Genomic DNA, 66537 nt, shown 5'->3' with positions numbered 1-66537 from the left:
CGGCGCGAACTCCAACCCGAGAAAAGAGATGCTCTGAACCGGAGTGAGCTTGCTCTTTTCCCAGTTGACCTGAAGCCCCAAGCGGCTGAGGTGCCGGAGCACCTGGTCTCTGTGTGTGCATAGTAACTCTTGAGAGTGTGCTAGGATGAGCCAGTCGTCGAGGTAGTTGAGAATGCGGATGCCGGCTACTCGTAGCGGGGCAAGGGCCGCCTCTGCGACTTTCGTGAAGACGCGAGGGGACAGAGACAGGCCGAAGGGGAGGACTTTGTACTGAAACGCCTGGTCGTCGAACGCGAACCGTAAGAAGGGTCGGTGTCGTGACAGAATTGAGACGTGGAAGTACGCGTCCTTCAGGTCTACCGCTGCGAACCAATCTAGATGCTGAACGCCAGCCAGAATATTTCTCTGCGTGAGCATTTTGAATGGGAGTTTTAACAAGGCCCGATTGAAAACTCGCAAGTCCAGGATTGGTCATAAGCCGCCGCCTTTCTTGGGTACAATGAAGTAAGGGATGTAGAAACCATTCCTCATTTCGGTTGGAGGGACGGGCTTTACCGCGCCCTTGGCTAAGAGGGTCGCGATTTCCGTGCGCAGGGAACTGGCATGCTCGCCGTGTACTGCGGAAAAGCGGACGCCCCTGAAGGGGGGCGGGAGCCGGGCAAACTGAATTGCGTAACCGAGTCGAATGGTCCAGTGCAGCCAGCGTGATGCGTTGGGAAGCGAAAGCCACGCTTCCCAGCTCTGCGCTAGGGGCACCAAAGGGACGAGTATTTTGGACGTACCCGGCGGGGCCTCGCAGCGGGGCGGAACAGGTAATGCAGCGTCGGGCGGCTTCATTGCGGCCTGAGGCTGAGGTGCTGAGAATAGCATGTACCTTGCTCCCTCGGTGGGCAGACATGGCAGGGCCCGTAGCGGCAGGTCTGCGGCGGGGCATGATGTGTGAAATGGCCTCTGTCTGCTTCTTCACCGCGAAGAACTGTTGGGCGAAGTCCTCGACGGTGTCACCGAAAAGGCCAATCTGGGAGACAGGTGCGTCCAGGAAGCGGTTCTTGTCAGCCTCACGCATCTCGACCAGGTTGAGCCAAAGATGACGTTCCTGGACCACTAGGGTGGCCATCGTCTGTCCGAGTGCCTGCGCTGTGGCCTTCGTCGCTCTCAGGGCGAGGTCGGTCGCTGAGCGCAGTTCCTGCAGCACATCAGGATCAGGTCCACCCCCGTGCATATTTCTGAGAGCTTTGGCCTGGTAGACTTGCAGGAGGGCCATCGCATGCAGAGGCGGAGGCAGCGCGTCCAGCCGTAGTGTAGGCCTTGCGTTGAGCGAGGATGTTGTCCTACAGGGCTTGGATGGGAGTACGGGCGACCCCGCCAGGAGGTAGGGCTACCGGGGCATAGATGGTGCGCAACTGCCCTATCGACCTGGGGAATCGCATCGTACCCGTGGCGCTCTCCGCCGTCGAGGGTGGAGAGAGTGGAGCGGGTGGCACCTAGACGAGCGGAGAGCGGGGCTCTCCACGTAGACGTCAGCTCATCATGCACCTCCGGAAAGAAAGGGACCGGGGGGATGCGAGGCCGCGAACGGCGTGCTGCCCCCAGGAACCAATCATCCAACCGAGAAGGCTGTGGGGAGGATGGAGGGTTCCAATCCAACCCCACGCTCAAGGCGGCCCGGGCAAGCATGTCGGACATCTGAGCATCGGCCTCAGCCTAGGCCTGCTGGCCCGAAGGCGGCAGTCCAGGGGAGTCCTCGGCATCAGACACCGCACTCTCCGATGCAGCGGCAAGCTCATCTGCTTCGGACTCGGGAGGATAGACAGCCAGGCCGTGAGGCGAGCTGCTATCGCCGCGAGCGTGGATGGAGACCAGCGAGCGTGTTGGGGAACGGGAGGTTCGAGGGGGGTTACCCGGCGAAACTGCACCCGCTGCCGCCCCCAAATCGCCCCCAGCGCCAACCGCACCGTCCTCAATCCCGTGGGAAGAAGGAGCAATGCGGGGTGCAACTGGGGTGGCTTGCTTTCTGTTGAAAGCAAGCCGCGACCGCAACGTGGTCATGGTCATGTTCTCGCAGTGAGAACATGAACCATCCACAAACACCGCCTCGGTGTGATCGCGGCCCAAACACACGAGACAGCGCCTGTGGCCGTCTGAAGCGGAGAGCACTCTACCGCATCCAGGAGCGACACAGGGGCGGAAAGGCATCTTGAAAAGACGGCGTCCTTAAAAGGACGTTCAACGCCGCTGTGTTTGCTCTTTTAGAGGAAATTACTCTTTTAGTAAAAACTCTTTTAATACACAGTGTGTGTGTGTATGTGTCTGCGCTGTCGAAGCGCCCAGGGGCAACAATGCAAGCCGTGCAATGAGAAGGAGAAACCCGCTGTTGTGTGCCGTCAAGATCCAACAGCATGCAGATCGTCAGAGGAAAACAGGAACGTTTGAGTGGTGTGTAACTCGCAGCAAACTGCAGACAGACCATCGGCTCCGAAGAAATTTTTCTGACTAAACTTCCGTATTTGCCCCGCTTAAATACCCGTATGTCCGGGGGCGGGGTATGCAAATACTGACTGCCAACTCCCATTGGCCCTTTTCAATAGGTCAGAGGTGAATATCGGCGTTCAAGAGAGACCCCTAGTGTCGCTTCTCCGACACAACGTGGAGAGAGCGACAGAAGGGGAACAACTGAGACATATTAGTGCATCTCACTAATATGTTTACTCTACATTGTAGTCTGGTTGTGTGAAAAATATCTGTGCTTCATCATCTTATGTTCTGTTGTTTTTTGATTAGCGTTAGTATGTACACATTAAAGAGATACTATATATTGACATTATAATGCTTTTTATTTATTACAATGTGTTCAATTATGACATAAAATCAGTGATGCAGTGGTACAGCAGGATAAAACACTCTTTTTGCTCATTTATTCAGACATAAAGAGACAGTCTGGGTGTTATGAATTGATCATCGTCATATGCATTTAGAGTTTAATTGTATCCAACATGATTATATTATCTAATTGACATGTGTACAGTGTACAGATAACTGATATGTCTTAATAAATGAGCAAAAAACAAATTAACTTGGTGAAATGAAGCCGTGTCACTTGAAAGATATGGAAGCCTAAGCGAAAGTTCTGTCATGAAAACTCATAGTAAGCATCATTAATAAAAATGTAAGCATCTCATCCGATTATAATCCAGACCATGCTTGTAAACCCTACACAGCTGTCCTTCATTGCTCCCTTCACCACCCCATCACCACCAGTTTAGGTACCATCCTGGCGTAAGTGGTAAGCTCCTCTCCCCTGCCATCATCATCTTGCGGAAGGATCTGATGGTTCAATTGAGAATCTGAGCATTGAACTATAAGACTGCACTTGTGCCAAAGGAAACTACTTTCTTACTTTATTTGTATTTGTTCATATTCTCAGAGTCTTTCTGGAAGAAATAATTTTATTGAAATACAATTTTCGGTCTGGTATGTATACAGCAGTTTGACAATTTCAAGATTTATAAATAGAAACAAACATTTTGTTGGATTGCATCCCACAGTGCAGCACAGTGAAGGTATATGGAATTTTGGCCACAAACATGGCGGTGCGGTCATACAGTGGCATCACATGAAAAAGGTCAATAGTACCAAAAATGCATAGAACATTTAGTTTTATTGATTAAAATGTGTAATTTTGATATTTTAGACTTTTATATTTTGATATTTAGAAAAGTTTGGCTTAATACTAGACAATAATTTAGAAGCTTATAGAATTGACAGAAGTCATGGATTAGATCTATAAATATGAAGTAGCTGTTCATGTGTTCAAATATCTGGAAGAAAGGTCAGCCATTTTTCTGAACATCTTTTATTACTTTTATAATAGATTTTAGTTTGTTTCTCGCCAAAGCTTATGGTATGTCTTCAAGTCTATCTATTATACTTCTGAATTATCCTTTTGTATCCTTTTTAAGCTTGAAAAGATGGGCACCATCAGTGTCGGACTGGGAAGAGAAATCGGCTCGGGATTTGACATAGAAACCGGCTCAAAAGTTGTTGAGTGTTGGTGTTCGCTGTAATTATGTGGCGGCCCAATTCAGCTAATCGCGGCCGGCCACCAAGCAAATTCTTGAACTTCCCAATGGCCAGTCCTGCACCTGGGCACAATTCAATGCCATTGTAAGGACAACAACAACCAGGATATTTTCCCAAATTTCTCCCTTTGTGTTATGAAAAAGAAAGAAGGTCATACAGTGTTTAGAACAGCACGAGGGTGACTAAATAATAACTGAATTTTCATTTTATAGTGAACTATGTGGTAGAAATAGCTTTAATGTAACAATGTAAATTTAAAAGAGAAGCTCAGAGGCACTAAAGAGGATAAAGGCAGAACTGAAGCAGAGGAAGAAACTAAATATTGCTGTGTGGCACTTAAAAGTAGCTTTGTTGGTGTAACCTAATGTATTCAGGTTGATTAGGTGATGTTTAAAAGGTTAGACTTGAATCAAACCAGTAACTGTAATTTTTTCCAGTGTACTTAAATTTGCTTTAACAAGTGGTAAAGAGAGAGAGGGATATGGTGTGTTGTTATATTTAAATGAGAGTAAAAACAATCCAGAATGCATTGTTTCATTAAATCTTATGTATCCAGCAGGGTCTCCCAAACTTCTGGGGCTCCAAGTATTTGTATGGTTTGCAAGGTGGTAGTTCACTTACACGACCAATGTACTCATCCAACAAACTCTCTTCCTGACTGAAAATCAAAAGTCTGACTGCTGGGTTCATTTTGGATTGATTGAACATTGTGTAAGAAGGGCTCAGCTTGGCAAGAAAAATGTAATTATTTTATCCGAATTTGTTATTTTTTTAAATTATTAAATTAATCTAGATAAGGAAGTCAAAAATCATTACTTGACTTTAAATACGTGACTTATTTATGAAAGCATGATTATGACAATGACTATGAAAGGAAAAGGTGGAATAAAAAATTAAACATTTGACAAAGATCAGTGCAAACTTTTATAAATTTACAAGGAAAACTAAGAAACTATTAATTTCTTGGATTTTTTTCTTATCTTATTCTAAGGAATTATGATTTGATAACACCCTGTCCACACCTTTTATCAAAGCCAATATAAAGAAGCAATAAGAGAAGCCTATCATCGAGAAGATCTTCAGTCAAACCGCTGTTTCTTCTACAACACGCTACAACAAGTCCTGCATTTACAGGTAGGCTGATTATGGCGACAATCTGGCTAAACAACCATTTAACATACAGTATGCAAAAAATAATAGTCTTTTACCACTAGGAAAAACAGATATTATATTTGATTTGATTCTTAATCGGGGGAAAAACTGTTTGTAAAAGAAAATAGTAAATATTGTAATTGCTTTAAAACTATTGAAGTGCTTGTAACATTGCAACCAAAACATTACTGTAGTAAAACAGTAAATTGAGGTTTCTGAGCCAACAAATAAAAACGACACTAAATGATAAAGCAAATGTATCAGACATAGCATGCATGTCAAACTTTAAAACTGAACTTATATAAACTACAGAATTTATATAGTTTTCTACTTATGTGATAAAAGCAAAATATATATATTGTGTCTTTTGCAGAATTTTCTAGTACTTCCTCTGTACCACACAAATTGGAACAAACCAAAATGGCAAATGTGCAGCCGATAACAAAGCTCAACGTATCCGTCTCACAAGCCGAGGAGGAAATTCTTGCAGCTGAAGGTTATCAATTTATTAATGTTGACCTCAATGAAGGTGCCGGTAAAAACCGCATTCTTCTTTGGTTCAAGAAAGAGTGCGGCATGAAACCTGTGACCAGGATCCAGTTTTCCTTCACCGACAAAATGAAATGTGGCCTGACTAAAGCTGGCTATGAGATGATCAACAGGGATCTGAATGCAGGAGTTGGTGGAGATCACATCTTTCTGTGGTACTTTCATGGCAGCTCTGAATACGACATTCCCATCGTGAGCCTGGAGGTAAGCACAGATCCAAAAGATGAACCCCCTCTTCTGAACGATGGTTGGAAGAGATTGTGCTGTGATCTGAACCGTAATGCAGGAGGCCTCTATATCTACCTGTGGGTGAAGAGAGAGAAGCCAAGCTATATCTGTGAGATCACCACATCTGTTGACTTCAATGCTGACAAGCAACTATTTGAGCTGGGCTACATTCATGTGGATGAAGACACCAACCGTGCTGCTAGTGGAGACTACATTTTCCTCTGGTATCGGCACTCAACTGATAAGAGTAAAGCTCTCACCGCTCTTCTGGTGTCCACCACCCTCCAGGAGCAGGCAAACCTTCAGGATCAAGGTTTCAAAATGCTCTGCTTTATTGATCTTAATAAAGGAACAGTTGGAAGACCTGTCTATGTGTGGTACCTGAAAAAAGGAGATGAATCTCTTTGAAGCTGGTGGTGGCTAAGTGGTTAAGGCTCAGGGTTACTGACCAGAAGGTTGGGGGTTCTAGCCCCAGCACCACCAAGATGCCACTGTCGGGCCCTTGAGCAAGGCCCTTAAATCCAGGTTGCTCCGGGGGGATTGTCCCTATAATAAGTGCACTGTAAGTTGCTTTGGATAAACGCGTCTGCCAAATGCATAAATGTAAATGTAAATGAATCTCAGGAGATGATCAGAGGCATGATTCTGCTGCTCCAAACTAATGTTTGGGATGCGTATAAGAAAGCTGGCTTTGAGGTCATTGAGAAGAATCTGAATGAGGGCAATTGTATTTAGCTCACAAGTGATAACCAAATACTCCATATATATATATACATATACAGTATCTCACGAAAGTGAGTACACCACTCACATTTTTGTAAATATTTGATTATATATTTTCATGTGACAACACTGAAGAAATGACACTTTGCTACAATGTAATGTAGTGAGTGTACAGCTTGTATAATATTGTAAATTTGTTGTCCCCTCAAAATAACTCAACACATAGCCATTTATGTCTAAACCGCTGGCAACAAAAGTGAGTACACCAAAAGTGAAAACACATGGTTCCCTGGGTAAAGTGTTTATAAAAGAGTTCATTAATGACTAGTAATTCATGTATAAATGCACTCCAATTCATTGACATGCATTTAAAACAACATTCATAAAAACGGTCAATTTCATGCAATACCTGACAAATCGTGAGCCATTTTACCTAGCATGTTATAAATGCTTGATAACAGTTATTCAACAATAGTAACCTATGAAAATGTAGCTATGTAAAGTGGACACATACAAAGCATTTTTTAAGGAGTTGGCAACATTAAAAACCTTTATACATAAAGTTCAGTATGGTTTAAGGGTTTAATGGTCATGCTTTTTGTATTTGATATACACTATATGGCCAAAATTTTGTAGACATCATATGTGCTTGATGAGCCTTCAATTTCAAAACCATAGGCATCAATTTCCTTTGGTGCAGTGACATCTTCCACTCTTCTGGGAAGGCTTTCCACTATACTGTATGTTGTGACTGTTTGGCTGCAGGGATTTGCTCCCATTCAGACACAATTGATGGCATCTGGCACTGATGTTGGGCGATGGGGCCTATTCCAATTCACCCCAAAGGAGTTCAGTGGGGTTCAGGTCTGGGCTTTGTGCAGGCCAGTCAATTTCTTCCACATCAGACACAGTAAACCATTTCTTTATGGACTTTGCTTTGTGCAAAGGGGCATTTTCATGCTGAAATTGAAAAGGGCTCTCCCCAAACTGTTGCCATAAAGTTGAAGCACCAAATGTCCTAGAATGCCATTGTTTGGAGAATAATTCTGATTTATCTTAACTGGCATTAACGGAGTAACCAAACTCTTTAAGGGGGTGTCCACAAACTTTTGGCCATACAGTATATGTTGTGATTGAATGACTGAAGGTGTTTCTGCTGAGTTCTTTAGGTTACTAGAACTAGGTAAGTTGGGACACCACTCAAAGTAGCACCATTGTTTAGACAGGGAAAGTGACAACTCAAGTGAGTAAAGAAATTACAGTAATTAATATAAAAACAAAGCGGACTGTAGCAAAATGACATAATCCGTTCTTTCTATCACACTATGATAGTCTATTTTTGCTACCTTTTGTAAAGAATTATTAACTAGTGTATTTTATGTTTTTGATTAACTTAAGCAAAGACAAGGGTATTTATAATTTTGTATAGTTATTTACAACATCAATTACAACTAAATTAAAATGCTCACCATTTGGAAATGATTGCATGAAATTCACCTTTTTGTTCTTGCTGTTATAACTTCATGAAGTGTTTAAAGTTTTTATAACTCAATCAAGTACAAAACTGAAGCTGTGGGGATATTCAAATGCCTCTGTGCTAGAATGATTTAATGATGTTTGCTTGGTCAGAAGGAGATTATGGGGGCATTCATATATTTGCAGTCACACATTAGGTGAACTTGATGTTTCTCAGTTAAATTTAGGGTATACGTTTACTAAATTGCTTTCAGTAAGAACTTAAGGTTTAAAGTGTAATGAAAATATGCTGTACACTGTGCATTTATATTTGTCTATAAAAAAAGTACTTTTTTTTTTTTTAGATATTATACATAGCCCATTTAATATTTGTACTGCTGTAGTGTCACTCATTTTGCCTGTAGCAAGATTGCAGTAAAGTCTGCATTTATTAAGGTATCTCACCATTAAATATAGATTACAATAGATCTCAACACCAGCTCATCTCAACAATTGCTACATCAGTACTGAACAGTGCTGTTAGTGTTGCTTTGCTAGACACTAGTTTGATACTAAAAAGAGTCAAATCAAATATTGTAACAAGTTTTTAGGTGGCAGGAACTCTGAGCATTAATTGTAATTGGTTGAGAGTTGAGTCCCCATATCTGAGAGATGAGCTACAAAATAGGCAGGTCACTCCTGACAAACATGCCAGAACAAAAGTGACACAGAGCAGACGGATTGGGTGACATGCTTAAATGATTCTCCTTTTGTTATTATTCATGTTTGACAATTTGTCACTCTTGTGAATTCCATCATTCATCTTCTCAAGCTGACTGAAACGGCAAACGCATGCAATCACGTACAGGGTCAAAAACAAGAGAAAAAAGATTTATACTACAAATATTCAGCCATGCCGAGACATATTTTGCTCCAGGCATGTTCTGTTTTAAATGTAACATGCTCTCCTTTTCTTTTTCCCAAGAGAAATACACACCTTTTGTCTCTCTGTTCTTATTTAACAGGCATATGGCCTGGTTTAAAAGCATCTGCATCTGGGAGTCGCTTTAAAGTGGAATTTCCTGCCATTTTGCAGTGTTCTCTCAGTATGTGAGAGATCAGATAGGCAGCTGTCCCGCAGTGCTCGGGACTGATAAGAGAAGTTTTTAGACAGCAATCAGCTGCAACTTACACTAAAACAACAATTGCAAAATCACTATGGTGATGTGTATTAGTGATACTGTCTATAGTGCATGTATGTGAGATGAGGGCATGAAAATATGCACACTTTATGGAGAGAAGCAAGTATGTGTTTTTGTTATAACAGGATGGTGAAACATCTGGCAGAACATTGTATATACAACATTTGTGACTAACTTCACAGAAACTAAAAGCATAAGGCCAAACAAATATCTTAATATTTCCATGCTAAATGAGGCAATGAGGCTTGTGATAAATAACATTTGGTGCATGTGCCTTGATGCAGCATTCATTCCTGTAAACAGACGTGCTCCAAGAGGTACAGAACACTTGATTTTGTTTCAGCACTTCTTAAATTTAGAACAAGCACAAAACAAAAATTAAGATGTAAGAGTTACATTTCAGAGCCCAGGCTAAAGCTCAGTCCACAAGAAATTCACACTTATGACAAAGCTGGAGGCTAAATGATTATAATGGTGCTTTTAGCTCATTGTACCTACTTACCAATTATCATGTGACGTAATCTATATTACTGGATGTGAATGTGTATTAATATGTGAGAGAGATCTGGAAAATTAATGGTTTGAAAAAAAAGGCAATGATTTTACAGTCTATTAAAAAAAAATAAACCAAACATGCTTCATCATTTTCAGCATTTTGACCCCAAACACCTGAAATCTTATAATAATCTTATAATCATCAGTAATAATCTGCAAGTGTTGTCAAACTCATATGACAACCACTTGGCATGGCATGGAATACAGTACATACATTATTCAAGAATATTCTTGTTTCAATACAAGTTAAGCTCAATCAACAGCAGTTGTGGCATCATGTTAATTACCATAAATTCAAATGTAAAAAAAAATGTAAAATTAAAAAAAAAAAATCCCAGTTAGAATAAGGCGCTTACAATGGTGAATGAGACCAGTCCATAAACATGGTTTTAATGTGATAAAACTGCTAACTGCCTTACCTGTGTTAAATTATAGCCAATATTGCAACTTTGTTGACATGACAACATAACACTGGTAAACTCTTTAATCAAATTTATCACACTAAAATCATGATAACATGTCTAATGTTTGTCTTGTAGCTATCCTTGTAAAACAGTATGTATTTTTACAATGTTTGTGGACTGGCCCCATTCACTTCCATTGTAAGTGCCTCACTGTAACCATGTTTTGCTTTTTTATTAATTATCGAGAGTTGAGTTGAAATTATTTTCAGAGGAAAGCAGCATTGTGCCACAAATGCTGTTAACTGAGCTTAAGTTGTATTGAACCGGAATATTTCTTTAATGTCTGAGTTAATTAGAAATTCTGAATGACAAACTAGTAGTTGGTTTGCACTACGTCTGTAGAAGAACTTATTTAAAAGAAAGGGTTTTTGTCAAAAACATCACCAACACCTGCTTTGGCAGATGATTTCCAACACAAACATTTGCTTTAACTTATGAACATTAAAGGCATAGTTTACCCAAATATGAAAATTCTCTCATAATTTACTCAATCATGATATCACAGGTGTATTAGGGTTAGGGTGAACCAACGCACATGCAACACAGCCGAAAGAACAGTGCTATTTATTTATCTATCTTTTTTTGATCAAAAGTGATTGTGTCGCTTTAGAATACATTCATTTAACTCTTGGAGTCATATGGATGACGTTTATGTCTGTGATTTTTGGAGCTTCAAAAGTCAAACCATCATCCACTTGCATTATAATGTGGATGTGGATGTGGATGTGGAGGTGAGTGTGAGTGTATGTCTGTCTATGTGTGGCCCTGCGATGGACTGGCGACCTGTCCAGGGTGTCCCCCGCCTTTCGCCCAATGTTAGCTGGGATAGGCTCCAGCCCCCCGCGACCCTGTACACAGGATAAGCGGTTGACGATGGATGGATGGATGGATGTGTTCTGGTGAAGAAAAAAAGGGATATCATGAGGGCGTGTAAACATTGAGAGAATTGTCATTTTTGGGTGAACTATCCCTTTAAGTATTATTGGCATATATTGACTGACTGCAATGTTAATTATCTTTAAAAGTGTAAACGCTTTGGCTCAAAACATTATTATGTTTGTTTGAACATCCTGACCAGTCCAACATACTGTAGCATCATTGGCTTAACCAATGGTGTGAGTTTGAGGCAGGACTATTTTTTCCAATTATATTGTCAGCTGCTGGCACAAAATGATCATGTTTTGTGTCTGTGGATGTGTTGTACCTGCAGACTATGACGGCTGCCACAGCGATCAGGTTATGCAGATATATGTGGGTTATTTTTTGTTATCAAACCTGCCAGAATCATTGCACACTTTTGTTTTTACACCTGAAAGTGCAAGCCGTCAGATTCACACAAACATAATTGGATACACACAGAGCAATTCTGTAGATGACAGTGATTTGATTGCATATACTGTTGTACTGATTTCCTATCTGTACCTTGTCTGTGGCTCAGAGCTCAGGAATGCAGTGAAGAATTGGAGGTAAAAATCTGAGAAAGCGGCTGAAAAAAATAATTAACTGCACACAGCAGTAGGGATCTCAAATTAGCCCAACCCAACCATTAGGAGTAGGCTACACAGTAGGCCTATGCCTGCTGGAAAGTACAGAGGCTCTGTGTGTGTGTGTGTGTGTGTGTGTGTGTGTGTGTGTGAATGTAGTCTTGGATATCCTCCAGTTTTGCATTTTTTCCAGCATTTGTCAGCACAGAGCAAGTTTAGGGATCTCTGATAAAATCACCAGGGTTTGAGAACAGGAGACAGGCCTGAGCAGGTAATGCTTTTGCATGTGCATCCATGTGAGTGGATAGAGCTGAAACAAAAAGAGCTGTTATTTATTTATAGCTTTATTTTCATATTTTAACATTAGTTTTATTTTGATACACTTTTTCAAGTTAACTATTTCTGCCCCATCTAACAGTTTAGCAACTGACAGCAATCTAAAAACAGATAACAAGAAAGAAAAAAGAAAATAATCCGTCTATCCCTGCGATATGAGATGACTGTCCTTTTTTGCTATAAATTCTGCTTCTCGCTCAGTAGGTGGCGATATGCATGAAGAATGCAAATGGACAAAAACTAAAGAAATCTTGAGAGAGAAGATTGCTCAGGAGGGATGCTTGAAAGTGGAGATTTATAGACTTAAATATTGATTTGTGTCTCACCCAAACTTATCATATTGCTTCTGAAGACATGGATTTAACCACTGGAGTGGATTACCTTTTGGCTACCTTTATGTACTTTTTGGGACTTTAAAGATTTGGCCACCATTCACTCGCATTGTACAGAGCTGAGATATTCTTCTAAAAATCTTAAATGAAGAAACAAAACCATAGACATCTGGGAGCAAATGTGAGTACCTGATGAGAGAATTTTCATTTTTGGGTGAATTTAACTTGCAGAGACAACAGTAGTAAGCCATTAGTTAGAAGGTTGCTTATTCCAAACACTGGCTCTGTGGTGCTATCAAAACATTACTTTGTTTGTTTGAGCATCCCGACCAGCCCAACATAGCATAAGGGTCTCAATTAAAATGTAATGTGTTACATTATTTATTTATTTATTACTTAAAAGGTAATTAGATTACAGTAACTAATTACACTGTAATCAGATGGGACACCCAACACTGGTCCTTACCCACTGCTAAACGAAAACAGTCTTTGTTTTTGAAAAGATGGACAGAAGCATATCTGTTTCTCTCTATTTCACTTCAGTGACTCGAGTACAAAAGAAATGACCCTCGGAGCTCATGGAAGCAGGGGCCCAGATCAGCCCAAAACAATCAAGCCAACTTTTGTTATTTGTTCCTTCCTTGTGTTTAGACAATCTGACCAGGAATTTACAACCAACTGTACAAGGTCAAAGGTTTTATCATTGTAAACCACTTGACCCAGCGGTCACCATCACACTGACATACTTCATACTTTGTGTGTTTTTTTGTGTGTCTTTGTGCATTCACTTAGTGAGTTCGGTCTGTGGGAAGGAGTGCCTACGTCATCCATTACCATTAAAGTCATGACCTTATACCCCTGAGACATTGTGGAATTCAGCACATCCACTGTGTGTATGTGGAGGGACCTTGAAAGTGTGTTGTGGGAACTGTCCTCCAGTGCATGCAGCCAAGAAGAATTCCTTATTTTCTATCCTTGCCTCCACACGAGGAACATCCTCTTTCTGCCTCTCTCCTTGAGCAAACTGCTGCAGTTTCTGATGTACACGTGTTTGTGTGTGTGTGTGTGTGTGTGCCTTTGATAAATAAACTAAGCTATTTTTGCACCAAAATAGGAAAAATCATGTGCACCCTCTGGCATATAGAACACCCCCGCAACCACTGCTGTGTGGGGGGCATTCGACCCTATGCTGGAGCCAATTATAAGACAATTAAACTATGGTTAAATGTACCTATCTAGAGAGGGATAGAATTGCCATCTGTTCCATGGGTTTCTTGGTCCTGTCTTGGGTCATGTCTAATTTTTTACAAAATATGTTTTCAGAATTTATAAAAAAAAAATGTGTATTCAATGTTTTGTTGGCTGAACAATTGACTCTAAAGTACGCAACAGTACAGTGCAGTAAACGGACTGTTCTTCTACCATGTACATGTTTTTGTTATCAGATCATCTAAAACTGTGCTTCATGTGGTAACATCTAATTTAACTTTTTTTTATTCAAGTCAAAATACTCATTCAACATGACTAAATCAACGTAACCCTACGTAAATCAACGTAACAAAAATAATTTTAGGGTTAGATAAGTTAGAAATAGGAACTTTAAGGTAACAACTTCATAAGTATTGTGACAAATGGTTACCAATTTTCACTGAGTATCCCTCACATCATCATTTTAATTTGTGACATTTGTTCCGTGCGTCATTTGCTCCGTACACTTTCTTCATTGACAAGTGTTGGGTTTGTGATCAGAATTATTGTAATGCATTGTTAACTACCAGTATTTTAAGATATCAAGGAGAGACCATCTGTGTACAGAAGCATAATTATCAGGAAAAAATATATGCTAATAAAACCCCTTTATTCTTTTATTGGTTTGAGCTTTCAATACTGATTTACAAATAGACCTCCCCAGAAAATTCCCTTGGCTTATTAAGAACTGCTTCAAAGAAAAGGGTTGATAGAATGGACAGAGAAACAAACTCTATGCAAGTGAGTACACCTCACGCAAGGAAATAATGACTTTGCAGGAGTGGCAAGAACACTCAGCTTAAATGCATTCTAGGCATCTCAGTCATATGATTTCACTCTGGTTTCTTTCAGTGAAGGTATGAGTCAAGTCAAGTCAAGCCATTTTTATTTGTATAGCACTTTCACAACACACATCGTTTCATAGCAACGCTACTGACAATCATGTATTAACAGAAAATGAAACCGTAATATCTATAAAGTCTTAGAGTCGTCATTGTGTAATTTGATTAAATACGATTATGAAATGTGTATTTGACCTATTCAGGTATACTGGAGGAACCCATAGTGTGCAGTATGGTTCAAAAGCTTTGCTTATCTTTATAGTCTTATAGTGCCATATGGATTACTTTTCAGGGAAATCCCTTAAATGGCTTAATTGTAGTTTGCAAATTAAGCTGGGATAGTATAAAGTAATAAATACATATAAAAATAACATAAACATTTTTAGATACGTCACCTTTAAGGTATAATATACAATGGTAAAAATGTATTGCTCTGCAATTCTAGACCAGACTCAAGTTTTTCCTAGAAGCCAAACTGCTGGAAGTGCACTGCCATTATCTCATTCAACTGTTTAATTTTCTTTCTCTCACTTCTCATTTTTTTCTGAATGCGTGCTTCCATTGCTTATCAGAGGAAAACACCTTTAAAATTATTTTGAACAGTCTGGCTAATATGTCAAAGTTGAAAGTACCGAATACATTTTTATGGAAGCAGTTGTATTTTAACAATTTGTCATGAAAATGCCCTAGACATCATGACGTAATCTTTCTCACTCCACCCTGGGATACCTATTGTTTATGTGTTTGTGTTTGATTTCTCAAAACTTCCACTTGCAGCCATATTGTACATGTACAGGTATGACAGGAATGACTCATGTTTTCTCTATAACTTTCATTTCCTTAAAACAGTACCTCGAACAAAGACGAACAGTTGTTGTAAAATTACTTGTATGGATGTATTCTGTGGATTCTTTATTCTCAATGTATTATTCTGGTTCCTTTATAAAATAATTTCTACTAGACTGCTATTTCAAAAACCTCATTGGGGTGTAATGTCCCTTGACTGCATTCTGAACATGCCACAAACGTCATGTCTTACTTTCAGGTGGACATGCAAATTTTGAAACTGAACTGAATTCAAATGAAGTGAAAAGATTGTAAAATTGTTATGGTTTATATTTTCTCTCTTCAGCATTTAATGCCGTGATTTGAAAAGTTGTTCTTATGTTCTGGCCTGGTAAAGACTAAAGGAATTGTGTTATTTTTCATACATGTTTTTAGAGTGCCTGTTCGCAGAAACACGTTTTTTTTAATGTGGCAACACACTGTTAGAGTAAACCTCAGACAATATATTAAATGAACGAAAGACAGTAATGCAACCTTAAGGGATAGTTCACCCAAATTTTTTAATTCTCTCATGATTGACTCACCCTCTTGGCATCCCAGATGTGTATGTCTGTCTTTCTTCTACAGATTCCACAAATTAAGATTTTTAGAAGAATATCTCAGCTCTGTAGGTCCATACAATGCAAGTGAATGGGTACCAGATAAACACATAGAGGTATCACAAAAGTAATCCATTGAATTAAATCTATACCTTCAGAAGCGACATGATAGGTGTGGGTGAGAAACAGATCAATATTTAATTCCTTTTTTTTTTATTATAATAAATTCTCATTCCTGCCCTGTAGGGGGCGATATGCAAGAAGGATGTAAATCAACAAAAACACAACAAGAAGAATGTGAAAGTGAAGTGGAGATTGACTAAGCAGGGAGGAGAATTTATAGTAAAAAAAAAAAACACACACCTATCATATCGCTTCAGAATATATAGATTTAACCTCCAGAGTCTACTGGAGTACTTTTATGTTGCCCTTATGTGTATTTTGGAGCTTTAACATATTGCCACCTATTCACTTGCATTGTATTGTTCTTCTAAAAATCCTTGATTGTGTGTAAATGATGAGAGAATTTACATTTTTGGGTGATCTAACCCTTTCAGCTACCTTGTCCCATTTGCAAATTCTTCAGTGTTGTTTGTATTCCATAGTCTTTTACAAAGAAGTTCAGTCTCATTTCAGATTAGATGGGAGATTATGAGAACCATTATAATTTGCCATTATAAATTCTCATGATCCATGATGTTGCAAATGCAAATATGCTCTGTAGAGTGAGTGATTTTCCATTACTTTATTTCCCTTAAATGCTTGACTCCCACTAAGTGAGCGATCTGTGTGGAGATATTCAATGCAGTTTCTACCCTGTGCCAGGTTAATCTGACTTTTTATTATTTGCATTTTTGTCCCTGTTTCAACTGGAATTTATTTAGTAAGTTTGATCCTCAGCTATAAGATGGAGTATTTGGCTTTACTAAGTATTAGTGTTACCTCCAAAAATCAGTTTGTGGCTTTTTCTGATGCATTTTCCTATGCAGTTTTTCCACACAAAGAAAATATATTTTATCCTTGTCTCTTTTGAATATTAAAGGGATAGTTTATCCAAAAACTGAAATTCTGTCATCATTTACTCACACTCATTTGATTCATTACCAACAAAATTTTCATTTTTGGGTGATCTATTCTTTTTAAGGTTCAACTTCTTTAGCTCCAGTAAAAACACAATACAAATAAATGTACATAACTTCAGAACTCTAGGACAAGATGGATTTCCGCTGATGTGGGTGAACCAGAATTTGTTTTGGGAATAAAGCGATGGAAAAGAGGAAAGGCTGTCCAAGCTATCATAAATCCTGAGTGATGAAACGATTAATGTGACAGCATATGCTAAATTTTGAGAAGCCTGAAAACACATCATGTCAGGAACAAGAAAAACAGCATTAAAATCATCACCATGCATTTAATGCACAATGCTTCAAATGTACTTATGTATGGTACAGGGCTGGTCTATGCTTGTCAGGAATATCTATGGAGACAGAGCTTTGGTATAGAAATGTTTTGCTGCTTTAGTGGTAATGTTCTGCTAAGTGATATATAATGTCTGTTAGACAAGAACCAGATTTATGGATGAATCGTTTTACCTGTTTAAGCTGTTTCTGACATACTTTAGTTCCCAACATTCTTAAAAATGTATCCTCTAATTAATGACATGTTCAGACATTTTTGTCTGGGGTGGCCCATGTGGGGCACAGACTCATTCAAGGGTGACATGAACCGTATCTTAACATCCCTGATGATGATGATGATGATGATGATGATGATAATAATAATATATTTTTGGGAATTTCAACATTCGAATGTTATTAAGTTATATAATTGATTAATTGTTATTTAATGTAAATGCTGCAAAATACAGAAGACTCCAGACAGGTTGTATTTTTTCAGTATAAATTTTATGTATTTAGTGTCTCTGAAATCTGCATAAATGTTATAGATGCTGCTAATATGGTTACTGTCTCTTTAAGAACAGTACATCATTTAACATTGAACACAGTAGTTGTGTGCAGTTTTGTAGAGATGAAGTTACTATAGCTTGAAAAAAACTAACCAATTGTTTTATTCTGAGACAGTTTAAAAGATGTTTAATCTATTTCTTCATCTAGAATATATAAGAATTATTCGGTTTTGTGATCTCAATATAGCCAAATTGGGTCTGACAAAAGTAGTTTGATTAAAAAAAGATTTACATTTATATTTTACTTAACATGATATTAAAACTTTTCTGGTCTCCAATTTTAAAAAAATAGTTATTATACTTTTCTTAAAGCTACACTATATAACTTTTGGCCCTCTAGCGGTTAAAAAATAAAACTTCACACGTCTTGCGGAAGAATATTGATAAGTTCTTCCTGATAAGGTCAAACGTTTAAAGTTTTTATAACTGCAGGATATTCAGGTCAAATAGACCACGGTAGTATCTAATTTATTGATTGTCATGGTTGCAGCCAGTGGTCAACATCATTTCAAGACTCACATGTCCTTGGCAAGCCTAGACTAAATTGTTTATTTATATAAATTATTGCTATTATAAAGAAAAATATACACATTTGCTAGCAAGTGAAAAGTTCTGCACCTATTACAGTATAATTATTGCATTTCAGACATGTGTGAGTGTGTATGTGTGTGTGAATACACAACTGTACATAAACTATATCAGTAAACATATCAATATCTTACATGTTGAGTAAGAAGAAAGCCATCTCTGGGCTTTTAAATCCTTTCAGATCTCGGAGTTGTCGCCACCTTTGAAAAGCAAAACCAATGTTGATTCAGGCTTTATTACAGACTCTGTCACTTTTCCTTTTTGCTTGTAGACTCTACTCTGTTTGGGGTTTAATTCCCCGGATGTTTGCTGTTTTGAATGATCCATGGTATATGTTTCTCATTCACTGTGACAACAACCTTTCAGCTTCAGCCACTCCCACATAATACATGCACTACAGAAGCCAGAGCTTATATTCTCTGTGTACATATATGACGTGAACATGCAAGGGTGAATTACATGCGAAAAGCCAGGAGACCAAGGAGACCAGAGTATATCAGGCAAACACTGGCAACACAGGCTCTGGGATGGCCGAGGCTTCCAGCTCGTTGGCCATGGCAGGCGTGTGCGTTGAATCATTGACCGTGGCAGGTGTGGGCATCTGCTCATTGGCCGTGGCAGGCAGGAATACTGACAAGCTGTGCGGAAGGGTCTTCGTGATCCTACGCACCAACATCAATGGAGGAAAATTCAACTTGGAGACAAGGGCCGATATGGGCTTCAAGCAAGGAGTCGCAAAAGGCGTGGTTGTGACATGGCGTGGAACCAACTCGGACTTGATTGGGACATGGAGTGGAGCAGGCTGAGGCATTGTGGTGACAAGGCATGGAGCAGGCTGAGGCATGGCCTTGACATGGCATGGAGCAGACTCGGGCGTGGCCGTGACATGGCATGGAGCGGAATCAGGCGTGGCTGTGACATGACATGGAGCAGACTCGGGCGTGGCTGTGACATGGCATGGAGCAGGCCAAGGCATGGTGTGACATGGCATGGAGTGGACTCAGGCATGGAAGACTCGGAACCCGGAACCAGGATAGATTGAGGAGGATCCGCTGAAGAGAATGTCTCCAATACCAGCTCAACATATTCCTCCCACGTGTAATCTCCAGTTGCTGGCAACTCCCTCCACTGGTGTGCAATGAGTCCAATTGAGAACATGGAATTCAGGGAAAAGACTATGCATTTGGCCAGGACACTCTGGGATATTCTGGGATGGGTAAGTTAGCTTGGGTCAGCCGAATGAAGGGTGCTGCTAGATCCATTTCAGTAGGTCAGTTGTTCTGTTACAGGCAGGGAGGTCACAGGAGCAGGATCTAAATGTAGGCAAAAAAGTATTTAATAAAATAAACAAAGTACAAATTAATGGGGTAAACACTGGAACAAAAGAAACATCAACAATGGGAAAAATACAGGAACAGAGAAAACATGAACCATGGGAACGGGTCACAAACAGTACAAACGGTAACACTAGGCTAATTAATTAAAACTGAATGCTTTACAAAGAAAGAAAACTAGGCTAAATGAAAAAGAAAATTTAAAAACTGAAGGGCCTATTCATTTTGTTAACTCCAAAACATGAGTATACTGTAAGTGATGTCTATAGAAATAGCTGTGAGGGTCACACATTTTAGATTTATCTGAAAATGTATTTACTGTGTTGATTAATTCGAAATACAAGACTAATTGAGTATACTAGGACGAGTAATAGAAGAAATTTCTAGTATTATTGGCCAAAATACAACTGAACTGGTGATTGTAATACTTACTCTCTATAATTAAAAAGATGCACAATCCATTTGCATTATGTCATTTTATTTATACTTTTAGAAAATATGTCCCAAAATGCAAGGCTGCACTTATCGGCTGGTGCGTGTCCTGATGCTGCGATTCCACCTCACTGCTACCATCAGGCAGGTGGTATCACAGCATCAGGGCCCGCATCAGTCAACTTCATGACAGCTTCTTCCCCCAAGCAATAAGATTTTTAACACTGATATCTTATGATCAATATACATCAGCACTGCACTTTATTAATCTCACACTGGACTGTCATAAATTATATTCTCTCTTAACAACACACTAGCAACTAACAACTGACAGCCTGAATCTCAATACAGCACAATACAACCTACTGTAAATGTTATATATACCATTTTTTATTGTATACTGTGTATTCTATAATTTGTGTATTGTTTTGTGTATTCTGTATTGTTGTATACTCTAAATTGTATATTATTATTTGTATATTGTGTTGTGTGTAATTATGTGTATATTAGATGTGTAAATTGTGTTGTGTAAATCTTATGTTTATTGTAAATTGGTATATGTCTCATCATTGTCATAACTGCTATGTTGCTCAGAACTGCACCCAAGACTTTCACCTACTGTTGCACTTTGTGTATATGGTTGAGTGACAATAAAGGGATTTGATTTTGATTTGATTTTGATTTTATCCTAACCAAAAGAATACACAATTGTTTATTGAAATAAATAAATGATTAACATAATAAAATGCTTAAGAAAACATTGATCAGCCCAAATGCAACAGCCTTATCCTATAATTGACCAACAGACACTTCAGACACTTAGAGAGCTTCAGAAACCAAACTACAACAGTTAAAGTGCTCCCAGATAGCGCAGATTCACTGGCTTATCAGCATGTCAATTTGCACCGGACTACCTTTACCTGAGGTTATTCTTTCAGGGTATTTGATTGAAGATGAGACCCTGAAATCTTGCACTGGAACGGGAACGCACAGTCCCTGGACAGGTTTAAATCAATGAGAAACTCTAGCAATTATTACATTGCCCCACATCCTCGTATGAACATTTATGTCATTACATAAACTTATGTCATTACATTGTGATTTTACTGATGGTGTCAGGGGATTATTAGGAAGGGGACACATTTTTTGCTCTTTTATTACCTTGACCTGTGCTGTTTGATGCTACTATCATCACTTCCTCCCTGGTTTTTGGCTTCTAGGCAGGTGAGTACATTTTTCTTATGGGATGACAGATATTAGAAGTGGTGGAAGGGGGCGGTAAAGTAGAAAGTTTAGCACAGTGGAAAAAGCACCAGTGAGAATGCGAGAATGAATGATTCTCTCATTATTCATATCTTATAGCTGTCAAGTTTCTCATGACAGAAAAATCACAAAGTACAGCAATGATCACAAAACATTTGGCTAAGACTGATTATCGTTACAAAAGGTGGCCTTTAAAACTAGTCTTCCTACTAGGGATTGAAGAGAGTAGACTCTCACGCATCATGTGACATTCAGCGCGATCTACAGTGCGAGTTCAAGATATTTTTCCTTTTGGATGATTGTTCGCAGTATTTCCCTCGAGCCCACTCGATTAACTCTCATTTCTTGACACTGCTAGGGCCACCCCATGCCACCCATCTGGACATGCCCCTGCCTTTCATTTTCCATGGAAGAGATTCATATAGGTTAGAAATGACATGAATTTGAGTGAACGATGATTTTGGGTGAACTTTAGGTGGTAGTTCAGGTAAATAATTTAGGTTATGGAGGTTCAGCAGATTGGAAAGGTTTGGAACCCCTGAGCTACAGTAAGAGAACTCTCTTTATACACGTTATGTGGAGCATTCCATTAGCTGAACAGCTGGAGCTTTTCTTTCCAAAGTATCCCTTCCTTTTCCCCCAAAAGAGAATGGAAGAGTAAAGAGAAGGCCAAATACAGAACAAGGAAAAATTACGACTTATAACTTTTTTAAACTGATGTGCATGCCTTTTGAGCATCAGACTCCCTATGCTCGCTGCTGTTAGCAGTTTATAGAATCTTTTTGGTGATGTAGGACGTGCTGTGTTGCATGCACCCAAAGCTCTGGACAAATTCCTGTCTAAAGAGATCGGAGGATATGACCTCTTCTCTCTCTCTCTGGTCTGTAATCTCCCTCATTGGCAATAATTGCATAATAACATCTGTTGTCTCTTGGCTTTGCCATGTTGAGATGTGTTCCTAGAATAATGATAACGAGCACACTATTGCTTATGTAAATCAGACATGATGCAGAAGTGGATTAGCAAAAAACAAACAGTTTTATTCAACAAATATGACCAAGAACAATGGTTTTTTATAATATATGTAACTACTGTAGTATATGTTTTATACTACAACATATTTAAATAACTGTATTTTCAATATACATATATACATATATATCTGTGTATATATATATATATATATATATGTATATACAAACCATGATGTTTACAACATAAATGCACAACATATTTTCAACTATGAGGTTGCTCATGGGTGTATCCCAGACTGTGTGATTTCCTTCTTTGGTAACATTTCCAAGCATGCCAGGCCCAGGGAGCAGATTACACCTTAAGATTTCCAGAAATTAGCACAGAACCTTTTGTTTTTGAGAGTTTTTCAAAGAGGAGATAGTTCTTCCTGAATAAAATAATATTTTTTTTATTATCGTAATTATTATTAAGTCATGCTCCCTTGAAACAGGTGAGACATTACTCTAAACAGCCTCTCCAGCAATTGAGATCACAACTCATGCAATGACATAAGCAAAGAGACTATGTAGAGACAGTCTATTTTGATTGCGCATGTTCTCACATTCACACCTGTCCCTCTGGTAATCTCAAGTGGAAGTGCTCTTGAATTGAATCATTCTTCAGAAAAGGAAAGGTTTTTTCAATTTCTGTTCAAAACTCTGATCTGATTAATTCACTACACAATTGAATCCCTATAGGTCTCTGACCCAAAATATCCACAATGTAGATACATCTCATGTGCTGAATCACTGACCTGCTTAATTGAAAGCAGCCTGAAAGCTTAATTAGTCCATGGACTAGAAATGGCCATCAAAGATAAACTCTTGTTTTTAGGCATTTAAGCGACCTATAATCTTCCCAGCAGGAATGTTATGTATACCCTGTCTTGTTCCACTGTTGCCCTTTTGTTTACCTTTTTTGTCACTTTTGTACTCCTTAGTTTTCACTTTTGTCCCTTTTGTAGCTCCACAGTCTTGTTTTCCCTCGTGTTCACTGTTCATTGTTTTCACCTGCCCTTGTTAATTTGCCTTTGGTTTCTGTTAATCTCCTTGTTATCTTGTTTGAGTCCTGTTTGTTCATTGACCCCTTTGTCCCACATTTATGTATTTAAACCCTGTCTGTTTGTTCAGTCTCTGTCAGTCGTTGTTTGTTAATGGAGGTATGTTGTTAGCCTGGTATGTGTTCCCTGCCTGAGTTCTCTGTTTGTGTTCATCGTGTTTAGTTTTCAGTTTTATGTTTTATTTCCCCATTGAGGGTTGTTCCTTCTGTGTTTATTTAATAAATTCTTAACTGCTTTTAGATCCACATCTCCTCGTCTGCCTCTCTGCTCAAGCGTTACAAGGAAGTGTTTGAGTAATGATGACTGTTAACTGTGTCTGTGATGTGGTATGCCAGTCATGTCCTCTGCCACAGTACAGCCATCATTTTGAAATGAGACATTTTCTGTCATGTGGTTTTCCTGTAATGCAACTCAGTAGACACGTAAAAGAACATCTGAGAGGACAAAAGAGCTGGCTATTACTGGATAGAGTAGTTATGAGGTATATGATAACTGTCAAATCTATACACAAAATTGAGCCAGGTGGAATCTGATTGGTTCCAGTTGTTTCAGAATAATATCTGAGTTGTGGCTAATAGTAATAATGAAAGCATTAGGCATGATTGCAATCTTCATTATAATACATAGTTGGCTATATATGGTAAGAAATGATGACGATGAAACACATTGGAATCTATCCTTCTGGTGCACATACTCGTGTTCGTGTAGTATTTAGAAACACTGTTCCTCCTCTCTTTAAAGGGCAGGGTGAAGTCTGATGTATTTGCTCTAAACACATTCTTGAATTTGTGACTTTCCAAGGGTACAATACTCATTTAAAATTCAAATATGTAAGAAGTGACATTATGAAGGTTGATGTTGCCCATACAGAAATGCAGCTAAACAAGATGATTATGTTGCAACAAAACACCAAGACAAACATTTGTGCTTACAATTGGTTTATTGCAAATGGGCACAGATGTTGAAGACATTACATCAATACCACTGCACTATACATGTGAATACCTGTGCAGGTTTGTCAGAATTACAGCTTGACTACTGACCAAAACATATTTTTACTTGTGAGGACATACCATATACGTTTCAGCAAACTTGGAAACCTTACAAAATGCCTATCTCTTCAGCTCCCACTACCACTAGGGATGCGGTTTATTTATGCCAATGATCTGGATTCCATGAGGTTTTTGTTAAAATGTTGAATGTTTATTTGTCTAAAAGTGTTGCCAACACTAAATTGAGAATCAGTGCAGAGAAGAAAGTGAAGGAAGAGATCAATTTACAACTTCATTTGATCCATCAACACTCTAAAACTAAAAATAAAGATAAACTAAAATCTTTCTCTTTCAGAGTCATTCAGAGAATCAAGCTGATGTGAATGAGACATTGGTGTGGTTTGACAGTTATCTCTCAGCGAAATTCAGTTCTGGGTTTTTGTCTACGCACATATTCACACAACATGCTGTGGCCACAATTTTTGCATGACTGTGTGAATGATTGGAAATCATGTCAAAAATATATGTTGATGATGCTGTTGCAACAAAATATACAGCATCGCAATTTCTCTTCGAGAAAGTATGCACCTTGAGTTCCAGTGAAATGCTACCTATAAAATCACTGCCTTATTCAGTATTTTGTGCTTGTTTTGCAGTACAAGTATCTCAATCAATATAAATTAACTTGAGAAGCAGCACTGCAAAAGATTTTAAGACTTGTTTTCAGAGAATATACATTTAATGATTGAAAGTTTATTTTATTACCCTGCTGGCAAATTGCTGTTTTCTTGTTTTAAGCATACATTTTGTGTGGGCTAAAGGGATAGCTCACCCCAAAATGAAAATTCTCATTATTTACTCACCCTTATGATATTCCAGGTGTGTATGACTTTCTTATTTCACCAGATTTGAAGAAAAATAGAAAATATCTTAGCTCAGAAGGTCTTTAAAATGCAAGTGAATGAAGATTTCTCTTTTGAAGCTAAAAAAATAACAGACAGTCAGCATAAATGTCATCCATATGAATTGAATGTCTTCGAAAGTGACACGATAACTTTTGGTGCGAAAAAGACCAATATTTAAACTTTTTTACTAAATCTTGATTCCGGTCAGGAGCGGTACACGCTCGTGACGTAATCGCATTGGCATTTGAAACACGCAAGAACTAATGCACGTAATTCACAGCCGCGCAGCGCTGTTTACAATTGAGAAGGAGGAACGCTGTACAGTAGCTTGGTTGGTTTTGGTTTAGATCTGTATTTATCTGTTTCTTTACTCACAATTTTGTGTTTGTGTGCTTATCCTGGATGTCTCAACTGAGTGGAGAATGTGAGATTACTTCTGAATCATGGCAAAAGTAATACGTAACACGGGAGACTGCTTGAACTCCACCCTCTCGTGAAGCTCACCCTCACATTGGATTATAGTAGAAAGGAAATATTTAATTGTATCTTTTTTCACACCAAAAGTGATTGTCGTATGGATGATGTTTTTGCTGACTGTCTGTGATTTTTGTAGCCTCAAATGAGAAATCTCCATTCACTTGCATTTTAAGGACCAACTGAGCTAAGATATTTTTCAATTTTTCTTCAAATGTGTTCTGGTGAAGAAAGAAAGTCATACAAACTTGAAATATCATGAGGGTGAGGAAATAATGAAAGCATTTTCATTTTTAGGTGAACTATCTATTTAAGGTTAAAAAAAACATTGCCAATGAGTTAACAAAAAAACATTATTCTAAAACAAATCTTTATTCAGATTCATTCTCTGAAAACAAATTAATGTCTAACATAGTTTTTTAACTTATGTAAATGTGTCTTGTTTTAGGGATGTTTAGACATTTTTAATGACAAACAAGACAAAAATACTGAGCACTTTTTTTTGCATTGAAGGCCTAAAGATGAAAACTGTGGGAGAGAGAGAGCGAGAGAGCGAGAGAGAGCGAGAGAGAGAGAGAGAGAGAGAGAGAGAGAGAGAGAGAGAGAGAGAAAGAGAGAAATAAGAAGAAAAGGAGGAAAAAAGGAAGGTATATTTGAACTCCTCTCAGAGGTCTATATAAAAAAAAAAACATTCAAAAATATACACACAAAGTCACAACCAGAGTGTTTTACGAATTGATGCAACTGTTACATACTTTAAATGGTGGCCTTTTTCTCATTGGAGAATCCCAAGATAATTATTTTTCATATATGTCTCACTTATATGGAGCCCTTACCCTTGAACTCTGCCATCTGGTTGGATGCCTTTACAAATGAGGTTTTTATGTGAAGGAACATTAGACTTTTCCCTCTCTCACTACAGATGAGACCCTTAGGAGCAGCCAGAGAGCATGAGAGCACTGTTAAGCTCGCTGTTAGAGTCTGCACAGGAAATCTAGGAAATTCCTGACAGAGATGCGGAAATCCGTCCGCTGTGCGGGGAGTTGCGTTTCGCACACAAAACACACATTTATACAAACCCAAAAACAAATGCTTCTGTGTGCGGTGTGTGACAAATAGAAGTTCAAGGATTTTTGGTTTTTGTTTTTGTACAAAAACATTTCACATTTATTTATCAAATATAAACATTGGGCACACTTTAGATTATGGTATCCAATCTAAAATTACACACAAGAAACATTTCTCTATTGTTCTGCATTTATCTGCTCTATAATGTCTACTATTCTTCTGTAGTAATCGATTTGGTATGATAGCACTGCTTATATTGTGTTTTCCCTTGGATCACTGCTTCTCCAAGTTTTATTCTTAGTTTTAAGTTACTTTGGACAAAGCCGTCTGCTAAAATAATACATGTAAATGTAGGTCAAAGACTGCAAAACGTTAAATTGGCTCTGAGAGCATAGTAGTTTCCATGTGTGCCAATGCCTCACAAAATTTCACAGTACTGTTTAATCACATTTTTGTACAGCTTAACTAATTCAGAATTCTACATTCCAAACATTGGAGTGCTGGGCCCAAACCACAATCCCTGTATGGAAAATATGGAGTTTCCTGGCAGCCTCGCTAACCCCTGGAATCGTGTAAGCCCCTTTAATTTCTTTCGCTTGAGGTTTAAAAGTCTAATGTCACTTTTAATACCGTGGGAACAACCATTTTTAACCGAAACATACATGTACACATATGTGTTCATAAGCAAACAAAACATTTGAATATTTGGAGGGTTTGTATTCAAATGTATTCAAATTCAGAATAAACATTTTAGTGATTAAAGATGGGCAAGACCTCTGACCTGAAATTGATCCAGGTGGAATCTGATTGGTTCCAGTTGTTTCAGAATAATATCTGAGTTGTGGCTAATAGTAATAGTGAAAGCATTAGGCATGACTGCAGTCTTCATTATAATACATAGTTGGCTATATATGGTAAGAAATAATGACGATGAAACACATTGGAATCTATCCTTCTGGTGCACATACTCGTGTTCGTGTAGTATTTAGAAACACTGTTCCTCCTCTCTTTAAAGGGCAGGGTGAAGTCTGATGTATTTGCTCTAAACACATTCTTGACTTTGTGAATTTCCAAGGGTACAATACTCAATGCAAATATGCAAATATGTAAGAAGTGACATTATGAAGGTTGATGTTGCCCATACAGAAATGCAGTTAAACAAGATGATTATGTTGCAACAAAACACCAAGACAAACATTTGTGCTTACAATTGGTTTATTGCAAATGGGCACAGATGTTGAAGACATTACATCAATACCACTGCACTATACCTGTGAATACCTGTGCAGGTTTGTCAGAATTACAGCTTGACTACTGACCAAAACATATTTTTACTTGTGAGGACATACCATATAATTTTGTTTTCATATAAAGATGTTTAAACATTCTGGAAAATGTCTCAAGGAAGTAGTTTCTTTTCTTTTTACTTATGTCCTTGACTCGTTCCTCTTTGTAGAAATCGTTTTCTTTTGTGACGTGATGTGCTATATATAGCTTCTGTGTATTTCTATAGTATTTTGAACAAATATAGTTCATTTATTCTGCATGTGTATTTTATGACTAGTGTGCATTCATTTGTGCAAATGTGCACACAACAGCAGGATGTGGACAAATCTGTCTCATGCTGCTGTACCTTCACACCATCGCTCGCTCTTAACCTTGCAGTAGTCTTTGATGTCCTCCCACACAGTGGTGAGAGAGAGATAGAGCTTCCGCTGATTTCAGTGCTCTCAAATGAACTAAAGAGACAGGAAGTTGAATGCTCTGTTGTCACTGACTCCCATCATTGTGACATAAGTCTTCAATTTTGATCTATTATGTAATCTCTTTCCCTTCTACACTTGATAAAAAATGTCCCCTGCCTAGTCGTGAGTTATTACTGCAATTTTAAGCTTGATGTCAAATATTAGCAAGTTTCAACACTGATTACATTTGCTGTGTTGAAAAATTTAAGATTGCCTTTATATATTGCCTTCATATAGTGGATCTGTAATCATTCAGTTGTTTATATTGTTCCAAGCCTGTATGACTTTCTTTCTATAATGGAACCTAAATGATGATGCAATGAAAGTGAATGGTGACTGAGGACAGCTTAATAATATTGTTACAATAATATTATAGGCCTAATGGCTTATGTTCTCACACCTACATTTACCTACATTAGTTTTCACTGCCAACATTACATTTCAGAGCTTTCTCTTTATGTGGTTACAAGGAGATTCCATTTCATGGGTTTTAAGTTATAATAGATCACACTGAAGTTGTGTTTCCACATTCATTTAAAAACTAAGGCAAATGGGGGTCAGTCTCCTGAGACTGTACTAGTGAAAGCCTGTGTGTGTGCATATAAATGGCTGAGGGTGTAGGTTGGTTTTAAACAGTAGCCTTTTGTGGTTACCTTAATACCCGTGGTTATGAATTTCTTTAAGGGCAGGGAACCTGAAGTTGGAATGTCACATTTGAAAGTCTAGATGTGGAAAGTGAAATAACAAACAAAAAATTCCCTAAGAGGGAAGCTGGATTTTCTCCAGTCCAAATTCTAATTTAAACTTACATTTGTATTTGTGAACAATAGTGTGTGAGCTTTTATGTACACCTACTGGATGACCTGTGGAGACCTCTACTGTGTATTATACATGGGAAATATTTGTCTTGGACTTTTCCATAACTTTTTTTAGAACGAGTAGTAAAACCACCCATTGTGTCTTAAAATGAAAAACACCATACTATATACTGTAAGTTTAACTGTAATCTCTGCTTTAAGAGAATGATATTTAAACCACTGCTATTTTATTTTGATAGATAAGTCAAATCGAACTTTTTAACACTTAACGCAAGCAAGCCAATGCAGACGTAAATTCCTGGCCAACACATGGCGTGTGCACGGTCAAAATACTTGTGTGCACTGTTGTAGAACAAGTTATTATTGAGGTAGCTTAAAACATGTCAAGTTTAACTAATTAGCTCAGTAAGATTCTGCAGTAGCACCCCTTGTTGAGAATGCAACCCATAGGTCCACAAACTTAGGAACAATGTGAGGGTGAGCAAATGATGACAGAATTTTCAGTTTTGGGTAAACTAACCCTTTAATGATTGAATGCGTTTGGTACGTGTGTCTGTTTATGTGTGCATAGAATCTTAGTCTAAATATGTTCAAATTATTGGATCCATTCTGGTGATCTCTCACAAGGTGTCACGTTTTCTCAAGGCAATCTCACGTGTTCTTTCACATGTTGAATCTAATGACTGAGTAATTTCTATTTAATAGACCTCATGCCCAATACTTTGTTTTCTTCTGTTTTCTGTTTCGTGTGTTCCAGCCAATGGATTAATGAAAAAATGATTGGCCTGCTGTGAATGTTTAGTGTGCATTTCTCCAGACACCCATAAGGGGGGAAATAGAGAGAGCTTTCAGGGGCCCAGCCATGGAAGGGGGCCCCAGAGATATAGTTCAACACTCCAGATAGTGCTATGACGTACCAGGCCTTTACATAATGTAGCAACTCACAGTCTGGCATCCACACAAACAGACACACATGACAAAAGGTGTTTGCTCAGCTCAGACGCCACAGTTGCGTCCCCTTTTGACCTTTCAAACCAGTGTGCCACAGAATGGTTAGCAACCCCAAACACGCAGCCAGCAGCTCCCTGTTTTGCAAAAGCAGCCACTGAGAAAGAAAAGAGTGAGAGAGAGAAGAGACCAAATTCTCAGTCAAGGTACACTGGTCTTTTAGAGCAAAAAAACACACAAAAAAACTAAAGCAGCTGAGATTCCATCAGGCATCTATCAGCAAGTATTTTCCTGAGTTTAAAATAATATTCCTAATATAAATGCTGTCAATTGAGCTTAACTTGAATTGATCCCACAATATTTCTTTAAATAAACAACCGATGCGTGTAGAAAGGGAGACCCCATTTTGACTTCTTTGTCTAATTATCAACACTGTCAGTAAAATTGTTGAAAAAAATTTACCATTTGGGGCACAAGAGTTTGTGACTGCTACAGTATCCTACCCTCAAAGGTACACACACTTCTTTACCCCTTAAAGTACTAATATACCCTTTAGTGACAGAAAAGTACAATAATGGTTCAAATTGACATGTAAAGGGTACAGTAGATGTACCTGCCCCAGGGACAAGCTGTTGTACCAGTAAAGATAAATTTTTTTGCAATTCTTTTTTTTAGTAATGAATATTAATTATGGTAATTTGACTCCTGAATTTCATGTTTAATTAAAAGATAAAGATATATTTCACCGAACATGAAAATGTGTCATTATTTACTCATCCTTATGTCGCTCCAACCCCATATGCTGTTATTTTTTTCTGTGGAACACAAAAGCAGATTTTTTTTTAAGAATTGTTACACTGTTCTTGCCATAAGCGACAGGTCATTGTGACCAGGTCCAAATAAGAGAAAGAAAAAGAAACATCAAAAAGCACCATAAAATAAGTTCATATGGCATGTGCACTGTATTTCAAATCTTCTGTAGCCATATGATGAGTTAGTGAGAGAAAAATACATACATTTAAGTCACTATGCACTGATAATCTTGCCTTCCCTGAAGCTCGTGACTAGTCTTCTTTTGCATCTAGAATAGTGTTTTTTATGTGTTTTTCTTTTCTTTGTATGTATCCAAGTGGAGAAAGTTCTTGAAATGTAACTCTTATCATAAATTGGACATGGCCCCTTTAAGAACCAGAGTTTTGCGACATCTCTCTCTCTCTCTGTTGTGCATGTGTGCTTTTTAGAAACATGAGAACATGTATTGCGCAAGAGAGCTCCTAGTTTTGTTCATCAATTGAGAATTCTTGAGTAAATATCAACTTTGTTTTTTTTTTTAAATGCAAAATTATGTTGCATAATTATGGATAATCTTTGAAGGATGCAGATGGATTGCAAGTGTGGAGTTTTACCACGTTTTGACAAGGAATGTAAATGTAGAATTAGTCATACCTCATTTAATGATTTATAGCCCTGAGTGTTTTCCAATTAAGTGAACAAGTGTAATAAGTCCTTAATACCTGGTTAAAAATGTATTAAATGCTGTGAATGTTTTGGTAGTAGTCACGGTGTAGTAGGAAATGTTCCACAGTTTCTACAGCACTCTGTGTGCAGAGGGAACACAGTCTCTCTTCTGGGGGCAGATATCTCTGTCTATGGCAGCCTCTTTCAATGTCAATGTCTTCCTCAACTTATGATCTTTTACAGTGCTCAAATATTCTGCTATTGTGTAATCTCCTTTGAGTTCCAAATAGAATTGCATCTTCTTTTGTGATTGTGTGATATGTTTCCAGTGGGCAATATAATGTTCTTTTTGTTGTTTTATAATTTGTTTGGGCCAGATTGTGTGTGTGTGTGTTGTCCAGTGATGGGTTCAGTTTGAGCACTAGCTGGGAAAGAGCACTGCGCTCTACATTCTCCTCTTGGCACTGGAGTGCTTGACTGTGATAGGAGGATGGGTCGCTGTTCTTTAAATGCTTGTAGAAATTGACTAATTCAGCTCTGCATGAGTCGTTTGGTGTTGCCCTGTGTACTTTTAAAATGTTTTAAAAAATTTGGGTGTGCAGCATTTCTACTGACTCTTTTTCTCAACTTGAAAATTCTTGTGATTTCTTGAGGACTTGAATTGGAATTTCATATTGGATTATTCATTTAGTCATGTAGAAAACTCTCATTGCTTTATGTTTCAGTTCATTCACAGCTAGATTGAAATTTATCAGTTGAACTGATTTTTAATCCCAAGTAGGCGTATGTGTGAGTGTATTGGAGAACTTTGGTTCCTAATTTAAAAGCGTATTTACTTTCATGACACCAGGATATGTTTTGGAACACCATTATTCCGTTTTTTGAACGGTTTATTTTCAGAGCCCAGGTTTGACTGAATGTTTTCTATGAAGGAGCTGCTGTAATCCCTTTATTGTTTTTTATAGAATTACAAAATCATCAGCAAAGAAAAGACACTTAATATCAGATTGGGTCAGGGGTAGACAAGGGACAGTTGATTTGTTTAGTGATTTAGCTGATTCATTTATGTAGATATTAAATAAGGTGGAACTCAATGGGCAACCTTTTTTAACGCCTCGCTTCTTGGGAACAAATTTGTTCATCTGTTTCCTATTTTTACGGCACATTTGTTGTTTTCATACATGGTTTTTATTATGTTAAATGTTTTCCCTCCAATTTCACTTTCAAGTAGTTTTAGGAAGAGTCCTTTATTCCAAATGGAGTTGAATGCCTTCTCAAAATCCACAAAACAAGAGAAGACGTTCGATTTGTTTTGCTGTACATGTTTGTAAATTATTGTGTGGCGGGTGTAGATGTGTTAAGATGCTCTGTATTTTGGCAGGAATCCATTTTGACTTAAGAAAGTTTTGTAGTCTAGCACTGATAATAGAAGAGAAAATTTCCCCCAAGTTGTTGTTGACACAAATGCCTGTTTTTGGACTCAAATTTGTCCCATTTTTTTAACAGATCTGTATGATTATGTCTTGGTTTCAGGTGTCAGGAACATACCACACATTCAAAATAATGTTGAACAATTGAAGTATGGCAATTTAGAATGTATTGTCTGTGTTAATGTATTGTATCCATTAATTTAATATTCTGTCAATGCCACAGGCCTTATTGGATTTTAAAGTCTGCATTCTACCTGTTAGCTCCATTTCTGTGATTGCAAAATCCAGGGGGTACCGATTATCTTTCATTTCTTCTTTTTTTATGTTGTTCTAATTTAGATTATATTTCATTTTGAAGAGGGTTTAATTAAGTTTCTTTGTAAAGGTTTTCAAAGTGTGTGCTCCGTATATTTGCATTTTGAATAGCCAATTTGTGTTGTTGTGGTCTATCAAGTTTGTTCCAGTTGATCCAGAAGCTTTTTGTATGTATTGACTCCTCTATTACATAGAATAATTGTCCTTTATTTTGTTTATTTTTTTGTCCTAAGAGTTTGTTTGTACTCATTAAGAGCTTCATAATATCGAAGGCGGAAATCTAGATTGTCCAGATCCCTGTGTTTTTGGTTTGAGAGGTTTTGCAGTGTTTTTCTAATTGTTTTACAGTCATTGTATAACCACTTTTGTTATTATTTTTTGGGTTCCTTTTTGGTATTTTCTTCAATTTGTACATTGATGCTGATTGGTGAAAAATAGTGTCTATTTTGTACACAGCCCAATGTATGCCTTCTTTATTGTTTATATGTGTTAATTAGAAATATGTCTAATAGTGTGTGACAGGGTGGAGAGCGAGGCCGGGTCGTGATGCTACACACTCGGCCCCTAATCAAGCTAATCAAGCCTCAGAGAGGGATAAAGGCCGACAGGAGACTGCAGTGGGGCATAGAGAGAGATTTACAGGCAGCTGTCCGACACCTTTCCTTTACTGTTTTCTGTCCATTTATAGGATGGAGTAGGCTTTCTGCACGTTTGATTTGTTTCTTTTCTTTTTTGGTATACTGTATTTTTACAGTGGTCAAATAAGGGTGTTTGAGGAATGACTGTGAATGCTCTGATATGAACTGGATCAATGTCTGTAATGGCATAATTTACAGTACAGCTGCTCAGAAGAGAGTTATTTTTTTGACTGGAAATGGATGATTTCATCTAGAACGATTTAGGTTTCTTCATTATAATAAGGGGGCTCTGTGGGGGGAATATATGTAGCACACAAGAATATTTTACCCTCCAATGAAACTATCTCTTATTTATTTTTAGCCAAATGTAGAAATTTTCTATTTTGTTTGTTTCAATTGAGTTTATCAATTCTCTTTTGTACCACATGAGCATTTCCCCTGAATCCCTGCCCTGACTTACTCCTCTTAGTTTGGTTGATGGTAGAACCATTTTTCTGTAGCCTAATGTACAGCCAGTTGACTAATCGCCTCTACTCCATGTCTCTTGCAATATTATGTCAGAATGTTCCATTTCTTTTTTTGAAGTATGGATGACGTATCTTAATACTAAAAGTATTTTCAATAAATATGAACCCATTTACTACTACTGTTGCATTCCAAAAATAAAACAAACACAAATATATTGCATTGATAAACTAAGTACAATAATTAGAACAATAGATACATATTTTACATTTGCATACATACAGCTCCTGAAAAAATTAAGAGACCACTGCCAAATTTAAGTTTCTCTGGATTTACTTTTTATAGGTATGTGTTTGAGTAAAATGAAACAGTTTTGTTTTATTGTACATTGGGTGTTGGGTGACTTTATGTCACTCTTGGCACAAACTTTCAAGCAGCTCGGCTTTGTTTGATGGCTTGTGGTCATCCATCTTCCTCTTGATCACATTCCAGAGGTTTACAATGGGGTTCAGGTCTGGAGATTGGGCTGGCCAGGACAGGGTCTTGATCCGGTGGTCATCCATCCAAACCTTGATTTACCTGGCTGTGTGGCAAGGAGCATTGTCCTGCTGGAAAACCCAATCCTCTGAGTTGGGGAACATGCAGAAGAAAGCAAGTTTTCTTCCAGGATAACCTTGAATGTGGCTTTATTCATGCATCCTTCACAAAGAGGAATCTGCCTGATTCCAGCCTTTCTGAAGCACCCCCCTGATCATCACCAATCCTCCACCAAATTTCACCGTGGGTACGAGACACTGTGGCTTGAAGGCCTCTCCAGGTCTCCGTCTAACCTTTAGATGTCCAGGTGGAGGATCGGTGATGATGTGGAGAGTGCTCTGACAATGTTCCCCCACTCTGAGGATTTCCAGCTCAACTCAAACCAGCCCGTCTGGCACCAACAATCATGACACGGTCCAAATCATTGAAAAAACAATCTGATGGTTGATATGAACGTTAACTGAAGCTCCTGACACGTATCTGCATGATTTTATGCACTGCACTGCTGCCACATGATTGCTGATTAGATAATTGCATGGATGATTTTTGGTGCCAGATGGGCTGGTTTGAGTATTTCTGAGCTCCTCTGTTACATTTTAGAGACTATTGTGTGTGAAAATCAATTTAAACAAAACAACTGCCAGAAACAAAAAAAAACATCTAGTAAGGGGTAGTTTTGCAGATGTAAACACCTTTGTTGATGAGAGAGGTTATGAGAATGGCCAGACTGGTTTGAACTGTCAACGTCTATGGTAACTTCCTTAGAACTCACCGTTGATTGGCTTTTTCTTCATGAATATGCTAATTGAAAGCTATTCACTGTAGTTACTGTAATGTTCACAAGCTCATCTTGTCACCTCTCCCTTGCAACTCTCTCTTTTGCTTTCTGACACTTTATGCTATCACATGGCTCTTCGTTATTTTTATTTATTTATTTATTTTTTTTACTGATTACACATGACTGGTTTTAAGCAAGACCATTTGGACCACAACAGACATAAAGACACACACACAAAGCAGTAATGAAAGAAATGTTCCCCAATTCTACCCTTGCTTACTCATCCTTAAGGAACTTTTCTGTCTTTCTTCCTATATCTAAGTTTGGCAGATGGATGGACGGGCAGACAGTGTTTGGAAGGACGGACGGACGGACAGATAGATTCACACTATTTCCGTAGTCGGAATAACCTGGATACCAACACTGTTATCTACTACACACGACTTCTCCACACACACACACACACACACACACACACACACACACACACACACACACACACGTTGTGTTTCCATGTTTTATGGGGGCTTTCCATAGACATAATGGTTTTTATACTGTACAAACTTTATATTCTATCCCCTAACCCTAACCCTACCCCTAACCCTAACCCTCACAGAAAACCTTCTGCATTTTTACATTTTCAAAAAACATAATTTAGTATGATTTATAAGCTGTTTTCCTCATGGGGACCGACAAAATGTCCCCACAAGGTCAAAAATTTCGGGTTTTACTATCCTTATGGGGACATTTGGTCCCCACAAAGCGATAAATACACGCTCTCTCATACACACACACACACACACACACACACACACACACACACACACACACACACACACACACACACACACAGTTTTGTCATCTGCAAACACCAATTACCTTATGAGTGTCAAGATTCCTGTCATACCAGCTTTTACGCCCTCTTTCCCTCCCTGTCTGCCACTTATCTGTATATTCAACCGTTTTAGTTTCATACTGTCTTTCCCCCTGTTTCTAGGTGACTTGCCTTGTGTTGCCTAGAAAACACCTGTGCAATTTAGGTGATGTTTCTTTTTAAGACTTCAGTCACATTCCTTTTGTTTCCTGAAGTCTCATTTTATAATGAGTAGGCAAGGCAGGGTAGGGCACTTTTTGGCTTGGTTGTTGCTAGTGACAATGAGGAAATCAAAACACTTTAAGGAGTTGAATGAACGAACAAGTACACCTTAATATATTGGTGTATTTTTAAAACGTATGCCAGAGAGAAAATGTGATTGCGAGGGAGAGCGAGATATTTGTTTTAGTGAATCTTCATATGGGAGTCAAAATCTACAACCCTTAAACATATGTATGTTTTAGCTTAACGTAGTGCATGTTGTAACCAGTAATACCAGAAATAAATGTGACAATACTCTACCTTTGTTCTTTGAATATAGAAAAGTGAGTTTAATTTCACATGATGGTAGAGACATCACTTTGCCCTGAGGAAATGCAGCCAATCTACCCTGAGATGTCAATGTGCACATTTCTTTGTTCACATTTCACAACATTCCCATGCCGAACCCCGCCCCTTCATCAAATCCTAGACTCCCATTGGTCGCGTTTACTGGGGGCGGGGTTTTTCATGCGCCTATTGCTTTGGAATGTTTGTCCGTAGTGTCATACTGAATTACCGCTACTTGGACGGGGGTGATCTTAAGCGCTTCTTAACAAATCCTGTGAGTTTCTTTGAACCCATACAACTTTCAGAAGTAAAAATTTGTGCAACGTCAACCGTTGTGGCAAGGGAATCATTTGCTTTACCGATTTTATCCGTGCAACAGTTTATTTATCTAAGCAGCATCTTTTCCCCCTCACCAAATTTGGCTTGATAGCGACCTGATGGACTAAACATTTATATATTTTTGCCCAGTGTTTCGAAGAACACCAGACTTTATCCCGCAGCAGGACTGTAACAGTAAGACAGCGTAATGATGAACAGGAACGGAATGGTCACAAACATTCGCACGCGGATTAGGACCGACCCCTTCAAGAACAGCTATGACCTGGTCGGTAAAGAGCTTGGCAGGTAATTATTTTTTTAAAATATTATACACCAATTAATGCATAAAAAAACAAAGTTTAAAAAATGGTTACTTTTATGATGCCCGCTGGAGATTCACAAACGTGGAGACCGGTGCGACAATTAATCGAGTGTAAATCACCGCCAGCTGCATGCCAAAAGGTTCGTTTGGCTCATTGTGTTAAAGCATTTTTTTTTTTTTTTTAAAGATATAGCCTACCTCACACCCTGTGTTTACTGCGAACAAGCGAGCGATGCGGTACAATTAAAACGTTCCTATAATAGGTAATGAACGCAACTTCACTTGTAGCCCAGAGAGCTCAATTAATTATAATGGGAGCGTTTAATTGCGTCGGTCGCGTGCAGTGTAGACAATTTGTTACCGTGAACTGTAAACCTGACATTTTCAGGGTCGTTCGGAGGACCTACAAAGCAAGACGCAACGCATATAACCAAACGCAGTGTTTCGAGAGGCGCTTTTAAAACGATATTTTTTACCTGACACGACGTCTAAAAAAGCGGTCCTCTTACTTGAGGCGCTGAATAAATAAATGTATAGGCCTACTTACCAGGCACGATCATATATTTTATCCAAGTAACATGTGCATGAAAAATGGCTAGAAATGGCATTTTAGCTTGGCATAAAGCTGACAATTTGCACAAGATTTATTTATATTTCTTGTGCTCCAAACTTAAATCTAACTTCTCTGTCTGCTTGTATGAATGTAACATCATAAAGTGTTTCACTGCTGCTCAAATGCACTTTGGATCACATCGTTTATATGTATAATTGTTTTCCATCTGAAAGGAGTTTTTCAAAAACACTGTGGGAAGCTTCACAACGGGAAGCTGTTGTTTATAGCGCAGCCTATCTGATTTGCTTACCATCAAGGTGCGTTGATGCAAAGAGGAATGCAGATGTTGGTGGGTAGTGGGTACCAAGCTCTAGTAAAGGGGGACTGAAGCGGAAACAGTCACATAAATATCTTCTAATTCCTTTAGCGGAACACAATCTCCTCTTTTTCCCTCATTTATTTTCTCTCATATCTTTGTGCATCATCTTTATGCTTTACATGTGCATTATTTGCAGAAGTCGCACACAGTTTCAGTACATTGAGCTGAGAGGGTCAGCTTGTTCAGCGATTATAGACTGAACTTTTTTTTTTTTTTTGTGAGCGTCAACATTTAGATTCATTCTTCATCTCTCCAGATGACCATAAAATACCCACTCCCCTAGATTATCTGCTGGCAGTATGCATGCGCACATGCATACACACACACACATATGTGCACCCTAACCCACTAGAGTCAATGGTGTGTAACATTGACAGGAGAGTGTACGTTCAGTGTGTGAGTGTGAAAGAGTCTAACTGAATGGCCAAACCATCTGGCCCTGTTGTCAGCACTCCATTCATTTGCCACATGGCTCCAACAGCAAAATTATTTTTTTCCATGAAATCAGATCCAAACTCTATTCCCAAACAGCTATTGTTGATTGTTTGTGATTGAAGATTAGTTGTTTGGTTATCAGTGGTGTGTTTGTTTCTTGTCCCATTTTCAGTCATTTTCTGCCCTATATTTTGGAATTCGTCTGATTGTAATAATTGTAAGTGTGGAGAGGGCTCTCTCTTGATCCCTTTATGTTGAGAACCAAGAGTCCTAACTGCTTTGGACAATGTCTCTTAATACCTGTTGAATGTTGTGGGTGTCCTAATTTTTAAAAGTCCTTCTGAGTTGTGCCCTGGTTTGGTTAGTTAACAGGTTATTTTTATGCACATCATCTTTGGATTTCCCCAAGTGTATCCCAAAATGAGTTTAACTCTAACCTTCAAAATCCCACCTCTTCCTCCCTGATCACTGCATAAGTTTGCTACAAGTCTAGTTGTGGCATTGCAACCCTAGGATACAGCGTTATTAGTCTTGGCATCGTCTCTCCAGAAATATTCTGTTGACTTCATTTGTGTTTACAGAAGTTGTGTGACACTATCCAATAGTTTTTTTTTCTCTTGCTGTGTGGCTGTTTTGGTAATCTAATTTTTATACTCTGGAAGCCATTTAAAAGGTTCATAAGTTCAGCTGAGCATCAGTCGAGGTGGTCTGAATGGGGAAATATTTCCCCAACAGAATTGTGGGATGTTGACTGAGCCAGTGAGCCCCCTGCCATACCAGTAGCAGACTGGCCAGCTGTGCATGTGATTCAGTCTGTCTCTTAATAATGGGGCTGTGCGATTCGCCTCGAATAATGGCTTGAAAATGTGTGTGTTTGTGCGCACATTTGCTTGTTTGTGGTTTGAAAGTGTTTATCCAATCATCTTTGACTGTATATAGTCAGTCTTTTTAGAAAGTGGACATGCTTCTGCCATCTGGGCAAGAGTATGAAATTGGGAAATGGAGACAGACAGTGAAAGAGTGATGGTTTGATTTTACACAGGAAGTCTAACCACCACAGTATCTGGGTCATTGCTGAAGATGAATACACGTACGTTTCCTTCTATCTGCTCTTGAGTCATTGATTTAGACTGAGGATGACTGTTTTTGTGAATAAAAAGAGGATAAGATATGTTTTCACAATGCTGCCTCAAATACCAAATGACCTTGGGGGAAATTCGCCAAGTATGAATTAGGCCACCCGAAAGTGTGGTTTATTTGCATGCAAAGAAGACATTATTTGTCTTTACTTTTAGCACCCGTTCCACTTAGTACTTGTTTTCATGAAAGAACTAATGCAATTCAGATGTGGCCAAAAAATGTGCATGTCGATTCAGCAGTCTGGCACACTTTAATGTAAAAGAGCATTCAATCACTTGCAAGTAGCGCTGATTTATATGCTTATCTAAAATAAGTGTACATAACATAGAAAGTAGCATTCTTGCTCTGAAAAGAATGGCAATAACTTGGTTCAAATACAGCGCAACACTTTTAGTGTATGTTACACCTGCTTAAACTGAATTGCTGGTGCTTTGTAAATAAGAAGCAGGGCCTTGAAGAAAACTCCCAAACTTGCTTTCATGAAATTTTTTCATGATATTCCACCCTCCAGCAAGCCCATCCCAGTCCAGCCATCGTCATGCTCTTTCACAACCCTTCTGAGAAGAGGGGAAGGCACATTTGTTGGGGGCAAATACGGCAGTTAATGCAATGACCTCTGACCTCGTCACCACCCTATCCACTTTATTTGTGGTTATGTCTTTTTCTATCTTGTCTCAGAGGCCAGACTGCATAACCATTTTCTTTTGAAGGACCTTCTGGATATTTAAATAATGCTCTATACCAGTTAAAAACATACCAGTTAATTTCGGGTTAATGTTCATGTGATTAAACTATTGGAAAACAGCGCTGATCTGAAAGTTGGCATCAAATGCACTTTTCTTTGTTTAACTCCACGTGAACTCCGATTGGTCAGATTGAACTCAGATTCTTGGGTGCTCAACGCACCCAACCTTGCCAACCTTGCACGTTAAGCAGGAAATCCATTACATTGACAAAAATGCATCCATTGCAAACATAGACTTCTGGAGATTGAGGGGCTTTTCAGGATTCCATAATCCTGGGAAATGCTAACACAAAAACAACAGAAAACGTTTATACACTGTCCAATCAGCTGTTCTCTAGAATGAGAATGTTCCCTTACCCTAATACCATCTGCCTCTGAAAAGCAATAGCAAGTAGCAAATCAATGTTTCCTGGCTTAAAGTTAAAGGAATATTCTGGGTTCAATAGAAGTTAATCTCAAGCAACAGCATTTGTGGCATAATATTGATTACCACAAAAAATTATTTTGACTTGCACCTCCTTTCTTAAAAAACAAAAAACAAAGTGACAATCTGGGTTACAGTAATGTACTTGCAGTTCAAGTGAATGGGGCCAATTTTTGACCATTAAAATACTTTATCAAAAGTATAGACACGATACATAAACAATATGTGCTAACATGATTTTAGTGTGATAACACAGAAAAGGATAGTAAGTGATAAGTTTAGCCAATTTTACAACTTGGTTGCCATGACAATGTAATATAACCATAAAATGACTGTAAAAGTTACAATTTAAACAACTTTACAGCTCAGATAATACACAAGTTATAACATACATATATAACATATATATTTTATAAAAGCACTTATATGAATTATAAGGCTTCACATTTCTGTGTTTTAACCCTCCAAAAATTGGCCCCATTCACTTGCATTTGAAGTGCCTCACTGTTGTCTCGATTTTTGCTTTAATTTTTTTAAGAAAAGGAGGGACGAGTTGAAATTAATTTGTGGTAATCAACAATTTTCCACAAATAAAACCAGAATATTGGCTTTTTTTTTTTTATTTAAAAAAAAAAAAAGCCCTTCAATATTTTTTTCCTTTTTATCTCCTTCCCCAACTACCCATTTCAATTGGAAATGCATCATCTTGGGAAAGAAAACTGTACTCGTCAAGTCCCAACTAGAAGCTGTATTGTGACAGTCTTCTATTTTCTACCTGTGTGTCTTCACATCAGTTCACATCAAACTTTTAAGTAGGATGTTAATGGAGACATATATTGTAAGAGACAAGCTGTGGACAGAGGAGAGGTCACAGGGGGCTGTATTTTGTTTTTAAGTGTCATGTTTGGTCATTGGCTAAACTAAGGTGGGAGGAGTGGACACCATTGACTCTCAATAAACGAGTCTGGGAAGAGTGGGTGGTCTGTCTTTTGAGATCTCTACCACACACACAAACTGGTGTCTCTTTATGAGATGGTCTAAAGAGGAGGCGGGGTTGGTGTTGTAAAGAGCCATTCGTCCCTCTCACTGTCAGATAAGAGAATGTCTTCACTGACAGGCCTGCCCTTTGTGTGTGTGCAGCAGCCTGTGTGTCTTTTGACAGATAGATGTGTGCAAAGGTCAGAGAAGGGAGGTAGCAGGAAGTCAGTTGTGAATGAGACTCTGTGTGAGAGCTGAGCATACTTTGACAGTTCCAACTGTTAGTCTTATCATCTTTGCGTCAGAGTGAAAGATCATGATAGTGAAAAATGGATGCCTTAAGAAAGAATAAAAAGAGAGTTCTCACTCCATCATCTTCGTCTTTAGATCATCAGCCCAAAAGAGCTGCTAATTTTGTCAATTTGTTGGCCAATCCGGAAGGCTAATTCACCACGGGTTTCCTTGCATATGTGCTTGACATGGCATGGTGGTAATAAGTCAATTTTGTCCTTCTGTAGCAACTTGGAACAAAACAGGAAAGTCTCTTCAAGTTATGTTAACCACAGACCTAATTTCAATCTTAAAATAAAAAACTTCTATTCTTAAAATGCATTATGAATTCGTGAGGGAACTCAAAAATGGAAAAAAGACTGTTGTACTGAACAGCGCTATTCAGATGTCACCGGAGTTTTTGTGTGTGTTTGTCCATAGTAGCAGCTTGCTCATTACATGTGGGTCAATGTGGCATGAGGGGCGTGGTCATGTGTCTGTCTGCGGGAGAGGGAGAGCAGTAAGGCTCGTCACCTGGGTTGTAATTACTCTTTAACACCTTTCTATCATTATAGTGATGGCCACGACTACGTCCTCGTCAGTCAGATAGGCAGTTTATTTTTTTTAAGAATAACGTTCAAATGTCTTATCAGTGAGCAACACTCTTATACTCTTGTTTCTGTCTTTTGGCAGGAATTATCACCATACTAACTTAACGGTAACTTATGAACACGTTGTACAAGTTTAAGTTCTCTCTGATGTGTAATGAATGAAACACAGTAAATAAGTAACCGAACATTATTCTGCTTATTACTTCTTACCAAATAAATCAATTGATGCGAAATATCGATCTGAAATGGCTCTATTTTTGAGAAAGATTGCAAAGATGTGAGACACACATAAGTGTGTCCATAAGTGGCCCGTTTCTACTAAATAGTCTCTTTTAGCGCTCATCAAAAATTTGACCACAGAATTCCACAACTGATCAATTAGAATTATGTTGTGGAATTCAGGCCACATCCTGTTTTTATTTGAAAACGCCATGTTCAGCATTTCGATCATTTTCCATCTTTAGTGTGGATGTAGTCTAAATCTAAAGTTTTAAGTGAACATTAATGTTAGCTCATTATCAAATGATTATATTTTGAAAGCCTTATTCTGTTTTAGCCTCTCCCAAATCGTGTTAATGAATTGTTCTGTGTATGTTTTATTTTTTTTATGTGCACTTAGGGGCAAGTTTGCTGTAGTAAAGAAGTGTGTGGAAAAGACTACTGGGAAGGAGCATGCTGCAAAGTTCTTGAGGAAAAGGCGGAAGGGTCAGGATTGCCGTGGTGACATTCTGAACGAGATTGCGGTGCTGGAATCGGCAGAGGTGAATCCTTATGTCGTGGCACTGCATGAAGTCTACGAGACCACCACAGAAATCATCCTCGTGTTAGAGTGGTAAGACACATATAGACGAGTTTGCAACTTCTGTTGGCCAGTAATCCAGCAAAATGCCCTGACAAAGAAAGCTCTGTGTTATGCGGTTTGTTTTATGATGCATAACAATTCCAACTCGCCAGTTGATTAGAATTACAGGCACAAAGATGAATCTTTAATAACTCTATAGTATGTGTGTGTGTTTGTACCTTACTGAATTTTACCGCAGACCACAGTTGAACTAGTTCTTGTTTAGAGGGAGCTCAATGTTCCAATACAAAAACAGTTAAAATAAAATCTAAAGAAACAAATTGATAAATTTGCTTTCATGAGAATATGATGATCTAGCGGTTGCTCCTCAAGAGGGGTCAAATCAGAACACACTCGTTTCCACTTCTCAGAAACCACCCCAACTGAGCGCCGTTTTCATTGCCTGACCACACTGCTCCTACGCCAAATTCAGAGTCACAAAACCAATTTCCTTTCCCCTGTAATTTTCTGTTGAACTTAAAAGTATCAGTCCCACCAGTGAAAACGTTCAATGCTTTTAAGACCTCACTTAAAATTATCCAAAATATCTGAAACTCAATATATTGCCACAAAATATTTGAAGACCCTATGAATGTAATCGCTTTTGGAACCTAAAGTGTTGTTCACCTATGTTCACTGCTGTAATCTACAGAAGGTACTTAAAGGTCCCACCCCAAACTAATGCTATTGGGTTAGTCAGTGTCAACATGTCGGACTTGTTAGCATGCTCACTGAAAAAGACGCCAAATGAGACCTAATTTTCTGGAATTTTACAAGCTGCTTAAAGGTACAGTTAACTTGGTGTATGTAAACTTCTGAACCACTGGGATTATGAAATAGTCAATTAAACGTGAAACAAGCTGTCTGTAAACAATTGTTTGAAAAATTACTTGTCATGCACAATGTAGATGTCCTAAACGACTTGCCAAAGCTATAGTTTGCTAATATGAAATCAGTGGAGTGGTTAAATTAGTTTGAATGACTTCAACCTATGTGCATGTAAACTTATGACTTCAACTGTACCTATATGTGATTTTAGTTTGTCTTTGTCCAACATGCATGTTAATTGGGCCAGTTTCTCTCAACGTTGTACGCATGCTCCGAAAGTCAGCGGGGAATGTGTGATGTGTATTAAACACTCATCCTCTGCTGACATCCTTCAAATATTCGATTACACATTGCCATGTATACTTGAACAAATAGATGAAGACTGTAGCTCGGCTATGCAAAAACCTGCTGTAGCTCGATTTATAACCGTGCATGTAAATATAGTAAATCTTTTTATTTTTTCGGGGGGAAATGGTCTACAAATATATTGTTTGTATAGTAACATTTAAAAAATATTTCCCCTTTAAGTGTTCGTATGTGATGACTGCGGCAGCTCTTCACCATAGTTTCATGTTGGGTATTCGCAACAAGAAAATAAAAAGTCTTTCTATATGCAAAACTGTCAGCTGAAGTGTAGTCACACTATTTTGTCTTTCCAGTAACACAGTAGATGAAAACATTCACTAATGAGGAGAAAATTATAGGTCATTAAGTTTAAAATGCTTTACATAACACTCTGCTTCTCTATCTTTCATATCTCCTTATTTGTTGATGGTATTTAGTGTTTTTCTTTTACTCTGGGATCAGTATTGCTTTTTTTTGGTGAACTCTGTTTCTACAGCCCCTTTTTGGATGTTTTGAGTGCGTCTGTCTATTCCAGCATCTGACTGGTTGAATGACGGAAGTATTGAAAAATCGATCGATTACATTTGCATTCTGTCTCGAGGTATCTTACCACAAAAAACAATTGTAAGCCCACTTCCTGCATGCAGCCACTTCCACTGAAGAGACAACTGTATGCCAATCGATGACACATAAGCACACCCATCAACTGTAAAGAGTTTACCTTATAAGGAAGATATAGCTTCTCAGGTTTTAGATGTCAGTTGTTGTGTGAGAGCTCACGCATGTCAGTCAGATTTAGGCAAACGCACTCCAAATACCATTCTGTTAGTGTTTTTCCATCATGTGATGGAAAGTATATGGATTATTCATGCTTTGGTTTTGAAGAGAAGTTCAGCCCTACTTGTTGTTTCTGTTTTCATTTTGCTTGTTGGCTTGCGTGTTAGGACAATGTGTCTGATTTTGTAAGAAACAATGTGTCTGCTTTTTTTATTTTTGTTGTTCTGGTGTTAGTTAAATCCTTCTAACTTGACGTGGGCAGGTTTAGCAGTAAAACCAGTTGAACCAAAGAGACAGACAGAAAGAGACACTTCAGTTTTCATTTCCTGTGGCTTTTCGTCTGAAAGCAGAGCAGCGACTTACTCGCATTCGCAATGCATCCCCACATCCTCTGTCAGAAACGATCAGAATTCTTGTCTCTGCCATTTAAAGTTAAAACCCAAGCTATTGTAAAACGGGGAACAAGAATTTATAATTACATTTACCAAACACACACACAAACACCCCATGCAACTTTGTGGTAACAGACCAGCATAGAGTCTTGGATAATTATATACTAACCCTAGGCCATATATACGTGTGTTAGGTGGAAAGTGAGTTTATTTTTAATGTCTTTCATGTACTAGCTAAAATTGTATTGGAACAGGTCGATTCATGTAACAGGTCTAACTGTAAGTCAAGCAACCAAGAAGAAACTTCGGTTATAGATTCTTGACATTCTTGGTTCTTATTTCTCTTACTTGGATTATTCAGGCATAAAACTTTGGTGCATAACTCCAGTGCCATTTGGGCTATGGATATTATGTAATGATACCTTAAATTGTTCAGCTTGTTTAGTAGAGCTGTGCTATTACTTTTTCTAAACAAATACATGTACAATTTTCACCTAATGGTCAACAAAATGAACTTGGACCTGCATTGAAGAATGTATCCTAGCCATATCTAGGAATCAGAAAGCCATATAGTGACCCATTGGTGGGTTCTTTTGACTTGTGTCAATAAGCAACCACCAAGAATACCCTAACAGCACCCTAGCATCTACCCAGAGCCCCTTAGAATCTGCACAGCAACACACTAACAGCTACTATGAATACTTTATCAACCAGATAGCAAAATATTATCCATGTTGTGTTATTTGTGTTGACATGTTTTTCAATGCTTAACCTGTAAATTAAATGGGCCATCCCTTACTACTTTGCCCAGTCTGACATTTATCTTTCTGGGAAAGCTCTGATGCAAGTCTCTTGTCACCAGTCTTCATCGTTATCACCTGTTCTTCTCTGTTTAGCTTATTTGCTTGATCAAATGCTTGAGAATTCTCCAAAACAGAGTGTTCAGTGGCTTCTTAAGTTCTTTTGACAGATGAAAATGTACAGTGTCCCACCGCCTCTAGTTCAGCCCACTGTTAATCCCCTGTAAAACTGGAGAATCAAGACATCTGGCACATATGAAGTCTTGACAGCTTTCTTTTTGGGGGCAGATTTTGGAACTTCTAGAGAGCACTGTCCATGTGCTGTAGTGGTTTTTGGATATCCCAGAGACTTTATCCCTTAAAAGCCCTTTATTTATGGAGCATCTGCTTTTGGTAGTAATTTGTTGTCTTATTTCCTCTGTTACAAAACTAAGAATCCTGCCTAGATTGTTCCTTTTAGAGTTTAGATCTGTTCTCGTTAGAGGGGAACTGCACTCTTGGTGGTCTTGGTAGCGGGTAGAATATTTTTATCCCTGTTTTCTGTTCATGAAAATGTTTATTTGTTGAACGATCTCTGCCTCTGGTTCACATTCCCATGTCTTAAGACCAGAGAGCAAACTGTCACTCATTACTTTTGACTGCTCTCTTTATATTCATCATCTCCTCTCTCTGCTCACATCGGATTGCAATATTCCCCCAAAACAGGATTTTGGTAAATACATTTAGCATTTTCAGTGGCTGAATGCAGTTGTAAGTCACTTTGGATAAAAGTGTCTGCCAAATGAATAAATGTGAATGTACCTTTGGTCCCCCTCCAATATCGAGTAGGTCTATTGGTTTAATCCTTGTATAGATGTTTCAGATTTTCTCTTTTACTCACAACAAAACCTAAAAAAAAAAATCTGTACATGAAAGGCAGTAAGGATGTGACCCTGCACATGCGTGAGTATTAACAGATTTCTTTGAGGAATGTTTTGCTGGTATTACTTAGAAATCAGTGACTTGGGGATGGAATTTATGGTGGAGGGTTTATTCGATTATGGTTAAGAGCTTGAGTTGTTTTGATGTGTTTGATTAAAGGGAGGTGAAAGGTTCTCAATATCTCAGTGTTCTTACTTTATAAGCCTCTGATGGCTAATCAGATAAGCAGTACCAAGAATCGCCTATTTATTCAGCTGGATTGAGAGGTTATGTAACACAGACACCATACTTGCTCAAAGTCATAGGCCTGAAGAGTGTCCACTTAAGATAGAAAAGTGAATGTGTGTATAAATTTGTGTGCGGCAAGAAATCCACTACACATGGGCCTGATTTTCCCAGTCTTTCATCGCCCAAAGGAGTATCCGCCTGCAAATCCTTGTGGTCACGGTAGCCCTCGCAAGGGTTACGTAAGGCTGAGGTTCCACCACTCCGCTGGTACCAGAAGTCTCCTCTAATTTGATAATTAGGCGTCTTGTTGGAGAGAACAGATTATAATGATTTAAGAGAGTGAACACCTGGCATTTGAAGTTGTATGATGTGGGTGGTGAGCCTGTGCTGTTGATTGCTGGCTGATTTTTTTTTTTTAAGGTTCGGTTTATTGAGGTCGAGGTTATTGCTTGCAGCAGTAAAATGATGATGTGAGAGGTACAGAGCTGATATCAGCAACTGGGACAACGACCTTTCTGTCATGTTTGAAACTGTGATTCTAGATCACAGATATGGGAAGAATTGGTTGCAATGGGATGAGTTTATTCACCTTCATGTTGTTCCAAACCTGCATGAATTTTTCCCATATCATTGAACACAAAAGGCGATGTTAGACCTAGAATGTTAGGGATCGACAGCCTCTGTCACCATTTACTTAATTTGTATCCCAAAAAGTTTGAATTCTTGAAAAGAATTTCCCTTTTGAAAGAAATTTGACCCCCATCCAGGGTGTGTTTGTGTGTAAGAGAGAGATCTTGAGACTTGAGAATTACATTGTAACCTTTCTGTCTTTTTCTCAGTGCTGCTGGAGGTGAAATTTTTAACCAGTGTGTTGCTGACAATGATGAGGCCTTCACAGAGAAAGATGTCATCCGATTGGCCAGGCAGATTTTAACAGGTGTGACCTGTCTTCATCAAAACAACGTGGTGCATCTGGATCTCAAGGCAAGTGTTGTTCATTACCATGTTTATATTCATGTTTTTCACATGTTTATCATTATGATTATGCAATCAGTGGCCTGCAAAGTCTCAAGGTAATCTTTTTGGTTATGTTTGGCTGTGTGGGACTGCCAGAACAGTTTTGTTGTAATGTACACCACCTTTAAAGTTCACTTTAGTGTGGTCGGAGAAATGATTGCTTCCGCTTCAGTCTCCTCTGAGATGTTATGAGTGTTTGTTTTTACTCCGTTTTGGGATAAAATAAACCCCTGCTTTTGTTTTGTCCTTCACATTTGTTCCATATCCTGTGGTCAGCGCTTGTTAATTTTAACCGTTCAGAGGCATCTTCCTTTATATTCTTCTTTACAAGGTGTCTCAATGTGAGAGGTCTTCTCTCTCATCAAAGATGTTAATGAGACTGGCCTCAGGCCAAAGAACAGCGAGAGCATGTGTGAAGGGAGAAGTTTAGGAGAACATGAGTTAATGGTATTGAACTGCAGCCCAACCTTTGGTAGTGTTCCTTGTTAATACAATGAACATGTCCTGTTTGTAATGGTGGCATACAATAGGACAAACCAGTTCTCACAAGGAATGACAGAGTGTGTTAAATTGATCCGTTGTGCTCAATTGGGTGTGTTAAATCTTTGAACGGCTCTAATCTGGCATCACACCTGTCGGTTTTGTGCCTCAGGATACATAACTGAACGAAAGGGTTCATTTAATTTACAGTAAGTTTATTGGGTGTGTGCTTGAGGTACAAACTGTTTTGTATAGGGCGTTTAAAGAATGACTTATGATTTTCACATTTACGTATTGGATTGTGTAAAATTTTAATTACTTAAAAAGCTGTTGTTAACTACAGTAATTTTCCCAGCATGTGATGTGTATATGTGGAAAAGATGTTCTGTCCTTCAGTTCGTAATTTCAATGTGTAATTCATCAATTATTTTCCCACAATCTTCAAGTCAACATGAAACACCGTTTGCAACCCATTTAACTTGTGTAATCTGCCGATTTCAGAAGGCATCAGGATATTTAATAAAATCTGTAAGACGAGACTTGATTTTATCCGTTGGGAATTGAGTAGATGGTGAAAAGACTTTACGTACAAGAATGGATCATGGAGGGGTTTAAAAAAATAAAATAAGAGGATTTGATTATATTAGCTGACAAAAGAACATAGTTTTAGTGGTGGAGCAATTTGTTTTTTTAGATGTGAAGATTATCAAATGAGTTGTTCACAACAAGACGAGGAATATGTCCATTTTAATTTTATGTTGACTAATGTCAGTATTTGTTGTTTTCTCCAGCCTCAGAACATCCTGTTGACCAGTGCTCAGCCGTTGGGCGACATCCGTATTGTTGATTTCGGCTTGTCGCGTCGAGTGGACAGTGCATCAGAGTTACGGGAGATCCTGGGCACTCCTGAGTATGTGGGTGAGTCAGACATCCCTAATTTGCAAACCGCAAAGCTTCCTGCAGAGCGACAAGTTTGCTTTCGAAGTAAACCAAAAACTTGTGTAGCATTAGTGAAACTTCACATGACTGTTGACTAAGCTGCCACCCCCTCACTTTCAGGAGATTTTAAAAAAGGGTACCCTTGTCTTCGTTAGGCCACCCACCAAATATTGCTTTATCTAAACTTAAAATGTTTTAATGTATTACTGCATTTTTTTTATTAATACATTAAATAAAATGTTATTAATAGTCCCTACCTTTTTAAGTTTTGTACTTTAAGTTAAATTAAAATGTAATATACAACTATATGACTGTACATGTACAAATAATAATAATTATTATTATTATTATTACTGTAATGGCATTGCAATGTAAGCACCATAACATGTAAATGCATTTATATGGTACTACACATGTTCTAGGCCAAGCTTAAAATCCAGCACTCCATTTTAAAGGGTTCCTATCTCGTCGCTCTAACAAGGTGGCCTGAAAAGGCTGAAGGCCCCTTTCTTAGAAGCAATGTGTGAACATTTGTAAGATTAAAATGTTAATGGATAACCATCTGACCATTTATCTAGATATGTGTGTCAGCAGGATGTTTGGTCAACACTTTGTATAGGACAGCTGAGATACTGAAAATGTTTGTTTTGTACTGTATCGGTGTATGAAGGGTTATCAGACATTTGATAAATGTGTTTCTGTCTTTCTAGCTCCTGAAATTCTGAACTATGAGCCCATCAGCACAGCTACTGACATGTGGTAAGTTGAACTATTCAGGTGTCCAGAGTCGTGTGTGTGTGTGTGTGTGTGTGTGTGTGTGTGTGTGTGTGTGTGTGTGTGTGTGTGTGTGTGTGTGTGTGTGTGTGCGTGTGTGTGCACGCGCAGGGGTGAAAATTTCATAAAAATGTTGGGGGGGACAGTAAACATAAAAATTCTCGAGCAATTTTTGAAGAGGACACCAAGGTTTTTTTTTGTTGTTGCCCCGTTTGCATTTGTATTATTTTATTTCTTAAACAATTATTTTAAGAATATATCATTATATTATTTACAATACACATATTTTATGATATTTTAGGGGGGGACAACCCTCAGATAGGGGGGGTCCCGACCCCCCCGCGATTTCTGCCTGTGTGTGTGTGTGTCAGGCTATGTGACACATACATATGAAGTGTTTTATAAAGACCATTTAGCATAGATAAGTTTAACAATGTGACATCTGGTTAAATGGGACATAAAAGCAGAGATATAAATGAAGGATAGTGTTATGTTGCTATAATTTAGTAGTCCAATAAACCTGTTGGTGACACACATTATCAGTAGACTTGAATCCTTTACAATCAGTGCCTTGAAAATTCACCCGTTTGTTCTCACGTATCGGTTTGGTGTAAAAGGTGTTTGACCTTTTTTACCTCATCATTCTGTTTTATATTTGTTTATCATTATTCTGTATATTTTAGACAGGCTAACTTTTACCTCATCCAACATTACTTTCTATAACATTTGCTACTTTTCATAATTTCTTTTTTAGTGGTGCTTGCTAACCAAATTTGGGCTAGGGATTTGTTCTAAACTTTTAGCACAACTCATCATGCAAATTATGTAGCTTTTTAAGGAAGCCACATAATACTAAATATTTCAAACTAAATATTTTCACCCAATGGATGGAAAAACCTCACAGGCTTACACTGGAGTTACCTGAGCCAGATCTAGGGACCAGAATAGTATAAAGATTTGGGGGTGGACTATTAAGTTACCACCCTAGATACCCCATAACGCGTAAACACTTTAGCAGCTGCATAGCAACAACTTTGACTGATTTATTTAAAAAAATATATACAAATCTGGTTAAAAGCATTCTCACCCCAGTAAATAATAAAGTTCTTCTCTAATAGAGTTGCCCTTTTACTGATATGTGTTGCCCCTGTCTTCTTACAGGAGTATTGGTGTACTAACTTATGTGATGCTGACAGGAGAGTCTCCTTTTCTGGGGGACGACAAACAGGAGACCTTCCTGAACATCTCCCAGGTCAACGTGGACTACTCGCAGGATGTCTTTCAGGGCATCTCCGACCTCGCTGTGGACTTCATACAATCACTGCTCATCAAAAACCCCAGGTAGGGGAAAGGGGCTATTATTTGTGAGTGTGGTAGATTTAGAATCAGAAACTACAGCTTCAGGAAATTACAGTGTCACGCTTGAGTTTTGTTTAGGCAAGCTTACATAACCTGATTGATGGAGTGGCTTTACTTGGCACTGCCCCAGTCAGTAGAATAATAAACGGGACCTGTAATTTCAATGCAATCCTCGTTCCTCTCATTAAAATGTAATGGCTTTGCAGCCTTGCTGCCTTACTGGTTTCCCATATCACTGAGCTCCTACTGCAGCTGATGAGCAGTGAAGGCCATTTCAGGTCTGTCTGTTTAACTAATGGCAGTCCAGATCTGTCACCATCACAGCTCTATTGGAAATGATAGCAGCCACCGTCTATGATCCAGCACTGTGTGTCTGTGCTTCATGAAACTTAATGCCTGTAAATCATCAAGTGCTGAGAAAGCCGGAGAGGAAAAATGAGAGCCTAAAGCTATGTGGAAAAATTCCTCAGAGTGTGAGTAATTTTAGTGAAGGAGAAACCTGGGAACCAAAACGAGATGTCCCTCACATTTTTGCTGGACTGATGGAGATACTCAGTTTTGAAGATAACTTAAGTTTATTAATATATAAAAAGGAGAGATCGACTGGTATTGGCCACTAATAGTTATTATTTATTATGTCTAAAGGAATGGTTCACAATAGTTCATCATTTACTCACCCTCATGCCATCCCAGATTTGTAGTCGAATATCTCAGCTCTGGAGGTCTATAAAATGCAAGTGAGTGGTGACTAAAATCATGAAGCTCTGAAAAGCACAAAGGCTGGTTAAAGGTAATCCATAGGACTCCAGTGGTTTAATTTTGTTTTCTGAAGCAATCTTGTCGGTTTTGAGTGAGAACAGACCAAAATATGACTCCTTTTTCATGATGAATCTTGACATCAGCAGTCTCCTTGGCGATCAGGATTTCAAGCTTGATTACTCTTCCTAGCGCCACCTAGTGCTCTGCGAATGCATCAGGCACTAGGTAGTGTAATCGTGCTTGAAATCATGATAAAGCCTAGAGATTGTAATGGCAAGATGTACAGTGGAAAAAAAATCATTTTTGTCCATTCTCTCACAAAGCCAATTAGATTGCTTAAGATAACATGGATCATATACACATCTGGGACAGCATGAGGGGAGTAAAAGATGAGAGAATTAAAATTTTTGGGTGAGCTATCCATTTAAGTGTCTGATTACCAATTTTGAATGGGTTTTATCTCTGATTTTAGACACAATAACAGCTAAATCTCTTAAGACTAAAGGTGAACGGCATGCTTTACAAGACTAATATTGTGCAACAAATAATTAACACAATTTATTGGCAGATTTAACCTTTATCTTTAACCTCACAAATCTTGAAAGGTTTGTCCTAGTTTGAGTTAATCTTTGCTAACCATATTCAACTTTATTGGTAAACCCTACAATAAAGAATCGATAACTGAATTGTAATTATCGGGTAATTTTGGTCAAACTGTTCAATCTCCTCTGATAAGAAGCACAAGCACACTTGACGTTTTCAACCACATTTTTCGCCATTTAATTAGAAAATGAGCAACAGCATAACAGCTTTTAGATAATTTTAGACACAATAATAGCTTAAAATTGTATCACTTACTGCCCAAATTAGGCCTTGTTTTACAAGGCCTAATTCTCTTCATAGTCAACAAATAATTAGTTTAATACATGTTATTAGCAATATACAACTTAAATAAATTATCATCAAAAATGTAATTATCTGTAAAAATATTTTGTCAAAATTATTATCTGTATCTATAATATTAAGCACACTCTTTCATCCCTTTTTTTTTTTTTTTTTGTCTAACTTTGTCTAACAGTTTTCCTGTTTTTTTGTTCCCCTTGCAGAAAACGAGCAACTGCAGAACAGTGTTTAAATCATCCCTGGTTGAACAGCCACTCTCATCACCATTCTGTTGATTCTCCTCTCAATGAACAAGAAGCCAGCCAATCAGAATCTGAGCCCGAAAGTCCTGTACCTTCCCCAGAGCTTGTTGTCATGACTTCATTTCCCACCTACCCGGGCCAGGTAGAGCTGAAGACGGGTCGGGATACTTTCAGTTTTTCAGAACCCTTCCCATCCCGTCCTGAGATACAGCAAGAACTCATATGTTAAGTGACAGACAAGATTGCTCAATAAATGGGGAGCTTGAGTTCTGCAGCCCAATGAGGTTCCTCCATGTTACTGACCGAAAGACTCAACCTGCCAAACTGGTTTGGAATGGACAGCAGCAGTCTACTCAGGTGTTTGTGGCACCAGTGTATGTGTGTGTAAAGTCTTTTGTGTATCGTTGTGTAGGATGTATAGCTGTCTGTGTTCGGGCACTGTCAGTGTGAATTTGAGTAATTTCCCTTATGACCACAGAGGTATGTGCATGTGTCTACAGCATATCTGAGAGATCTGAACAGCTTTTATAAACCCTTAAAGCATTCTTAAGTTCTTTTTATAAAGGTTCTGAAATCCTTAAGACATTATTCTTTTAGCCTGGATTGAACCTTTTCTGTGCTGTCTGTAATTGGTCAAACTCAAATTGAAGTCTCCCCAGGATGTGCCTGCAGCTTTGTAGGATGGGAAAAGGAAGCTTTGTAGGAAGAAAACAAGAAGCTCTGAGGAATTGACATCTTTTAATCGTCATCACTTGGACCAACACATATTGTGAAATATTACAAAGAACTGCTGTTTCTTCAACGCAAGCCCATTATTCTCATTTGCTCAATTTTAAACTTCACCATTAAGGCTCTTAGTCAACACAGTAGATTTGATTTTTTTCTTCTGTTGCTTCAAATCCAGCTGTTAGGTTGCACCAAACTTTCAGGGTGGTATCTGCAATGAACTTTTAAAATTATTCAATGTCAGAGGCCTTTGTTCAAGCACTTTTGGAGAAAAAAGAAAAGAGGTTATGCTTGAATCTACCAACAAGCACAAGTAGTTCAAGATGGTATAATCGTACATGCCCACAATCGACGTTCTGTTCTTTCTCACATAATTTCTGTTGAGTGCCACAAAACCACTATCAAGTTTGCTATAATTGCACATTCGTCTTGTACCAATATTGCGTTTTTATTTGAATATATTCTGTATGTTATTTTTATGTTTGGTTTTGACATCATGGCAAAGGAGAGGTACATTTTCCACCAATAGAATGTCAGTGATTGAGTGGGGTTTATTTTGAGACCCTGTGATTGTACTTAAACTGAGGTGCCGTTAAGAATGTCTTTTGTGATGTGTATATTACAGACTGTTGTGGAAGATGTTTGCATTTGAGAAGAACAGCGCACAACAAGCAAAAGGCTTTGAATTAAGTGTATATTTTTTATTTTAAAAAGAATGTGTAAAAAAAAAAAAAAACATGTATTTTTCTACTGTCTGTATTTTATGATAATATGATAATATAAAAATATTGTAATTAATTTAGGTATTTTTAACCAGTGCTTAAAATGTTTGCACTTGTGTCCGATTGGGCTACTTATATGTATTACTGGCATGCCTGGCAAAATATTGAAGACAATAAATGATAATTTTGTATTAAACATATATGAAGACTCTTGTGTTCTATTATCAGTATTTTGTTCATTTACCATGTTAAGAGCTAGTCAGAAATCCCAGAACATCTATCCAAGCACAGTTCTCCTGAAGGTCTGATCTAATAATGCAGTGTGTTGCGCAACCAAAGAATATAATGAAAACGGTTATTTTTGATGATCATATTTTCTTAACAGCATAATATTTGCCTATTAATCTTATCAATGGTAGTTATTTAGGAAATTCCAGTCGATTAAATTAGAATTGATTTAAGAATTCTGCATTCTTAAAAACACACCGGTTGAACAACAATGTTGTCTGCCAATGATTCTTGTTTGAATGTGGTCTTCCTCCGTGTGCTAGCGTTCTTCCTGGACACGCATGCATACATGCCCCCACCCTGGTTTGTGTAGTTCCCGTTTCCCTGGGGAATTGGAGGAACGCAGTGTTGTTTTGCAGGAAAATTGTTGAGTCTACTGATTCTTTTTCTTTCCGTTCTTGTTCCTCCTCTTGCTGTCTCTTTCCACCTTCTATTGACATTACATTTCTTCACCTCACTCTTGATTCACCCTATTTTCAGGAAAATAACCTTATTCAAAAGTACTTAAAATATTCACTTTTCCTTATTAATTTACATATGAATTTAAAAGACCTAAAATCTTAACGTTAATTGAAAATAAAAACCTATGGATTTGTTGTTTCAACTAATTTTACAGTTGAAATGTTTTGATTTTTACAAGGAACCCTGTGTACCTTTAATTCTGTAGGTACAAACTGCATTGCAGCATTTGGTCAATCTTTGTTAAGTGTGTGAACCAGTTTCCCTGTCCTTCATACTGTGACATTATGGTGTGACAAACTCATAATGAAATGTCATTGCTAATCTTATTGCTCAACTCACCACAGCAGAGGGCCGCTGCAACAAGGAAAATTACGGAAAGGAATCAGGAATTCAAAACAAATGCGAACAAAGAAAAATCTTAATATAAGTGGTCCAAGCCACCTCACCTAAGAAGTTACATGACTGAGGGACACCAGAAGGGCTTTATGTAGAAGATGAACCATCACTCTTAAAAACAAAGGCTCTAATTAGAACCAAAAAGGGTTTTACAGCCTGATGCCTTTGGAGTACCTTTTAGAATTCCATGAAAACCTTTTTATTATATTTTAGAAATCAAAAAACATCGTTTTGGTGCTTTAAAGAATGCAGAAATCCACTGATCTGAAGAACTAATAGACTTGCAATAGACTTAGACAAGTGTAACTATAATGGTTTTGTAGTATGATGTCACTGCTAAATAGGTGTCAAGATTTACTTATCAAAACACACCTGACAGGTTAAGGCATGTGTTTTCTGTCTCTCTCTTGCTTTCTTTTTCTCTCCCTTGATTCATTCTCTCAGAGTGACAACAATCCCTTTTCACTGTCTCCTTTTTAACCTCAGTGACTTTCCCTGGAGACAGATCCAAGATCTTGCATAACTGGGACATTCCTTTACGCCTCTGACCTGATTAGAGCTCATTAAGGTGAGATACACAGAGGAAGAGGGAACAAGAGAGCCAAAGAGAGAAGTGATCATGGTGAGAATCACTTTAACGAGTACTGAAAGATGAAAGGTGGTAGTCATCTCTGCTCTGTGGAAGTATATGCATGTGTGTATGTATTTCCATCATGCATGAGGCAATGGATGTTTCAAATTACATTTCACAGGGTTATATATCATATACCTTGAGGTCAGTGATGGAATGTGAGCTTGTTTATTCTAACCTCTGTCTTAAGTTCATTCCACTGGAGATAATCTCGCTTTCAAATCACTATATTCTGAAAACAGATGTCTGCTGTATGGTACATGCCCACTCAACACAAAGGCTGCAATTAATGTTCTTGAAATCCAAACTCAAACTATAAACATGTTTCATGCTCTGTTCACACAGTATGTAATGCATTGGGTGCAAACAATGATCTCGTGTCTCTGTAGCTATATGAGGAGATTTGATTTGGTACATATGATAGATTATCATGTCCCCTTTATCAGTTGCATGCAGAAAAGGAAATGTGGTCAATAATTTCAAATGGTCAAACATCAATCAGTGAATGTGCAATTAATGTGTTATGTAAGAAAAACTCTGAGCCTGTTTTGACTTGGCTGTTGTCTTTGTTTGGACTTATGGTGCAGTTATTTGTTGTACGGTTGTCCACATAAACAAATGAGCTATAGTTGTATTCCAAGCAAAGGTGTAGATATAGGTAGGAATGATAGGGACATGCCCCTACCAACTTTCAGAAAATCGGAAATGTCTCAACCAAAAAAGGTCCTTAGTATAATTATTCATGTGTAAATTATTGTCATACTGTACCTCTTCTGAAGCAGTGCTTCAACAGTGTTGTCACATGGCACCTGTTACTTTTCTCAGTGCTGTTCAGGATGCATCACAGTCGTTTGATTTCAGAGATTTCTCTGGCAGATTTACATTGGTATCTTATATACAATCCTTGAAATTAATAGATTTGAACAAGCATACTTTTCGTGTACAAATCTTTCCTGACAAAAAGTCAAATATTTCCTGAGTTTTGCATGCAATCCAATTTGGGATTCAGCTTTTTTGGCCGGTAATTCCCCTTCTGAGGTAGACACCTAAAAATTTGAACAATTGTGTAAGAGGTGCAGGATATTAAGATGCTACTCCCAATAAATGTTTTATTTTGCACATTGGATAAGAACATCGGGATAGATTAGAAAATATTTTTTCTCAATAAAATAAGGCATTTGTAATAAAAAAGTAGTTTTTGGTTGTAAGCTAAGCCTAAAATATGTGCTTGTTCAGGAGGCCTACTTTTTCCAGATAAAAATTTAAGTACCTATAAATAAGCAATATGAGGAAACATTATGTGGGAGTGAGGGGAGATGAAAACCAGAAAGTGGGGAAAAATGTAAATGCTCCATTCTCTCTGTTATTTTGTGATGTCATTTCGCTCATGTAAATTATTAATTTACCCTACACTTTGTTTTGATTTCCATTTGTTTAATACTGGATAATACATTCTACAGAACGTAACTTTATGTTCCTTTTTATATAATTTTCTCGAGGTAAATCTTGAAAAAGATTACATTTGATTTTGACTTATTAATCATAGATTAATCACATCGCACATCACTGTCAGGTTTATCGCATATCACATTTTGCCCCCTAACTGTGCATCCCTAATGGTCAGTTCTTCATTTGTTTATTCATCAGAATTGTTTTTTTTTTTATAAATATATACAAAAATATTTAATACAGTGATGCTTAGAAATGGGACTTGTGAGGTAATTATGTAATTTCGCCTATATTACTAAAATGACTTTCTTGCATTTTCTTAATACCAAAATTTTGAATTTTATCCTTGTAATATATCCCTACCATCTTTCAAACCAATCCTACACCCTTGACCAAATTTATAAAAATCCTACATAGAGGTGAATTCATCCAAGTTTCTGTACTTTCACAGAATTCCAGCATTTTCTTTATCATGTAGAGACGGCTCACACAGAACATATTCTTGCTTTAAAAACAAAAACAAACAATTAAATGCTGATGACCCGAGACACATTTTTAAAACATGTTTTAACTTGACATGATAGCTTAAAAATGCTAATGTCCATCTAACATATTTAAATAAAATGCTACATGCTAAAATGCAATAGACCCAAAAAATAAATCCAATGTGAAGTGCCCCTTTAAAAGTCAAAACTCACAAAGACACTTACTGACCCATTCTCAAAGTGTTCTTGTGTTGTGTCCCCTGGTCACGCATAGCTATTTATTCTAAATTCTACCAGTTGGGAACAAAAATGACCAATAGCTAATAAATGTTTGACACAAACTCAGATTATGGACTTTTCTGCCTGTTCTTCCCCCTGCTATTTTCATTATCTTAACATAGTATTTGTTTTTCTAGCACTCTAAGGGCAAGCAGATATCTGAATCTCCTGTATGAAAGCGCATCATTCCAAGACTAAGCTTGAAAGAAATTGTATGTGTGTTCTAGGTTACTGTATATCTGATATTTTTTATATGGGTTTTTTGCCTGTGTCGTGTAATAGCATGAAGACAACTGAAAAGTCGAAATCCTAAATGTATGATCTCTTTACTTAGCAGCTGCTTTATCAGTACAATAGAACTGAGATACTTTCCTCTGAGCCTTGTAAAAAGACCTCTTTTAAATCTTTCAGCATTGTGCCTTGTCTGCATTCCAAGCTTCCTCCAAGTTATGCAATTAATTCTATGGTTTATTGATGTGTGCATGTGTGTGTGTGTGTGTGTGTGTGTGTTCGTCTGTGTTTAGAAAGAATGGGAGGATTTAGGAGTCTCAGTCAATATTTCACATTTTGTTGAATACTTCTGGCAATCAACTAAATCTTGCACCAATAAAAATAAATAGACACATTCCCATCTAGATAACAATGGAAGGGGACTGGCAGTCCATAGTGATGTGTGTGAGAAACAGTAATGAGATTAAATAGAGTGACAATGGAGACTATTCTTAAAGGGATAGCTCACCTAAAAATTTTAATTCTTATTTACTCACTTACTCACCCTCATACCATCCCAAAAATATATGTATTTATTTCTTCTGTGAAACACAAACTATTCAAAATATTTTGAGGAATGCATGAGGTGTTTTTGTCATGTCAATGGGGTCCAAAACGTTCATGCTCCAAAAAAGATAGCATAAACGTTTTCCATACGACTTGAGTGGTTTAATGTCTTCTAAAGCAATACAATTACTTTGGGTAAGAAACAGAACAAAATGTGTCTCCTTATTCACATCAACATCAATGATATAGCTCTATAATTTTACTGTATATCAAATGTTTTTGTCTTTTTTTATTTCGTCTGAAGAATTTGATGGGAACATCTGAGACAATGTTGATACTTAAAGAAACATAACAGAACTCTTTTTATGAGAGGACGAGAAGATATTGATTTTGGTATTTCATATTGGTGTAAAACTTCTGACAGAGTTGTTACTGCTGGTGCTTTACAGGAGGCCTCAGCTGCTAAAGAAGAACTGGCTCTTGGTCTCAGGAAATTGGAGGTCCATAATTCACACATTCTGTCAGGCTAGTGCTGTTTACAATCAATAATTTTTCAAATACATTTTAAAGCATATAAATGTAATTATATTTCACATTTGACATTGTGCTGGATTGGTGATGGTTTTGTAACACAACATTTTATGATGCTGCATACCTGCAGGGAAATGGACGATAACTAAACATGTCAGTGAGGGAACACACACTGTCTGGGTTCTCTTGCTCCAATGCAATACTTCTGCCAGAGGATTTCACATTAATGGGGTTTATTTATTTATAGCTCTTGAAAGTGAATCTTTGAAATCTAATACAGCTTGATCAAACAGATGATTGTCTGAGGTATGTTCCAGCACACAGAAACAAACATGACAATCACCAGAACATTCCTGCGTGTGTGTGGGTGAGTGTCTGAGATGTGTGTCTGTACAGGATAATCCTATTTCTTCAGTTGATCAATGTTTTGACTAAATTATGGAACATCCTTGTGGTAGTTCTGCTGAAATATTAGTGACCCTAATGTGAATGAGGATACAAGACTCAGACTAAACTTGTCTCCAGTGGATACTAATTCACTAGCAAATTTGAAAAATGGATCAATGGAATTCTAAGCCTTCGAGCAAGGAATGAGAATGATTTTTATAACATTTTGGATCTCTCTCTCTCTCTCTCTCTCTCTCTCTCTCTCTCTCTCTCTCTCGTCTTCTCGGGTACACCGATCGGGTGAAACACAAGATCCCTGTGACAGATGACATCCCCATCACCCAAGTGTACAGACGGATACCTCCAAACCAATTCGAGGAAGTGAAAGTCGAGGAAGTTTCTAGCTGTGCAGAAAAGAATACACCAGGCAGATATTCAACCCTATCCCCATCCGATCCCTGTGCCAACACCACAAAGCAAGGTACGGCCTGTGAGGAAAGTTGTTAATCAGGTGGATTAGAGACAGTCAATGTCCTTAGATGTGGAGCGTGTAGTGGTGAAGGAGACATGTCCAATTGAGGAAGGGCGATCAATGCCTCCTTGTGTTGGTTTCAGTGGAGACTAAGGTTGAGGAATGTGAGGTTGTTGGTGAGACACTTACTGGGATTGAGGGAAAGGTAGATGAAGGAAATGGTGGTGTGGAAGTGGTAAAAACTGACTCATTTTCAGATGTTGTTGTGAAGCATCCAGTACCTGCTCCAAGGAGTAGTTTGGCTGTGCCATTTGAGCCAAAAGTACCTACACCTGTGCCACGTCGGTCTCAAAGGCAGACGGCAGGTAAACACAGCAACCCAAATAATTTGCCCAAGACCGTTTGTAATGTGTTGTCGTTCAGCCCAGACATTTTGTCTCAAGTTTTGGCCGGCATGGTGATTTATACATCTGAAAAACTATATGGAGCTATGAACAGCTAAGCGGGAAGTCTAAGTGGATGATGACTTATAGCAGGGGAGAGTGTGACCAGGCCAATAATAGCCTGCAATTGGACTACATACCCCGAGAGGTCACCCTTGTGAATATGTGTGGTGAAGTAGCCAAAAGAGAGGGTGATGTGTTGTCTAGTGTTAGAGATCCCTGTGCGCATGTGTCAGCTGGTGTGTGTGTGTTGGAGTGGAGAGAAGCACCATTTTTGAGGAATAGAGTGAGAGCTCACTCAGGTTGTTTGAGTGTGTTCATTGGACAATCGGAAAATTCATCTGTCGCACAGAACTTATCTCTCTCCGTGTGCAAGAGATCTTCACGGGGCGAGATCGAAGAAGCCTCCATGATGGAGATTGAGCAGGGTAGAAGCGATGAGTTATTAGTCACGTGACTCTTCCTGTGAGGTGCAGCACTTCACAAAAAAACAGTAAAAGCCACTGCCGTTGTTTATTAGGGGTTCAATTACTTCCATAAATAGTTTTGTGTATCTTGTCTCACTTTGGGATAGCTGTAACTCCTTTTGGGAAGTTGTAAAGTGATGCTGATGTGAATCTATATTCTACTGAGTCATCTAAAATGTGAAAATAACCATAAGGGAATAAGATACACAGTTTGACCATTCATAGTTTGACAGAGACTGTTCTGTATCTTTGTTTGTTTTCTTTGTTATTTTGCAACATTGCATTTCAGAAGTACAAGTGATGTGGATATTGGAATCCTATAATAACTTTGTTTTTGTTTTTTGTTCTTTTGCTGCTGTTGTGAGTTTTGGTGTAAAACACCTACACACAAATCGAAACCACAGACATTAACGCTGTGTCTTTCTCGAGTGCGGCCAGAAATAAAGAATGTCTTGCTGTGTCTGTGTCTCTTTAAAAGTAAGCACGTTCGCACGGTCACATATATTTTTCCTGATCCCACACATGCAAAGAAACTGAACCAAAAGGTTTTGCTCTCTAACTGGAATTAATTTATCTGAGTGTATATCAAAAAGGCGAGAAAAGATGGCACAACAGATACTGAGTTTAAAGGTGAAGTGTATAATTCTGGCCCCATTAGTCACCAAATGAACTTCCACAAATAATGACTGTTTTCAAACAGTTTTCCAGAACACTCCACTCATCTGACATGGGCCGGATACTCCCCCCTAAAACTCATGCCATTGGTTGAGACAATGTTGTCAGACTGGTTGGAATGCTTCAATAAACCAAGCAATGTTTTGATAGATCCATCAAGCCATTTATTACATTTTTCAGAGAAATCCGTCTACAAATAATGTACTTTTTTTGTCATTAACTATTTTTATTGATTCCAAACTCAAATTACCACAAACAGCTATCTCAGGTGGAAGCGACCAATGTGCCAAATGTCTGAGACCAAAAGCATAATAGTAAAACATAATCTTGGGGAGACCCAACTCACCTTTGTCAATTGGCCTGTGTAACTTGTTATAATGCATCCGAGGACGTTTACCATTCCAGATAAAGGATTTAGCTATACTATCAAATCTTTTAAAATAAAAGAGGGGAACTTCAGATGGGAGAGACTGTAGTAGGTAGTTGAATTTTGGAATACAATTCAGTTTTATAACATTAACCTTCCCAGTCATAGATAAATGAGGTGAAGCACATCTGTCCACGTCATTCAAAAACCTTTTTATGAAATGTCAACTTTAACTCTAACAAAATCACACAAATTTGCTTGGAATAAAATACCCAAATACTTAATGCCTTGTTTGGGCTACTGAAAGGTGCCCTGCTGAAAAGCCGTTACCGGGAAGTACGCTGTCAGAGCCAAAGCTTCAGATTTAGACCAATTAACTCTGTATCCCAAGAATTTAGAAAAGGAATTAATAATTCTCTGGAGGCAAGGTATAGATCTAGTTCAAGGTATAAATTTCACGACCAGCAGATTTCACTGAGGGAATGGTAGAAAACACTCTCTCTGCTATATATATCTGGCCAGAGGTTTTCCTGCTTTGACCCCTGACTCAAAATATGACTGTCTTGCCCTGAATAACCAAAACTCCACCTTTCGCGACAAAATAGTATTAAATCTGTATTTCAATTGGGTCAATTATCTGAGGCCATTAGACAACATTTGGCACTTCAGTTTTGCCTCGGCACTTTTAATATTCCCTTACGAGTTCTTGTGCTTTGGATTTCTTGATGAATGAGGGAAACTGTATGATCCATCCCCTAAGAACCACCTTAAGTGCCTTCCAAGCCATGCCCACAGAGGATACCAGTTGGTCTCCATATAAACATTGATTTCGGCCTTTAACATATGTTGAAATTCAGGATTTTGCAAAAGGGAAACATTAAAGCACCAACTACATGATTTATTTTTCTCTGTATGTGGCAACTCCTCTAAACTCACCAGGGCGTGATCTAAGACTAAGATATTTCCAATTGAATAATCAACAAACGATGAAATGAGGGACTTAGATATATATAAAAAAATATATTCTACAATAAATCTTACAGACTGATGAAAAGAATGTATATTCCCTAACGGATGGGTTCAAAAGTCTCCAAATATCTGTAAGACCAAGATTTTTACACATCCTGTGAAGAGTCACTGTTGCTTGGGGGCATACACAATTTTGCTTCACTATCAAGAACTGGGTCCATCAAAAGATAGTCTCCTCCAAATATTATATCATGAGGGGTGCCAGCAGATTACAACATCCCTTCAAGATCTATAAAAAAGCCCTGATCATCAGCGTTAGATGTGTAAATATTAGCCAAAATCAACCTTTGCCCCTGAATTTCTGCTAAAACAATTATTACTTTTCCTAATTTATCTTTACTCTGTTTGAGACATTTTAATTGCTCTTGAGCCAGCACTAAATAAAACATATCCACCCCATTTCTTTTCAGCTTCCTGTGGGGAAAGATGCATTTCTTGAAGAAACACTATATTATATTTCTTACGTTTAAGAAAAGAAATAACCT

The 66537-nt window shown here is 38.1% G+C and overlaps 1 protein-coding gene across 2 annotated transcripts; it reads left to right on the top strand.

Moving 5' to 3' along the window:
• The first annotated feature begins 37914 nt into the window (after positions 1-37914).
• stk17al (serine/threonine kinase 17a like) lies at positions 37915-57114 on the top strand. Of its 2 annotated transcripts, XM_052132828.1 has the most exons (8): positions 37915-37960; positions 38155-38310; positions 44481-44693; positions 49833-49977; positions 51282-51408; positions 52140-52188; positions 53365-53544; positions 55428-57114. In XM_052132828.1, exons 2-8 carry the CDS (start codon positions 38213-38215, stop codon positions 55693-55695), a joined length of 1080 nt encoding a protein of 359 aa, XP_051988788.1. In that variant the 5' UTR covers positions 37915-37960; positions 38155-38212; the 3' UTR covers positions 55696-57114. The 2 variants fall into 2 exon arrangements, with proteins under 2 accessions (XP_051988788.1, XP_051988787.1); XM_052132827.1 differs by having other exon boundaries at positions 37919-38310.
• Positions 57115-66537: the final 9423 nt, after the last annotated feature.

Source organism: Xyrauchen texanus, chromosome 8, assembly GCF_025860055.1.
Source record: "Xyrauchen texanus isolate HMW12.3.18 chromosome 8, RBS_HiC_50CHRs, whole genome shotgun sequence".
Taxonomy (NCBI): domain Eukaryota; kingdom Metazoa; phylum Chordata; class Actinopteri; order Cypriniformes; family Catostomidae; genus Xyrauchen; species Xyrauchen texanus.
Note: the sequence above shows the minus strand (reverse complement) of the source record. Positions and strands in the feature narration are given on the sequence as shown.

Coding starts and splice junctions, on each gene's coding strand:
- stk17al (XM_052132828.1), top strand. CDS start 38,213: ATGATGAACAGGAACGGAATGGTCACAAACATTCGCACGCGGATTAGG. Junction 38,311..44,480: donor GTCGGTAAAGAGCTTGGCAG/GTAATTATTTTT, acceptor ATGTGCACTTAG/GGGCAAGTTTGCTGTAGTAA. Junction 49,978..51,281: donor TGGTGCATCTGGATCTCAAG/GCAAGTGTTGTT, acceptor TGTTTTCTCCAG/CCTCAGAACATCCTGTTGAC.